The 71,641-nt window shown below is 46.6% G+C and overlaps 2 protein-coding genes across 2 annotated transcripts; one reads left to right on the top strand and one right to left on the bottom strand.

Moving 5' to 3' along the window:
* Positions 1-16,463: 16,463 nt before the first annotated feature.
* Positions 16,464-45,078, top strand: LOC144145614 (uncharacterized). The gene is made up of 5 exons (XM_077677289.1): positions 16,464-16,578; positions 33,927-34,030; positions 35,667-35,765; positions 43,613-43,778; positions 44,596-45,078. The coding sequence occupies exons 1-5, from the start codon at positions 16,548-16,550 to the stop codon at positions 44,772-44,774; spliced, it is 579 nt and encodes a 192-aa protein (XP_077533415.1). The 5' UTR covers positions 16,464-16,547; the 3' UTR covers positions 44,775-45,078.
* A 1,092-nt stretch (positions 45,079-46,170) lies between these two features.
* Positions 46,171-67,003, bottom strand: LOC144147320 (chymotrypsinogen A-like). Its single transcript, XM_077679436.1, has 6 exons — positions 66,865-67,003; positions 62,385-62,586; positions 54,366-54,492; positions 52,497-52,632; positions 48,912-49,051; positions 46,171-46,515 (listed from the first exon to the last, which is right to left on the bottom strand). Exons 1-6 carry the CDS (start codon positions 66,923-66,925, stop codon positions 46,312-46,314), a joined length of 870 nt encoding a protein of 289 aa, XP_077535562.1. The 5' UTR covers positions 66,926-67,003; the 3' UTR covers positions 46,171-46,311.
* Between the last annotated feature and the right edge of the window lie 4,638 nt (positions 67,004-71,641).

Consider the following 71,641-nt stretch of genomic DNA (forward strand, 5'->3'; position numbering starts at 1 on the left):
CCACGCTGTACCGGAGCGCCAGGGGCAGGCTTCCCGTGCCGCACCAGCAACTCGACCGCAAGCAACAAACAATAGTGCGCCGCGCACAAGCGGGGTCACTGGCGCACCCAGCTTTATTGAACAAGATGTTCCCGGCAGAACACGACCCCATCTGCCCGTTCTGCAAAAAGACGGAAGGCACCCTGCCACACATACTGGCGGAGTGTACTGAGCTCAAGAATCCTCTACCTTCCCTCCCCCTTCCCCTTCCCCCCCTACCCGAGCGATGGGAGATCTTGATGTCCAGCCCCGACCTGTCGACGCAGCAAGAGCTCGCGTCCAGGGGCCAGGAGCTATTGGACTCATATGGGACTCGTGACTAGGGTTCCACCCCGTCTGACGCCTGCGAGCGTCACCTGAAATGGGCTCAGCGAAAGTTGTTTCTCTCTCTCTCTCCAAATCGCCATCGCCTCAACCAACAAGTCGGATCAAGAGTGGGCCATCCAGCAGGTTCTCAAGGCGCTCGAAAGGCACGGACTCCGCAAAGGGGTCCCTGTCGAGTAGGGCTGCCCAAGAGGATGCAACGCACGGCCACGTTGAGGTCGGCCCGTCAACCGGGCTTTACCTACTGCAGGATTTACCCAATAAAGTCCTTTCCATCCATCCATCCTCTTATCGTTGTGAGGCCACCTTTGCGGGAAATTTAAGGACTTGTTCTGTCTTTCTTGCGATGTATTTACAACAAAGGAAGCAATGTTTCCAGGCGTTTCTTGGCTTGCTAAAATAAAAGTGCACAAGGGGACTACATACTGGGAAACTCCGGTTATCACATCGCGTGAACAACCCTCTTCAGATATGTCGAGTGACCTATACGTTCCAGAGTTCAGTTAATATTGACTTCCACCCGATACTGCGAAAAGATAACCGTGTTCGGGGTAGTAGCCGTCTGGAGATAAGCTGCCAGCTACTGCCACGAATCAATCAAATCCGCCTACGGGCGCACGTACGACACTCGAGATAAGCGATGCACTTGATTACGGCCCGGGATCGGTCATGCTGCCACCGCATGCAAGCGATGCCTGGACCGTTAAACTGTCGGCGAGTGTTTCCCTATCTAAGCCCTTATCGGTGTATTGCAAGGTTGCGGTACATATATAACTCTCCAGCATGCCTGCGGAAGCTTTCCACGAGCATCTTTTCAGGAACAACTCCTTGGAATAGATGTCAGCGTCTTGAAAGACAGAGACGAGAAAGATAAGGAATCGCTTCCACAGCTCGGATGCCAGAGTTCTACTGTCACTTTATTTGCGTCGTCGGCCAGAAAAAATGAAACCGTGGGTGTTGAAAGGTGAAGACACTCAGTTCCTGCCAAGTGGCACGTCGAGGTGTCTCGGGAAACAATTGAGTCGCTCTTCGTTGCGAGGGCTGTTTAAAGGCCCTGCCACAACCTGTTTGTGCCGCGGGAATAGCCAAGCCAAATCTTTGCAAGCAGCTTCTTGGCCAATCCCCGCCTGGTTAGGTGCCGTGATCTGAAGTTACCACCTAGCCAGCCTGCCCAGGTGCGCGAGTGGCACCTCACGCTGAAGCAGAAGACGAGGGGTTTATACACCCCCCTCAACACCCTCGCTAACGTCCCCCAGGAGGATTTCGACACCCCCCTCCTAACCCTCCTTCCCCCCCCCCCCAAAAAAAAATGCCCCAGCGCCCCTAGGAGGATTTGACATTCCCCCCCCCCCCCCCCCCCCGAATCAAAATTCTGATAGACCCCTGCTGAAGACAAACACGCGGATTGGGTTCAGGAGGCTGCATTTCGTGTGTGGGGGGGTATAGACCAAGTCAAGATACAAATAGACAAATCACCAGGGCTCACTCCTCTTCGAGCGAGTCGGCAATAATGCAGATTGCGATTATGGGTGGTGGGTGTTTTTTTAGACAGTCTTGCGCGCACCCCCTATACTCGGTTACAACTCAAGAACGGCACCACCTCATGTAATGTATCACTCCGCCAAAGCGCCGGACCCGTGACGTCAGTGCGCGCGCGTTTTGAAAGGGGTTTGCTATGAATGCGTGATATCGTCTGCCTTGTCTCACGCAGTTTGTTTGTCGTCACTGGAGTCGTTTATAAGCATATTAAGTCCAAAAAATCATGGGAACGGCTCACGCCATGTTCAAAATATTCCCAGTAAGGGCCTACTGGCGCCGCGCGGACAAACATCCGGCTACGGTGATAAGGCACAGCTGCAACTTCCGGTGCCGGTCTTAAGTTGTCACTGAGTATAGAGGTATAGATACGTTCGTCACGCCATTGTCCGTTTTATGGAGAGGATCGCGACTGATATCCCATTCCGTGGGACGATGCGGCGTTAATGCAAAAGCAATAAATGTCCCATCGAGCGAAAAAGCCGGTGACCGGCATCGGTACCAGAGAAACGGCGTGTATTTGGGTATTAGCCGCGGAGGTGTAGCGGCCAGGGGTGTACTGGCCAACGCGTACCACCGGGTTAGATGACCCGTTATGCGTAAAAGCCGACGACCGCCGCCTGCAGCAGCGAACGGCTATGAGCGTGCGCTGCCAGACAACGTTTGGGCATTCGCGGAGCCACGTGGGAAGCGCCGAACGGCGGCCGCAGCCACTGCCGCTCTCTCTACCCTTGCTACAGCTAGCGACGGGTTTACAAGCGCGCGGTTGCTGGCCTCACCCACCGGCGCAACAGTCCCCAGAGAGACAGGCCGCTTTGCACGGCAGTTCCGCTGTGGAATCTGGAACACCTAGATCCTGGGACAACTTCGGCAGTATGGCGAAAGGTGGCTCATCACCACGCTAGCACACTGCAATCACCCCGCAGCAAAAGCCGAGAACATTTCGCTGCGCAAAACTTGAACGAACAATCAGAGGCGGTCAGGTGGACATCAATGCTTTTGCATTCACGACACAATAAAAGTGCTCGGAGTTTTCTTGCGGTTTTTGGGAGGAGAGGATGACGGCATACTGCCTACTTTCTTCGGCAGTAACGATGACGTGCCATCCTTTTCCACTCATGTTAGTAAAACTGCCTAAAGGCGACTAAAATAGTGCGCTCTTTTTTCTTTAGTAGCGCTAAATTTTTAGAATACACTGCCAGACTCAGTTTAGGCTCGGTATGGCGAGTACTGAATACGAAGCTATACTGTCTGCTCTCGTGTAACCAGTGTAAATTTAATTAGTCCTGCTGTCCCTTATGAGTAGACGGGTCGCGATCTCACTTATCAATCTGCCCCTAGCTGAGTAGGCCATCAAGTTTAGCATAATTTTGGACATGCTGCGAAATAAAGCGCACTTCTGTGCTTCGGTGCCGCCCCAAGGATTCCTCGCGAGGACGCTGGCCACTCATCCTACCTTGAAAGGCTAAGGGCGTATCGGGGTTGAGAGTGAGTGAAAGAGTAATCTGTGAGATATGTCTATGCGAACCCGTGCAAAGGCAGGGCAAGAAGGTGAATTTATGCTCACCATTTTTCCCTTCACCCCTTCAGCGCACTTGTAACTGACGCTGGTTTCCAAGGAATATTTATTACTGGGAAACTTATCGGTCATATCTTCTCATTCTTATGGCAGTGTATCATGTAGACGCCAAGTGGGCCGGCGCGACAGACAATATCTGCACGGTTATCTTGGGCAAGTAAGAAAAAGGTGGTTTCACACGCCCAAGATACACCAGGCACGCCGTGCTGGAGGGCTTCAGATCAAACTTGACGAAAACGCCCGATATGAGGGCGTACTCAACACCTTCGAGAAGATAAGGAGTGCCCTACGCTCGTCACAAAAGGAACGACTTGTCCGCACGAATACCGAAATGCCCATCTTGTGGAGAATCGGCAGCACTTAGAGAGAAACACCTTGAGGCAATGACCGACCTCCTGCCAAAGCAACGCACCAAAACCAACACGTTCGCACTGCTCAAGAACATGGACCGTAAGCTCCAGCACGGCAGAAGACAGGAGAAAATTAAGCAAAGGGCTGCAAATTAACCGCGTATAAATCGCTCGTCCGACCATCACTAGAGTTCGCCTCAGCGGTATGGTCACCCTATACTGCACTTGACATAAATATGTTCGAGGACATACAGAAAAAAGCAATACGTTTCATTTTCGGCCGGTATGACCGCAATTTTTCTCCCTCATCTCACGCATGCTCATTGTACTTAGAACCCCTTGCTTTCGACGCACACTTGATCGTACCACTCCGCTGCATAAGATTGTGCACGGCCACGGTTGCATTGAAGCACCGATTACTCTTTGTCGTTCAGCACGACGAGCCACGCGCCGATCTCACCCACCCAACATTGTTCCCTTCCATCCCTTTGTAAATTGCTTTAAGCATTCCTTTTTTTCCACAAGGTCGTGGCTTCGATTCCCGGCCGCGGCGGCTGCTTTTCTGATGGAGGCGAGAAGCAAAAATGCCCGTGTGTACGAGATTTCGGCGCACGTTAAAGATGCCCAGGTGGTCAAAATTAAACCGGAGTCCTCCACTACGGCGCGCCTCATCGCCTGCGTTGCGTCGGCGCGTTAAACACTACAATCAATCAAGCATTCTTTTTTTCCAGCCGGTGTTGAGATCTGGAACAACCTAGATAGTTCCCTGCGCGAAAAACCTATTGAACTGTTTTTGAAAGAACTGCCTCACCATATTTTGTAACATGTTTTAAAATGCTTTGTATGTTTCTTTGATGTTGCTTAAATTAATGTATGTTAGTTTTTCTTTCTTTTTCTGATGCACCCACTCCTGCTATGTCTCGTGTATTGAGACAGCAGTATATGTAAATAAATAAATAAATAAATAAATAAATAAATAAATAAATAAACACCAAACAAGAACGCTGGCATTCCTTTCTGTTAGCACCATGATGTTTTCCTTTTTCTTTCTTTCCTTTTTTTTTGCGGTTCCGTCTACCACACTAGATGTTATTATTGCTTGTACATATTTTCTTGCCACTCTTACTCGTTGTTATCATGTTCTTTTTCTCTTGTTTCACTGACTTGTTGCTGTATTAAATATCTAGTTTTTGTATAACTTCTCTTGTTATTTTTTGATGACCTGCCCTTTTTCCCCCTTATCCAATGCCCTGCTGGGCCTGTAAGTATCTTGAATAAATAAATAAATAAAGAGATAAATAAATGAATGAATGAATAAATAAATAAATAAATAAATAAATAAATAAATAAATAAATAAATATCCCACCAGGAAATTTCAGCTTCACAGGAACACAGTCCACTCAGATGCAAGCCTGGAAGACCACTCCAACTCTACGGCGGTTGCAGTTTGGCTACCAAGGCGACGTGGGACTTCATCAATAATAAAAAAAAAGGCCGCGTATCCACTCCCTTCGCGGCAAATGTCGCCGAAAGACGATAGGCTTCGGCCACCTCTGCCACGTAAATGACTCCCTTCTCTACCTCATCCACATCTCTTGCACTTCCCCTCCATTTCTATCCTCTTACGATAAACAGGGAGGAGGTTTGCTAAAGTCAATTCAATTTACCCGCGTTATACTTCTCGCGCTGCCTCGTGGAACCTTTTGTTACTGTTGGACTTGGAACACTGCCACGAGGTCCAGCTGGCGCGAGCACTTTTTGTATTTTTGGTTCACAGCATTGTTTTCAACGTGTATTTTGTATTTGCTAATCTCAAATATGAAGCACAAATTTATTTTCAATTAAAAGAACACTGCGAGTGCGAGTAATGCACTGGTGTTATGTCTGAAATATGCCTATTCCTTATTTTCCCTCAACAATGTTGACTAGTATGAGATAAGTTTCCAGATTTTGTGGCTCGAAATCGTTTTGGCGATTTAAACTTCCCGTTCGAGATACCTTCCCTACCATACTAGTGGCCGTATGACTGAGGCGAGTGACAGACAGACCAAAATATTCGGGTTTAAGTAGCCCAGACTATCGCGTTTAAAACTTGGGCGTCGAGGAGGCCGAAACCGGAGCCATCCTTTTCGTCAGTTGGTCTTCGAGAAAAGAATAGTGAAGGACTGAATATCATACATAGGTAGCGCGGTGTGTGATACAAAGCACCCTCTCGTTGTAGGGGTGCCCGGGTGGGGGGCGCCCTCGGCGGGGAGGAGCAAGAGCTGCGTGCACAAAAGAACAACACGCTCTTGAGACTGTGGCGCTATCTGTCCTTAATATTGTAAAGCATGAAAGATTCAATGCGGTGTCGAACGCCTAGGCGGCGGAAGAAGGTTTTCACCCGTATTCACCGTCGTACGCGTCCAGAGGACGTTTCTACGCGAAGTAGTTTTTAAATAAATACTAACGCCCTGTTAAGTGCGTTAGTATTATAATTAGTATTCAATATTTATATTAGCTCCGTCATGTTAAAACCTGCCATTTAATTTTCGTAGAAAGACGCGCAGTTTTACGCGTTAACAGGCTATGCACACCAGAAAACATCGGCCTCCGTTGTAGTTGCACATTCATTACTATTCTATTTCCAGCAAGTTATTAGAAAGCTAATGCTGTTCTTGTAATTTGAAGTGAAAGTCGAAATTGGCGTAAAGTGAACGGAGTTTATTGCGTTAGGAATTCGGGATAATTTGAGGCCTTTAAACTTGTACAGAATAAAGGGACCGCTGGAAACATTTAAAATCACCCCGTTTGACCACAGATAGACAGATATCCGTAGGACGTCCGTTTTACCGCCGAACGCCCGAGTCTCGCGCTCGACGTCCGGGGGACGTACTTGGGGTGTATTTTTCTCGGAAACGTGAACGTCCGTTCAATTTGGTCCGACGGACATCCGGGCTACGTTTGTGGATTGACGTTTGTTGTGGTCCCATCAATAAGGTCCGCTGGACGCCCATCGTCCGTCTGTATGGTTGAAAATTGATTGATTGATTGGCTGTTTATTGGAGGAGGTCATAAGACTCTGAAGGGGGTGGGAAGAGTAGGAAAAGGGGAAAAGTTATCAAAATCAAAAGCCTTCAAATACACATTTGTTCTTCTTGCCACATTAAAAAGTCAGTTCGCACTTGTCACAGAATCACTGACCCATACAGGGCTTAGTCAATCACGAATCAAACTGCTTAACCATTCTGGAGGGAGGATTCTACAACTGTCTCTAAAAAAGAGGGATTAGCGCGCATTTGATGAATATGGTCCTCTTCATCACACGGGATGGAGTCTAGTCTTAAAAGTTCCGAATGTCCTTGTGAAAAGGCAGAGGACGGCCAGATAAGATGGTAAAGATTGGAGACGACTAATTCCCCACAAAAGATGCACTTTGGATTATATGCTGTACCAGGCTGGGTCCATTTAAAAAGAATGTCAGGAGTATATGAAGAGTTTGTGTAGATCTTGTTTCAACATTCCTCGATCATGTTTGTCACTCATCGTAATGAGTGCCACCCCTCCGAACACGTAAACTTTATGCTCAGTCGTGTGTTCTTTCGCACCACTGTCTAGGCAGACATTATTCATAGTTCTTTTGTTTTAGAAGTGCGAAATGTTATTCAGCGTGAACCAGTGTGCGAGGCGGTGCACCAGAACGACGGGTGTATTGTTTGTACACTGTGGGGGACAAAAAGTAAAATGAAATTTCTTTCATGCCCCTTACTAAAGATTATCGTAGGGGGAGGCACTCTAATGAGCCTGTAGAGCCCCCCGCAGCCCCAACAATATAAAAAATCGTGGAAACGGTTGTTAAATTCTCTGCATTAACCAGAAAATGGGTAAATGTCGGAGTTACCACATTTAATCGTTGTAATAGCGTAAACAGAGAGGATTGGTCGAGTAGAATTTAAGAAAATACAGAAAATAAAAAACAAAAACATTCGAAAGTCAACTTACGTAATGAAAAGAATTCATATTAAGAATTAAAATAACAAATCCCGGGCAAGAACGACGAAAACACGAATATGAAATCATCAAAACGGGCCAACCGTGTAAGGCCTGCTTTTGCGCAGAAAGCATAATTGGCAGAGTTGACATATGTCATGGCTGTAATAGCGTAACTTAAGGAAATTGGTGTAACCGAAGAATAAAAAAAGCAAAAAAATACAAAAAAGAATTCATAACAGCACACTTAAAAAATTAAAAATGTACCCTGTAAAGCTCCGCAACAAAAACGATGGCGAAAATAAGAAAACTCGGAAAGTTACAATGGCAACACAAATAAAATATGCTAAACATGAACCAACATGTAACGCCCTGCATTTTTGCGAAAATGCATCTTTGGCGGAGTTAACACATTTTTTCGTTATAACAGCATAAATAGAGATAATTTGTCGGGCGGTATTTTTCAAAAGCAAAAAATACAAAAGCTAAAAAATGAGGCAAAGACGAACTTACGAAATAAAGATTGGATCTTATGCTCCTCGATCCCCCATAATACGAAGGTTAAGAACCACTAAACAAAAAGGTTTAAAAAAGATTTAAGAAGTCGGCACAGGATTGCAGCAACCGGAGTAACGCTTAAAGGAGTACTGACACAAAATTTCAAAGCTGAGATAACTATGTAAAATGCTTCCTTTTTACCAGGGGATATCTCCCAGCAAATTTCATCAGCAACCGTTCGGCGTAACATATTTTAAATCCATTTTAATCTTCGCCCGCACGAGAAAGCCCACAGCGGGCCGACACGACATCATCTGATACTTGCCCCAAACTACCGACTTCGGGGCTCCCGTGACGAAGCCGTTAGGTAGTGGTTCGTTGAAAAGGAAAAGAAATGGACTGGGGATAATTTTGAGCCCATCTGGGGGCTCACCGGCATACAACCCAGTCCGGGGGGTAGGGAATATAGAAGGGGGTGAATAGCCGACGCGCTGGCTGTGGTTGGCACGCGCTACTCCGGCGTGTGTACCTGTCATGGTTTTGGGACTGACGTCATGCTGCCCGGGCGCGTGGTGACGGTGAAGATCTCGGCTGGTCTGGGCGCGAGCATACCTCCCGTCATGGCGGCCGCTTGGCGTTCGTTTTCTCCAAAACGAAACTGACACGAATAAACGACGCCGGAAATGAATAGTTACGCTGCGCTCGACCGTCGATTGTGCCATTCCAGTGGAAAAAAAAAAAAAATCGTAACACGAAAATTTCGTATCATTGTCCCTTTAAATTTAAAGGTAGGAAAAGAGCGCGTCCTGGGTTAGGGGACAAACACGGGTGGGCGACATCCTAGCTCAGACTGACAGAAAAAAATTAAAGTTGGGCTGTGCACGCAATACGGATAACTGACAACAAATTGCATCCGGGTAACACAGTGGCTTACGAAATACGAGACTATAATCGGGAGGAAACAATGAACTAGATGGAGGGATGAAATAACAAATTCTTGGCACAGAATGGGTTCAGACATTGCAGGATATGAGCGGTTGCGAGCTTACGGGGGGGGGGGGGTCAGGGGGGTTAATAGGTCTGCAGTGGACATCATTAGGCTCCTGAAACGGATGATGGTAGTGTCGGTGATGATGACGCAACAGTGGGGCAAGAACGGTGACAGCTGCAGCTCCGGGCTTTGAAACCTGTGGTCACTTACCGCTTCATTTGTGATTGTTTGAAGATTGTTTTGAATTTATAGCGCAGTATATATTGTTACAATATATTGTTTCACCGCAGCCTGGTATGTGAACATTTTCTATATCTATGTATTTTGATCTGCAAGCCCTAATAAGTAATCAAATATCGTACAACTTGTTTGTGCCTCGACCCAGCACAACATTTTAGAATGTTATAGATGTGCATGATTCAATAGCCTTTTTATCCTGACCCTGATATGCGGTTGATGTCAATCAAGACGAACCTTGCAATGTTGGCTCGTCTGCCTGAATAATTGTTATATATGTTAAGCATTTATAACCAGGAGATTCCACTGACAGTTTTTACTGGATAATCTCGTGTATGTATTATGCACTGTGAAAATAAATAGTGAATGAACCTTGAAACATACCAAGTAGAGTACACAAAAGCGCCTATGCACTTGACCTTTGACACGAGCTTGGTTCTCTGCACAAGGGGGCAACCTGGTTAGTGTAGCCTGTTGCGCAAAGCGCAATCGTTCTCGAAATCGGAGATCTCGGGATCCATTCCCCGGAGAAGTGGATCGGTACGCTTGTCTCATAGGACACACCCCCAATCTTCATAAGTTAAAATTGAAATTGGAATTGCTTTATTTCCATGAAATATACGCAAATTTATGGTGTATTTTTCGGGAAAAAAGCTGCCTAAGGGAACTTGACAGACCCTATAAAATGGATAAACAGTGGCAGCAGCAACAGGGTGGGCCGGAAGAAAGAAAATAATAGAAAAGAAAGAAAGATAACATATTTCCCTGAAAACAGATACCGCCACAGGAGACGAACGAAGCTAGGTTCCTGTGCAAGCGTTACGGTTACTCAAGGCGAGGTACTGATAAGTACCGGTTAAAGAAAGCAACACGGGGTTTTGGAATTATGCGTGGAAAATATTTATGGAGATGACGCAGACGGTAAAAAAAAAAACAACAACAAACAAAGCGTGACAAGCAAACGGAAAAAAAGGTTGAGGTAGCGAAAAGTATTAGGAGAGATGTTTTAGATCTGTCCTAATAATTTAGTTCTCTCTCATCTAATTTAGTTAGATATCATTAGATCTCTCCTAATACCGCAGGACACCGTGGCCCTGGCCGTCCGGTCAGGGCCGGCCTTACCTCTATCGGTGCCCTGTGCGAACTGCTCACAAAACGCCCCCCTCCACCCCCCCCCACCCCCCCCCCCCCCCCATCCGCTTCCCCACCCCCTCCCCCAACCCGTCAAACTCATCTTTACAGCGAAGCTGTCTAGCTAGGATCCAGGAGACCGCCTCCGACTGCAGAGCGATGTAGACAAGAATACCACGTGAATATAGCGCCCTTTTGCGGCGCCCACTCAAATCCCTGGAACCGTAAAACTGTGCGCCTTACCTTCAGCATAAGAAAAAAATCATAAAAATAATAAAACATCCCAGGGCCTCCATATTTTGATACAACACGGCTTATATTGCCCCTGAAGAGATGTATTCAGAGCGATAAATTTGTGCATAGAGGTGGAGGCGACTTTATATGCCTTTAATTGTAAGTTGGCTTTTCCACATTGTGTCTTGTACAGTGAAGCACATCCATCTACGGAGGCAGTATGGTTATAGAAAACGGCTATAACTCCTGTTTCATTTAAACTGCATCGAAATCAACATATATTGTTACGTGGCGGCAGGACAAAGATGAACCGAATGATGCGATGGGTTGAAGCGATCTATTTACATTATGTGCACAGCGGCCATAACAGAGCTCGCGCAAGGCGCGCGCCAGGGACTTCGTCGTCGTCGTCGTCGTCGTCGTCGTCGTCGTTCTTAAATACCGGCGCTGTCAGGCATGGACCACCCGAGTTCTCTAACAGTATGACAATTGCCCGCTAAGACGGCTCTACCATTACGCGAAATTTCATTTTCGTTTCAAAATTAAGCACTTCACAGTAAAGTTGTAAATTTTAAAGAATTTCAGTCTGCTGTCAATGCATGGACTTCTACGGGAGGGAAGTGGGCAGCCCGTGTTTGTCCGATCAAAGAGAACTTTAGTCCGTCCAAGTTTCATTAAGGTAATCAACTTGGAAATATGCGCAATCGCAAATTGCAAACAAACGTGTTTTTTTGTGCACTTCTTGGACTGCGCTCCGGTGAAAGCATATTCTCGTTTACATTGAGGCTCGGCACCGCAGGTTCGTTGGTCGACCTTCTTCACAGACCGGAAGGACACGGAATTTCTTTTAAAGCGAAAACTTCCTTAGAGGGACCGATGGCGTTCTGTCAGAAATCTAATGCATTTCCCCGTAGACTGGTTGGCCGACCGAAAAGCTCTCATAAAAAAAATAAAAGATGTCCTAGGGCCTTCATATTTTGCTACAAGACGGCCTCTAATTTCTCCTAAAAATGTCTTCTCGGCAATCCATTTGTGTTTAGAGGTGACGCCGACTATGCTTTGAAGGTATGAATGTAAGCTTGTCTTTGTAACTTGGCTTCTCCACATTGCCTGTTTTGCATAGAAGCATGGCCATCTGCGAATGGAGCACGATTACAGAGAAGAGGTCTAACTCTTCTTTTATTAAAAGTATGCCGAAACAAATTACATGACAATTGCCCGCTAAGACGACTCGACATGCATGAAACCAAGCTTCTGTTGTGGTAAAACGTTCAGGTGAAAATCGCGGAAAAGAAAAGGTTCTTGATGATACAATACATGCATCGAGCTGAGCACGAGGTCGCGGGTTCGATTCCCGGCCGCGGCGGCAGCTTTTCTGATGGAGGCGAAAAGCAAAAACGCCCGTGTGTGCGAGATTTCGGCGCACGATAAAGATCCCCAGGTGGTCAAAATTAATCCGGAGCCCTCCACTACGGCGCGCCTCATCGCCTGCGTTGCGTCGGCGCGTTAAACCCTACAATCATCATCAAATACATGCATCGATGATGAAGAAGGAGTACAATAGCATATATCTCATAAATCATGTATCAGTATACATTTGGATTGTTCGTAAATGCGTTGTTTAGTGCGCAAAAAATCGTCGCCTTCGCGCTTCTCTCAACTTTCTCTGGAAAGGATGGTAGAGTTTTTATAATTACCTTTATTTCAATTGATTCGTTTCGTTTTTTACAGCCAAGCGGTATAGCTCCACCCCCCGATGTTTTCATCGCGGTGGGCAAAAACGATCTCCGTGGGCAAAAACTTCAAGGCGCCAAGGCCTAAGACACCGAGCGCATGCGCCAGGCTAATCAGGCATACAGCGTAGAGCTCGGCATTTGTTTAAGGAAACCGCAAAACAAGCATCAAAACCGCATACTGGATGATAAGGCGCCCATGAACAACGCCACCTCCCCACCATTTGTTTCTGGTAAAGATTATGTTTTCAGATTATTTTTGAAGACTAGGCAGGATCTAGTGTCACTAAATAGAGCAGTTCTTGCCCAAGACGCCGAGCGCCAGGCTGGGCATGACCCAGCATTTGCCGCATCTTTGGGCCCACTTCTGCTGCAGAAACGCTGTTACACGCGTTATCTTTCATTCGCATTCCGAACGACGTCAGTCGCGCGCAGCCGCCGAGCAGGGAGGACAAGCTATGCCTACCAGAGTTGACCGACTAAACCATCGCAGTGTAAAAAAAATGTCACGTAATGCGAACTGACCAATGATCATTGCGGCGGCACGGAACAATAGGAGAAAAAGAGTGCCGGTACTCTGTACCCTTATCTAGTGACACTAGCCGAGCGCAAGCGACAAGCCAGCCGAGTCGACCAGAACCATTCCATACCTTACTCCATCACCATTTGTAGTGGTTTACAACAACTTTGCTGAGCATCCACTTCCGCAGGATGGTATGGCAACCGATTTTTTATAGAAAGGTGTCTAATCGTAAGAAAAATTGTGTTTGACAGTTCATTCACGCGAGCTATGCATTTCGGTGGCTGAAGCCTGCAACGGGGTCCGCGAATCAATGCGCCAGCCAGAATTAGGTTCTCATGCATGACACCACCTAAGGTCCCATCACATCAGAGACCCTGCACATTTCAAGCAGGTAATGCTGCCTAAAATGCACGAACGAAAATAGGCTATCCAGTAAAAAAAGGTTAGTTGCATTAACCAAAATGCCAGACAACTGCAGTTATTAATGAAAAATCTATATCTCGCACTGGAGAAGCCACGATATTGTCTGATTGACTGCCTGATTTTGTTTGTCTGGCTTTGTCTGTCTGATCTTAGACCTACTTTCGACTGTCTGATTTTAAGCCTTTATAAGCAACCAAACAGGGCCAGAGGCACAAATACGACGGTCATTAAAGCGAAGCAAGTAGTGCTATAGCTAGTCTCAAACAGCAGGAGCAGGAAGACCTCCGTACTGAAGAGACCGATGAAGCGTCCGTTCTTTTTTTCGTAGAATACACCCGTAAAATTACGGATTTTTCTACAGTACTACGTACTCGCGCCTGCTCCTAGGTTAAGTGTGCTGCTCAGAGGACCACACAGGCAAGGAAACATCGGCGAAATGCGGAAGTGGGGGTCTTAGTACTAAAGAACCAAAACAGCGGATGTGCTAGCTCCAGGTAGACACCTCGGGTAATATATTGACAGAAGAACAAAGTTTCAGCGTTTAACCTGATGACAGGGTCATCTTTTGGCTTTTACACAGAACATGCACATACTATATTATTTTTATAATCACGAATTTATTCGGTGCTGTATAAAAGCGTCTCGGTTGTGGTCTGGGGTTGGCGCACCACTTTTCCTCACTCACATGGGCAAAAGTCTAGCGGGGCGAAATAACTGCTGCCAATATGAGCACAACCGTCTCAAGTAATGTTGTAGACCATGCGAGGCTTGTCAGGATAGAGCAGGCTAGTTAGCCTAATACGAAAATTAGGCTTTTCCTTGTGCGTTAAAGCGCATTTTCAGTCTTTTCTGTTTCTCTGAAGCCTTTCGCCACACGTCAGTAATTTTACTATTTCTGTGTTTCTTTTTGTTGACCCGCCGCAGAGGCTCAGTGGCTAAGGCGTTGTGCTAAAGAGCACAAGGACGCAGGTTCGATTCCCGGCCGCGGCGGCCGCTTTTCTGATGGGAGCGAAAAGCAAAAACGCCCGCGTGTTCGCGATTTCGGCGCATGTTAACGATCCCCAGGTGGTCGACTCAAAATCAATCTGGAGTCCGTATACGGCGCGCCTCGTCGTCTGCGTTGCGTCGGCGCGTTAAACCCTACAATCAATCAAATTTGAATCTTTTTTTTTTTCGAGAAACAGCCCTATTTAGAAATCTGCCTAGGTGAAGACAGCTGTAGCCCCAGGGTGCCATAAGAAAGCTTTCTTCAGTCTGTTTGCAACGCGGGAGAAAGGAGACTGAAATCGAAGCCAAAGAATCTTGGAAATAGGGATGCTTTCCATGGTGCGAGGACCATGACATCAGCCTATGCTCGATAAATAAAGATTTAATCTCTCTCTTTCCCTCATAATGACACCAGCCCGGGCTTTAAAATAATGCCACACCCGTAAAAAGCAACATCTCTTAAGGAAGTAGCAGACTATTCAACGACATTTTATCCATATCCATGCACACAGTATCAATACTATGGTAATAAAATCGTTTTTAGACAGAAATTAGATCAATTCGATTTTGTGGGTCACTTGTTTCTACCTTAGGTGGAGCTTACTTCTGGGCCCGATAATTTCGCGACAGGGCGCCCTTTCTGCGTAAGTTTTGTTCTTGCTTCAGCTTTTATTTTGTTTGAGCATAATTGCCGGAAGGCAAAAGTTACACTTCAGTTTTGTGAATACGGTCTCCCGAAGCCTCCTCAGGCGATTTCTCGGAAGGCCAATTCCACCTTCGCACCCTCGTTTTGGGTGTGAAATTGTGGGTCCATGTTTCTCGATATAGGCTTGATAATTTGGGATTATTTGGACATAGGAGTTTTCTCCGTCGCTTCCAAGTGCACGCCGAAGTCTCTTCTTTGGATGGACAATAGACAGAGCCTGGTGGAGAGAACAGGATGGAGAGGGCGCCATTCAGTGCATGTAGACACCCCCTTTTCGCCGGCTCTCTGGTCGACCGCCATGGTCGCCCACTCGTAACACATGGCACTGCGTCCGGTCAGCAGGCCGCAGAACCTGATGACTTGCTCGCCAACCGCGACTGCCCTGGGTCGCCCAATTCGAGATCGTCTTCCTCCTCTTCTTCTGCCTTCCCCGTGACCATGACGATAACGTTCAAGCAGCATTTCCTTCGTTGCGCCGTACACGTCTAGGGGATTGGCCATAGTCCTTTGATTTTGCCACCCTATCACATCACAGCTCGTGAGTCCCTACACTTGTTAAGGACTATTTATTCAGTTGAAAACCTCGCAGTAATTTACAAAAGTGCAGTTACAAAATTACAGTCATTTACAGTTACAAAACCTCGCAATAATTAGAAATGAGATATGTGAGGGTCTATAACAGAGTAAAGTTATTTCGGGGAGACCTCGTTTCCTATGCTGTCACGTCAGTGTTCCCTTCGATTTTAATTCAATGGTGGAAGTGGGGTGCAAGTATATGCTTCGCTGACAATTTCCGTAATGCGGTCAAAATCCGCGTAACCTTTGCTATGTCGCTTTTTCGCTTGAGTCAACCGATGCGTCTTTCTCGACTCTCCGAAGGATAACCGAGCAGCATTCTTGTAAAGTTGTTCGCATCTTTGCTCTGTGATGAGGCCGTGCACATATTGGCTAGACTATTAAAAGTACCGGAACATCGCACAAAATGAGTGATTATGAAGATTTTTGCGGTAATAGTTCAGTAGTCACCTTTGTACTTAACACGGGACTTCCAGGCCATCGGCACAAACTAAATGTCGCATTCGTGGCCGTCGATCGCCACCGTCTTCAAGATTCCGAATTCCACAACAAACGCAGAAGAACGCCGCGGGGCTGAGCACATAAACACTCGACGTTATCATCTTACGCCGGCCTGTTGCTCTTGAACCTCTTCCACATGTCTGTCTTTCCAGTTTCGCTATTCTCGGCGTATATACTGGATTTCCACCTGCACGAGCCAAGGTACGGTCATGTTATTCGTCACAGCGATCCTCGCCATCGGTGAGCAGTCGCACCGTATTTTCGCCGTTTTTGCTGTTCTTGATGTGGGTAACGCGCATCTATTTGAGTCATTGGGGTTAAAGTCAATGCTTGTTCCAATCCTTGGATCTGCCAGGGCGGCGCAGCAACTACAGCGTCGCGCTACTGCGCACGGGGTCGGGGGTTCGATTCCAATTCACCGCTTGTTTTCTGGTGAGCGTGAAGAACGGAATACAAGCAAGCAAGCAAGAAAGAAAACAAGCTAACAAACCGAAATTCCCGTGCGTGCGAGGTTACGGTGCTCCGAATCCCAGGTAGTCGAAATTAACTCGCAGCTCCTTGACATAGGGCGCGTCTAAAAGCCCAGAATTTTCCTGAGTGCATGAAACGAAAATGTGATTTTGAACTGATCTTTGGCTTGATTTTTAAATTAGGCATAAAACAGTCAACATGAACTTAAAGGCAAAAGCAAATGCTAATAAAATTACTAAAAGATAACTGCGCAAATTTATAAAAAAATCGTACTGATACAGGAAACGTTCTTCCCGCTGCTGCATGCTGCTGTTGGTAATTACGCTCTTGGCCCTCCCACGGCTTGCTGGTCCACATGCTGTTCAACACCGCACACCTATTACCGTGTCTGTGACAGAACTGCTTAGAAATGCACGTAATTATTCTTTTTTCGGAATGACCTGATTCAAACTCATTCAGTGTTTCAAAGTTCCGTCCGCAGTCGAAGGAGCGCGCGCCGCTTGGCTTCCTTTTTCGCTGTGTACTGACCCCCTTAATTTCTGTGAACCAAGCCTTGGGTCTGATTGTCGTCCGACTTGGGTCTGACTGAGCGCTGCTTTATAAAAGATAATCACTTCTCCACTTTCCTCTCACCCTCCCCAGGAACTCTCGACCAACCCCCTCGAGTGAACCTTGACTCCTTGTCCTTGAACGCCTCTTGCTCCAAAGACCATGGAGCCGCCGCGGCCACGAAATGCTGGGGGAGTTGTCTGGGAACGTATAATCTTTAAACAATGGCAGAGGCGGCCTGCTCTTCGGTGTAGCCTTGTGTATGTGCGGCGCAATGCCTGGAAATTTTTATAGTGGCGCAATTCTAGCCTCAACATTACTTATGCTTGTGCTGCACGGAAACTTTCAAGGGACCTTTTTCCAGTACCGGTCCTCCTAGCGGCAGCCACGCCGAACAAGAAATGGCAGTCAGGCACGGCCCCCAAGAGTCTTGCTGTCAGAACACTCGTATACAAAATTCAATTCCTCTCGCGCCACCTGTCACTGGTTGCTTTCACGTGAATGGCAGGGAAGCAGGTGCGCATTCCCGTTACTAATATGCAGTGTTCGAAGCGCCTTTTTAAGTGCAGAGCACTTTAGGGACTCGCCTTGTCGTTGTAGCTCGCTCGCTGGACCCAAGTAGAGCCACACGGCGTTCCGTCATAGCAGCTGTCGTCGCGGCATAACCCAGAGGCTTCGAAAGCCAAGCGGTTTATACAGTCATAAGCGTTCGAAACTCGTAAACCGCTGGCGCTTGTCATATATTTTCCCGTTGTTTAGCGCAAAGAAAACTGTATGCACATTTGAGGCAAAATATACGTAATTAACCGGCAGCGCCCGCATTAATTTAGTTAGGAACGCCCGTTGGGTTGGTTTTTGTGATAGCAAGCGAAAAAAAAGTGGCAGTGCAACGCCGGCACGTGCGGGAGGAAAAGCAAGCACATAGAGAACAGAACTCCCGCTGGCGCAGTTTCAGGCAAGGGACGCGCGAGCACTGCGAAGGCGGGAAATTTCATTGGCATTGGGTGGCAGCAGTGAGCGGATAACTGCGGTACAGCCCATTATGGCAAAGCGCTGCTCTGCACTTCCGGCAGCTTTCACTTTGATTGGAACGGCTTCAATTTTTTTTCGTCTTTCCCTCTTTGTCACTCCCTCACTAGTAGCCATGAGATCGCAGCATGGTCAGCCTCAAACGTCTTGCCCTTTTCCTTTGTAAGCTTTTTTGTGTGCAAGCACCAACTCGCCACGAGCTGTCGAAAAAGAAGAAATAAAAAGGTGCAGTGCTATAGAAAGCATAGCGGCTCTCCCCGCAAGAAGCTGAGGGTGCGTCCATTTGTTTACACTGGCCGAGGCGACTGCCGAGAATGGAGGACCGGGAATCCGCGCATCCGCAGATCGCTACTGAAAAGCGGTCCATTGGCCGCTGATTTACTTTCATTACTGATATTGAGAGACGACGCCCCTTTCGATAGACAGTGCGTTCAAAACCCCACGGAAGGGCTCCTAAACGGCGCTGTCACGAAGGTGTAAAGTGCAGGACGTGTTAATTTTCGTTGCCAAGACGTTATATTGTGCACTGATGAGAAGCAGATGGAGTGAAAAATAACCTCTTTTTGAGCAGAAACTATGGAGCTCAAAGGCATTCATTCAATCGATGTGCACGTTCGCTACGGCGTCCGCAGCGCCAAAATTTCCTTTCAAAGAAACGAAAGAGGTGCACTGCTGGTAGTGCGAGAATCTCTAGTCGATCCGCGACAAGCATCGGCCCGTTTCGGTTGTGTCGTACGAAATCTGGATACGGCCACGAGCTGACGCCAAAGAGACACTTAGCTCACTATGGAGTTTCCCCTGCGAGGCTTCCATAGAGGGTCACACTTATCTCCTCCCAACATTCCCTTTTCGAACAAGGCTTCGCGCCATCCTTTACAATGTTATTCTACTACTACTACTACTACTACTGCTACTACTACTACTACTACTACTACTACTACTACTAATACTGGTAATCTCTTTCTTTGGGCTTAAAAGCTGTCATCTGGCAGTTAGTGTCGAGAAGCGTTTTTTTTTCGGGGAAGGGGGGGGGGGGTGTACCGAAATTTCTTGTTTTTTTTTGAGCAGCCGCTTTATTCAATTTTGCCGGCTACAAACTATTCGACTTAACTTGTCGTCCCGAAAACAAGGTGCTCTATAAATTACCCACCGCGGTGGCTAAGTGGCTAAGGCGTTGCGCTGCTGAGCACGAGGTCGCAGATTCGATTCTTGGCCGCGGCGGCCTCTTTTCTGATGGAGGCGAAAATCAAGAACGCCCGTGTGTACGAGATTTCGGCGCACGTAAAAGATCCCCAGGTGGTCAAAATTAATCCCGAGCCCTCCACTACGGAGCGCCTCATCGCGTGTGTTGCGTCGGCGCGTTAAACCCTACAATCAATCAATCAATCAATCAATCAATCAATCAATCAATCAATCAATCAATCAATCAATCAATCAATCAATCAATCAATCAATCAATCAATCAATCAATCAATCAGAGCAGTAATAATTGAAGGTGTAATCACGCTGTTATGCATTGTTGTTAAGTTTTATTGGTGTAACTTTTGTACAGAAAACATAAAAAAAGTTTGTTAAATGTTTTTGGCGAAGCACGTGGACGCCAGCCTGACGAACTGACCGCTCTCTGACCGATAGTGCACTCCAGTTATCAGCACCGACTGACGACCGTGTTTTGTACTGCGCCGCGAGTACGTGTTTACGAGCGGCGCCTCTTTATCTGTATTTTGTCGGCAACTACTCTCGTAATCGAGCTTCGCTTGATATGTGCGGTTGACAGTCAGCCCTAGTGGAGATTACCGGATATATAGCGTTCCTAATCGAAAAATGCGACTTGCCACTTAGCCTTGTGGATAGCCAGATTTCACAGCTTATTTTGATTGTGGGGTTTAACGCGCCGACGCAGCGCAGGCGATGAGGCGCATCGTAGTGGAGGGCTCCGGATTAATTTTGACCACCTGGGGATCTTTAACGTGCGCCGAAATCTCGTACACACGGGCGTTTTTGCTCGTCGCCTCCACCAGAAAATCAGCCGCCGCGGCCGGGAATCGAACCCACGTCCTTGGGCTGAGCAGCACGACGCCATATACCCACTGAGCCTGCGGCTGTGTTTGACGGCTTATATCAAGGAAAAAAAATCGCCGGACACGAAAGCCTTCAAGCGAATTGTGAATGCGAAGGCAATGATGCTGAAATAAACGCCGCTGAGTGTTTCTTCCATGGCACGGAAGGGCTATTTGCACGGCGACTATTTGTGGCTGTTGCTGCGCTGTGCAATGTCATCGGGGCGTTTGCTTGACACGCCGTCGAATATTGCAGTCCGGGTCAGCCACAGTTGTAGCTCTCCACTTTCCACGTGGATCTGCGTTTCTTAGCAGCGCGGGGCTAAACTTTTTTAAGCGGTTTTATGATGCTTAGCGAAAGAAAAATCCGGCGGTCCCGTATACGCAGGGAACTCACATTGTTCATAGGCGCTAAATCACCCATAATGCGGTTTCGATGATTGTTTTCTGGTTTCCTTAAACGAATTCGGAGCTATATTTATGCCTGATTACCCTGACAGCTGCATATTACCGGTACTCACCTACGGGGCAGAAACTTGGAGGCTCACAAAGAGGGTTCAACTTAAACTGAGAACGACTCAGCGGGCAATGGAGCGGAAGATGATAGGTGTAACATTAAGGGACAAGAAGAGAGCGGAGTGGGTCAGGAAGCAAACTGGAGTTAAAGACATATTAGTGGAAATTAAGAGGAAGAAATGGACGTGGGCAGGGCACGTAATGCGAAGGCAAGATAACCGCTGGTCATTAAGGGTAACAGAGTGGATCCCTAGAGAAGGCAAGCGTTGCAGGGGGTGGCAGAAAGTTAGATGGGCAGATGAGATCAAGAAGTTTGCGGGGATAAATTGGTTACAGTTGGCACTGGACCGAGGTGATTAGAGAATAATGGGAGAGGGCAGTGGGCGTAGATAGACTGGTGATGATGATGATAACCCTGACGCATGTGCTGGGTGTATTAGGCGTTAGCACTTTGGCGTTTTTTGCGCACGGAAATGAAATCGTTGGGAGTTGAGATGTACAACTTTGCTGTAAAAGAAATGGGGATAGGTCGCGATATAGATGATGATAAAGACGAGGATAAGTCAAGCTAAAATATCGGTACGCAAAGCATGGTCTAGTGACACGCCGCCGATACGTCACAAACGACCATGCTCTTCCTGAATGTGTTTAAAAAACAGCGCAGCTGAGACTTCGGCATATGTAAGGTTTCATAGGCACGACTGCTGAACCAACAGTTTAATCGAAGTGGGCACACACGTATATGATAGCGCAAACAACAAAATAAAAACCATCAAGTCATGATTCAGTGGCACCTGCGGGAAATAATTAGGCTCGTCTTTGAGAGTGTCATAGAGGTGGAGCCTACGCATGCGCAGCAAAGGCTATTTAGCAGCCCAGCTTTAATTATGTATGTTGTGACACGAACTGCGCTCACATGGCTGCTACTGAAGTGCAGTGGACGTAGCTTCTGGTGCATCGACGTCATATAAACGGCAGGATTCGCTCGGACGGCGCAGCGAAGTGGCTTCGTCAGCACAGCTCGTTCCGATGCACTTCTACCGCAGCCACGTAACCGTGGTGCAGTCGCCGCATTTCTCCGCAACTATTTTTGAACAGAGGTGTGCATCTGCACGTGCACCATGGAGAAAGGGTAGAGCCTGGAAGCAATCGCTATCATTAATTTAAATATTGATGGTTCATGCTGGGGTCTAACGCGCCGACGCCACACAGGCGATGAGGCGCGCTGTAGGGGAGGGCTTCGGAACAATTTTGACCACTTGGGATCTTTAAGGTGCGCCGAAATCTCGAACACACGGGAGATTTTCGCCTCCATCAGAAAAGCGGCCGCCACGTCTTATGGAAGCCTTTATGGGTAATTGGAGACATGGCTACGAGTGTGCCAATCCTTCCCTAGACGACTTGAAGATCCCGCCACCGCTGCCTCGAGTCGATGCTGAAGAGATGATGGAAGGTTGCAATCTTGAGGGTGACTTTTCATCCGCCACTCGCTGCGAAGAAGACGACGACCTCTTTGATGCATATGACGACGATTACTAGAATCGCAACTATGCAAATATGCAATGATATTCAAACTTAACTGTGTCCGGCAACGCTCACCTATAACAGCTTTGCAATTCAAGTTTTCTGCGTGAGTGCAAGCGTCCCTAAACTTTTTTGATCGGAGTGTGACATGCAACGTATAGCTCGAAGATGCTCGCAGATTGCTCGATGCGACTTTGAATGTGATCAACGAATGCACGGAAATCGACAACAGATATCGTAAACATGAAAAGAAATCAGAATATGTTCTGTACACAATGGAAGCGTTTGTTTATATGTAAGGCATTGCTGGCATCATTAAGTGCATTGAAAACGTATTGAACATATTGGTGATTTTTCAGTTAGTGGCGATTGGCTAGGCACTGTGTGTGGGGATGGTAAAGAAAATAATGCAGAAGTTGTAGACCTGAAGAACGGGAAAGCTGTTCCGCAATTGCGTAGCATGGAACTGCTGACCACAGTTTCATTACTCACGTAGGCCCATTGCGAGGAAGTGCCGGTCGTACCTGAAAGGAGGATACGTAGCAGGTGGCAACAAAGGGAAGGGCTGCTGTTTCTTTAAAAAAAGCCACGTGGGCAGCGCAACCATTGGCAAATGCATTATAATGCAGCAGACTAGAGTGGGACCAGCTCAGGACTCGGTCAGAGAGTAGGACGATTGTGCTGGGTGCGTGGCCCGCTGTCTGGGCGACTGCTTGAATTATGTCGTCGATGCGCGATATTCATATATATATGAAAAAAAAAGCCAACACACATCGATTACGAAGTCGCGAGATCGAAACCCAGTCGCTGTGACCAAAATTCCGAGGAGGCGAAAAGCACACACATGCATGGACTGCGTAATACCAGTGCATATTAAATAAATCCTGGTGGCCGAAATCATACGTAGCATTCCTCTACAGCGTATCTCATTAGACCAAAACAAGACAGTTCTGAAATGTTTGCAACAATAAATGCATTAAACTGGGACCGTGGACCTGAAAAGAGGAAGCGCTCAGTTTTACGCAGAAATTACACAACGCGGCGAAGTGATAGAAGTGCGCTTTCCCGCAACGCAGTCACGGAGCGCTAAGACGCTACACGCATACCGAGGGTTAGGCGTGCCTCATAGCAAAGCAAGCACGGCGCTAGCAGACGACACGAAGCCCCGCCTCCAAGACCACGAAAATGCCTAATGCTGTATTGCGATATTCACCGGGAATACAGCATTAGGCATTTTCGTGCATATTCCTCATCCAAAGACTATGACCGTTCACTCTGCTCTGTACCTGGTCACCTAATTTCTTTTTCCTTTTTTTTCATTCCTTAGTGTCTAGCTTAATACTCGCCCTCATGCCTCCAACCTTTGCTTCTGGAATTCAATTTTATTTATTTAAATTCTTTTTTTTTTTACTCCGCGTGGTCTTGTGCCCCGTACGTCACTCTAACTTTATCTTTTCGTTTTTGAGTTTCAGGACAGGCCTGTACCAGGAATGTTGCCGTGGGTGACACGTGCCATTTCAGCTGCCGGGCCATTGCTTTTTCTTTTGTGTGTGGGTTTATGTGGTTTCCCTCCCTGTTTTTTCTCCTTTTTTATTTTTTTCTTGACCTAGTTAGTTTTCCCCCGTCTCTATCTTTTCTTTTGACCTGAGGCTTGCGGATAGTTTCTGATAAGGACCCCACCCTCACCGCCTGGTCTGCTTCCGGCGGTTCTGAGATCCTTTTCCTATACCCCGCGGCGTGTCAATAAGCACCCTCTCATCCTTTCTGTCCGAAAATTCCACGAATATCAACCACCAGCTGACTTCCGTGTGACCTACTTCGCGGCTTAAACTAGACAACCTTCTTGGCCACTCAATCTCTCCCCCGACACACTCCGAAACCAATCAGCTTGCTCAATTTCCCTTCCATCTTTCCCTCTCCTTTCACCTGGGGTCCTACCCCTATATAAACCCTGCCTGCCAGGCGAGAGATTGCCCTGAGGAAAGCAAGTTCTCTTTGCTGAAACGTAGGCCACAATCGTGCTTTTACCTTGTTCGAAGTTTTTCTTCTCTTGTGTTCTCTACCATCTTCAAAGTTCTACTACTCCCTATATATATATATATATATATATATATATATATATATATATATATATATATATATATATATATATATATATATATATATATATATATATATATGGCCTTCGTCAGAATCTGACGAAGGCCGGTCCTCCAGCCGAAACGTTAAAAATCATTCCTTTCTCGACGTGTGTGCCCCCTTTTTGTTTTCATAAGTTTGACCGGTGTCCAGAAACTGTTTCTTGCAACTATATATATATATATATATATATAGATATATATATATATATAATGAATTTTCCTGTGGACCGGTTGGTTTGATCAGGAAGCTGTGATAAAACGTCAGGACACAGTGCGCGTGCGTGAAACCGGGCTTCCATTGTGTCAAAACGGTGACTTGAAAATCGCGAAAAAGGAACGGATCTACATAGAAGACACGTACACGTAAATTGATCATGAAGGTGTGCAATAGTACACCTTTATCTCATAAACCACGTATCGGTATACATTTACATCATTCGTAGAAGCATTTGCTTAGTGCGCAAAAAGTCGTACGGGTTCGTTCTTGGTTCGCAATTTGGGTCTTTTGAAGTTTGACGATCGATTCAACGCACTTTGAGCGAAGGTTCGACGCACGCTTATCTTAGTGTCCGTGCTTCTCTCAACTTTTTTTAGGAAGGCATGGCAAATTTTTTCACGTGGTGTGAAACATTTTGCATACACGGGCCTACCGAGACCTTTTACCGGCCCTCCGTATAGTTTCTGCGCGTGGGAGAGCCTTCGCTCGCCTTCTTCGGAGATGCGACATCAGACGTGGGATTACAAGCACTCTGCAACCGCTCCAGCTGGTAGTCAAGCCTGCTGGCAGTATGGTGCGGGCAAGATTTCACCAGGACATTCCGGAAATCAAAGTTGATAATGCCTCTTTCAGGAGTTTAGGATGGTCCGAGTTGTGTGGCAGAAGGGGCGTTTTTTCACAGCAGGGCGCTTTAGTCTTGAGGTAGGCCCGGTGGCTTTCGAAAAATCAACGACAAAGAAACAAAACCCCCCCGGTGCGAGGCACCCGGCACGACATTCGCCCAGCAGCGTAGGCGGAGGCAAGCCTCGCCTAAAGCTATGACGGCATCGAGCGCGCCGACACCGCTCGACCTTCGAGAACACTCCATTAGTGGCGGGATCTCTCGCGTGCTGTTCTCCTCATCAGTTCACGTGCGTTTGCGCCTCAAGTGGGAAACAGAACAGCTCGCGCTACACACGCCGAGTTCGCGAAGCCGTTCGCCACCGGTTCTAGCGCGTGCTAGCGCGGTCCACTTTGGGAGAGATGTGAAAGGCTGCTGACAAAACGGTCCGGGCTTGCCAATCACGGAAAACGTTCAGCGGCAAGTTCGGAAATTCGTGTGAGAGGCAACAGCCGGGTCTCGGACGAAGGCAGAGGGGTCGCCAACTCTGTTGTTTCTCCAGCCTTGCACCACTACTGCAAGCGGCGTCAATTTTTTCTTGTGTCGTAGTTGGTAGCACCAGCAGGCAGGGTGTCGAACCGAAATTTTTTCGGGTTCGGTTCGGGTTCGGGTTCAAGGCTTTTGGGTTCGGTTCGGGTTCAGTTCCGGCGCACCATTCCGTTCCGGTTCGAACCGGTTCGAACCGGTTCAAACGGGTTCGAACGGGTTCGGAGAAAAAAAAGCAGGCGTGTTTTTTTCTGTTAATTTTTTGTGTTCGGTTTTCGTTTCCTTGTCAGGTTGCTTTGTGAAAAACGAAGCCATAATGTAGGTTTTTTTGTGCAAATGTTTTGTTTTGGCCAAAAATAAGCAACCCTGCAACCCTTTCTTCAACTTTGTTCGAAATCTTGAATGCTTGCAGAAAGTAGTCAACCAACACATCCAGTACTTAGATCAGGGAGTCGGAAAGTCGCTCAGACAAAAAGTACTGCCCTGTCCCAATCAGATAACTTACAAACGTGCTTGAAATATTTTTCTCTCTTCGCCAGTCAGTCTTGGCGTTCTTCTACCGCTGGAATGACGTCATTACAGCGATTTAGCGGCTATTTGCCGGCTTTCCTTAAGTTGCGACATTAAAATGAAACCACAAAAGCGGAGCAGAAACGGCAAACGTATCTGCTGGGACGAGCAAATCCCGCACTGCTCCTCTGTGCTGGCAATAGCTATAATTTTTGCAGTGCTTCCAGATGCGAAGATAAGAGTGAGAGCGTTGATCTAAAGTGTTGAAAAGTTCCTTTAACTGTAAAATGTACTGCAAAATGTTTTCTATAGTAGGTCCATGATTAAAAAATTAACTGAAGCGAAATGAAAAATTCGCTCGGACACTTAAGATTCCGTATTTGTATGAATTTGAAAGCCCTGCTTTTTATGGCAGCAAGTTTATTTTTATTGATTTAGTTTCTTTCATTTTTGTAATTTTTTAAATTTATTCTTGCATCATAACACTGCAGTTTTATACCGTGCAGTTTTTGTTTTTAGGAAGAAAATGACGGACGATTACGACACTCGCTAATGCGAAATTTGAGTGCAGCGCGAACTGTAGTCTTCTCGGCGACGGCGCATAGATGCTGTTCCTCAGGAAGTGATCGCGTCATCAGTTAATGCACGACGGCGCGCGGCGTACTCTGTCGTTATCTCGTAAGGGGTCGCCACTGTGAAGCACGTCTGGAACGGTCACGGAATTACACCCTCCCCCTTACACTTCCGCCATACTTGCAGCCTCCGTTTTCCTGCTAGCTCTATCTTCGGTGGCGTCTTCGTTCTCTTGGTTACAACGAGTCCAACGCTGAGGGACTACGCGAAACCACAGGAGCGGGTGCTTAAGGGCTGCGTTCTAACACATGGCTCTACGTAGCCGCTGTGCAGCCATGTGATCCACTCCCTTCGCCGACAAGTGACGGGACGCACATCGTCTACAAATAATGCGACCTCGCCAGTCTTCTGGAAGGCAAAAAGGTAGCCTCCTGACCAGTGGGCAGCACATGGGTGCCTCCGACGCCTCCCCCCCCCCCCCCCCCCCGGTGCATCTTCCCAGCCTCCCTGCAGACTGCCTATTGCCCCGTCCTACTATAAGCAGACGACCCGTCCGTCCACAATCGTTTTAATGCGTACCATTCTTTGCCCACAGCAAGGACCGTGCAACCTCCTTCATTTCCACAAAAATACCGATCTCGCGGGAGTTCCACCTGCAATCGCTATAATAGCGTAAATGGAGATAACTGGTCGCACAAAATTTCTGAAAAACTAAAAAATAAAAAAAGTAATCACCGAAACTGGCAAACCGTGTGACACCCTGCATTTCCACAATAATGAGGATTTTAGAAAATTTCCACCTGTAATCGTTATGTAGGGTAAATGGAGATAATTAGTCGAACAAAATTTATAAATGTAAAAAATAAAAGAAATGTAAAATAATTGCGGAAACTGGCGAACCGTGTAACACCCTGCATTTCCACAATAAGGCAGATTTCGCGAGTTACAAATGTAATCGTTATAATAGCGCAAATGAAAATAATTGGTAGAACGAAATTTTGAAAAACTATAAAATAAGAAAAATATTAAGCAATTAAGGCAAATGGGAAACCATATAACTGCCTGCATTTCCACAATAATGGAGATTTCGCGAATATTCCATTTGTAATTATAGCAGCGTCAATTGAGATAATTGGTCGGACAGGATTTATAAAAACGAAAAAAAAAAAAAAACTTGGCTGTAGAAACTCTCACTGAGGACAAGCGGCATAGGAATGCTACGCATTAGTAGATAATTGTTTGAATTTCTGCAGAAATTTTCTAGTACCCTGGAGTGTCGCCATGGAAAGCATTTTGCGTCTCCGTCGCCTCCCCCCTCCGCCCGGGCGTCTCGTGGCGGGCCGCCCCTCGTCCCGAAATCACGCATCCTCGCAGGAATCGCCTGCCTGGCAGGCAGCCAGGCAGGCAGGTAGTTTACTGGCGAGGAGGCAGTCGCAGTCTTTTTGGCGGGCAGGAGAGCCTGAGCGCCCAACATCTTTTTTGGTTCCACCAAATTTCTAGGCACGCACGCGCGCATGCACCCCTGTTTTCGCACAATGAGGCAAATAATTTTGCATTTAAATAAATTGATTGGTCTGCTACGCTTTTTATGTACCCTTGTTTCAACAGCGCTTTAGCTTTTACACGAAATCATTAGCACTGCTAGAAGTCGAAAACAGTCTGGCGTCGGCGTCAACCTCCGACTGTCAAGCGTGGCTGGTGGTATTTAAAGCGATTTCCTTCTGCTCATCTTTCATATGCTAACGTTCCAGTTAGAAAGAAAGAACGGCTTTACTGACTCATTGGACGCCGTGTACAGGACGGCATTGGATAGGGAACCACCTGAGACACGAACTTGCTAAATGGCACTTCAGCGACAGGTGAGAGCGGTTGGGCTATACGAAAGATAATAGCTGAGTGAAGTCACAAGCAGCAGTAATTATCCCTCGTAGAGAGAGGGAAAATGAACTTAAAATAAATCGAGGTAAAGTTTCAGAGAGGCGTCCTCATTCAAGGGGTAGAGTCGATAGTCGTTTCTATCAAAAGAAACTGATCTTCCAGGCCGGAGCTGGCCAAGGCTTTCTCCCAAATCTCTATGGAAACGTGTAGGTTGGGTGGATCTAGGGTGGACTTGTCGCAGCCGCCTACTGTGTGTATGAGGTTCCCAGGCGCCCCACAGAAGCGACGAAATGGAGAGAATTGTGTCCGGTCAAAGAGGTGAAGACTGGTGATTTGTGGGAAAATGTTAATCCGCAGTGCGAGGAATAATCTTTCCTGGTTATTCGCTAGTGATTTGTGCGAGAAGGAATACGTTCTACGGGAAAGCCTATAGTGCTAATTAATTTCCTGGTATGTATATAGGATGCATGCGCTCTGGCTCGGCTTCATCAGCGCTGGCTAAGCGGGTCAAATGTCCAGCCACGAGGTTGGTGATCTTGTCTGCCGGCGATGCCAGTATGAGCTGGTGCCCATACAATCCTGGCTGGCCTCGTTGGTGGTCTCTGCTTGTTCATTCGAAGTGTTGTAACATGCAATAGACTGTTGGCAAAGTTGCGCCACGCCTGATAAGAGTCTGTTATGAGACTTTTGGCGGCCCTTTGACTAAGCGCACGTGCTATCGCCTCTTCCTCAGCTTGGAAGGGGCTGTTTTCGGGGGTTGAGATGCTACACCTGTGGAAGGCTGCAGAACGGTAGCACGAAGAAAGAGAAGAGTATCGGAGAATGCTATCGGGTGTCTTTCGCATCAAACCAGTTAATCGTTCCTTTTTTTTTCAGTTTAGTTGCTTCCTAGTCTTACCTCATATATACACACATTTTGAGAACCTTTTGGTGAATATAAGACATGCATTAGGCTATTAGTGTTTGACTTCAGTACGAGATGTAAATCTTACGCGAGAAATAACATAAGAGCGTAATACGTGCATACAAAAGGCCTTTTATAGCATTCAGGTGGTCGACACATAACGTTCCGGCTATTTTGTGCGTAACTAAATTTCCTGATTGGTCGAGAAAGAGAACGCTGCAAAATTTACAAATGCCAAGGACCCCAAATCTATCATGTTTGGTCCAACCCCTAATTCGCCTTAACTGACCCGCTAATTCCTCTAATCCATATTAATCAACACCGCAGTTCCACTGATTTACATTAATTCATTCACTCATCTCACTAAACCACCCTAGTCTACCCGCTAATCCGCGTTATTCGACCTAAATCCATGCATCGAAATGCTATCGCATTTACTTTAAAAGTGAAATTGAGAAGGCCCCAATTTTTTTTTCAATTCTCATGTTCTTCTAGGGCAGTAACCAAAGGACACAACGGCACTGTACAAGAAAAAGTGATGGTGATGTAGAGAACTGTGAGTGTTTGTGTCTCAGTGCTGTTTTTATAAAGTGCCCACTCAAACTAAAATAAGTGGAAGATACGGATTTATTGTTGATGGTGTCCCTGAAGACCTTTGCAAGCGGACACGGATGCATTCGAATTAACAACATAAAAACTTCACCCGATTTTAAACACACTGCAGATAGAAACCATAAAGAATACCCCATGTTATGTTGCCACGGAATATGCGTTCTAACTTATGTTATTGTGAATGCAAAAAGATAATTTGGGGAGATGGGCAATACTTAAAGCAAACTAGTAGTGTATATGGACTTTACATTAAATTTAGGGTAATAATAGGATGAGAACCTTATGGGCCTTGGGAAGTTGTCACAGAATTGAGCGATGTAATAATTTAGTGGCCGATGTCTCGGACGGGAGGAGCGACAAACAACTCCCCCTTACGTGCGAATTCGAGAATGTGGTTCGGACCTGCTAACCGGCGATAGGTCCACGCCTGATTGGCCGCTGGCGTGAGGCACGAGACGGGGTACGGGAAAACAGTTTCAAAACAACGGACATTTACTTCACATTCACAGGAAATTCGAAACAGACAGACAGAAGGTTTGACGAGTAAATACACACTGCAGTTGACACCCCGTTGGGGTCAGAGCTGCCAAGACACCGACACGAAGTACATTAATCACAATGAAAGAAAAGGTACACGCCGTTACGAGCCCGAGGAGAAGACGACAGTAAATGAAGGGGACAGTAGAGTGTACAATAGGCGGGGTTGGAGGCTTCCCCCAACTACTAACAATAGGCCCGCTAGAAACACATACCGCGTGGTGCACTGAAGGAGGCGGATAAGAAGCCCGTGCAGTCCGCATAGGGAAATACAACACAGAAGATGAAAAGGAAGAGTCCGAAGAAAGATGGAGAAGGGGAGAACATCTTAGCTGCGGTCCGGCCGATGGTCTCGCCGGGGTGACGGAGGCTGTCGGTCGTCTGTGGTGGGGCACCGCTGATCAGCGACGCAATTTGGGTGAACTCCGGCCGCGCACTGTCGCCTCCTTGAGGAATCTTCGGGGGCCCGAAGTTCACCGCCGTCGTCGCTCGGCCTCCCCAGCACAGCCCTCAAGGCCGACGCCGCGTCCCGGCCGTACGTCCGGCCACCACCAGTTCTCAGCCCATTCTCCCCGGAAACCCCGCGCTGCACCACGCACACAGTCCACCGGGCCGCGCGTCTTCCGAGAATTCCCGGGGCGCAGCCTTCAGTAGGCCGCGGCACTCTCGCCCACCTCTCTCCCCGAAACACATGGCCAGCCCACCCGGGTGCGACAATGGCGGCGAGAACATTCCTCCGCTTTGCGGTACGGCTCCTCTCGGCGAACGGCAAGAAATGGCGAGCGGCAAGAAAACCCGTCAAGGAGGGACATGAATTTCGCGACAGAAGTGCAGAGTATGCAAAATATTGCGTGGTGCCGTCTGGCGAATGGTAAAAATATCTTCGGGTGCAAGGTAGGGTACCGGAATGGAAAACTAGAAATCACAGTTTGGAGGCCCCGGAACCGGTTCGGAACGGTTCCTTCAATTCGTTCCGGTTCGGGTTCAGTTCCAAAATGGCGGAAAAAATACGGTTCCGGTTCAGTTCCGGTTCCGGGCAAAAATTCGGGTTCGGTTCCGGTTTTCGGTTCGGTTCCTGTTCCGGTTCGACACCCTGCCAGCAGGTGCCGTCAAGAGCGGAACTTAAACCACAAACCTAAAAAAAAAAGATTTCCTCCGCTACCGGGAGCTGGAACATTAGGTCGCAAGTATGCGGTCCCCAAAATGATGTCGATGTCTCCTCTCGCTGAGGTGTTCACAAAGCTCGGTGTTCACATTGCAGAAAAATTAAAATATTAGAAATATATTGAAATACACGCACAGACTTCTTCTAGTCTTTCCTAGATGGTTCGGTCGCAGTGCGCAACAACCGCTTGGCTAGCCTCTGTGGGACGCCGCTACGACGGGACTCCGCTACGACGGAATGCCGCGTGGCTGTACTTGGGTCCAGCGAGTGAGCTACGGCGACAAGACGAGCCCCTGAAGTGCTCTGCACTTACAAACATACAAGGTTCGTGCTGCAGTGACGTGCCATGGGCAGGAGTGACATCCAATGTGCCAGCACTAAAAACGTAGTTACCTGCACGTTAGCATTCAAGTGATGCGATCAAACAGAACTGGAGGCCCAACTGCAATCGTCCAGTCACGTGTACTTGGAATGGGTTATGTTAGGCGGCAGTCAATCGCCCAAACAAGATTATGTGGCGTCACAGAGAAGTTGCCGCAAAGTGGCTGGACAGTCGCCACTGCCTCACACGTCTTTTTTAATATCTCCGTTATTTGTTCGAAGTTCGCGATAAAATTGGTATTATAGTTATCGGGACAAAGCAGTATTTCTATTCAACTAAAATTGTATTTTGTCTTTATCGCCTCTTTGAAGGGTGTATAGTGCACTAACAACACTTTTTACAGCCTAGCAAAAACACAATAAAAACACTTTTAAAGGGTGTTTTGTCGTATAACATTCTTTGCAGGTTTTTTTTGTGTTTTTTCTAGGCTGTAAAGCTGTTCATTAAAGACGAAAGTCATTGTTAAGCGTGTAAATAACTTTAAAGTATACCAGAGGATGTTCTCGCCTCCACTGCGAGGAAACACTCGGAAGAATGTGCGCGACGGTTCAGAATGCGTTGCACTCTGTCCGAGAGTGCGGTTGACTCTCGGGAATAAAGCGCAATGCGAATATGCCCGGTCATAGCGTCATAAAGGGGGGGGGGGAATTTGCGAAGTATTATGGCGCAGCCAGTTGTCGCGGGGATTCGTCAGTGCAAGGAACCATACGTTATAAATGAGGAGCACTTTAGGGGCCCGGCTTGTCGTCGTAGCTCATCCGTAGTCACGGTATCTAGCTATCGTTGTAACGCGGCGTCGCGCACCATACAAAGGCTTCGAAAAGATCCCGGCTTCCCCTTGTTGGGATCGAACTTGGGTCCTTCGCGTTACGAAGCCGATGTCAATCCCATTGCGCCACAGAGGCACACGTTCCTTAAATGCAAAGTGTTGGGGGTGATCTTTGCCACGGAGGCTAAAGTTGCTAGACCGCTAATAAGTACACGATAATATAAAATAAGGACTAAATTATGAATTAACTTATTAGTTATCTCAGATTAATGAAAACTCAATTCAATGTCGCTTTGTAGGCGTTTTGAGGGGCTGCAGCGCCCTCTCTTGACGATTTTCAGTATCAACGCCCGGCTGATACCGAAACTAGTCAAGTGAGGGTGACACAGCCCCTCTGGCGAATCACTGCTCCGCACTTGGCAGCTGTCACGTTGAGTGGAACTGCTTCATTTGAGGCGCGTTTTTGTTTTACATCAATCTTATACAGAGTTGTTTTGAAATTGCATTGCCGCGTTCGATTTCATATTCTCGCGGTGTGACTTCCATAACATCGTAACAAAACATTTTACGTAACTATAATTTGTGCAATCTTTTTCCCACACAGGCGTCACACAGCTGTCGCTAGAAGCCCCAATTCAAGATAACCCGCTCTACCGGTGCCAAGACAAAGCTAGGGGAGAGGCGCCCCACGGATTCACGAACGCAACGGTAAAGATTTCACTTTTGAACGCGCTGACACTTCGAAGCCGCGTTGACTTGCTTTCCAACCGTCATTTGTGGCTGCAGGTTGAGATTGCTATCGGCAACTGGTGGTGGTTGTGTGCTTTCGAATGTAGACATGGGGCCATGTTCAAAGCCAAGCAGTTCGATTTGCGTAATTTTTAAACGAAGGCAGAAGCTGAAAATACGCGGCTTTAATTCTCCATTGTTTGTTTTGTATACTTTCACGTAGGAACAGGGCACAATGAAATATCATGAGCACTGACTTCAAAACTCCCGTAGAAGCTTCCGAAAATTGTAACACGCTTGATTGAGTTGCCACGTAAAGTAGTGTTTTTGCATTTCTAAGTTAACGGAAGCGTTAACAGGACGGCAGTGGAGATCAAGTCTTGGGAAAAACGCGGGGACATCATGGTAGAATCAGAGTTTAGTTTAGCTGCATAATTTAGAGGATAATACAAGCCTTAAGTTAGAAAAGGAGAGAAAGCAATGGGTAAGTACCTTAGACACGTTACATGGACTTCGTCATTTCCCTTACTGAGGAGGGGGCGGAGAGGGGGATCACACATCATAATCATCCTCGTAATCAGCATGATTTGCTCCGGTTTTTACTGATGAATTATTCTTTCTAAAAGCGCATATTCACCAAAATGCCCATGAATGTCCGTAATTGCAAAGGCACCGCAATAAACTGCTGCAGCTGGAGAATTATTGTACAAAGACGTGGATATAAATTTAGAAACGCAAAATTTAGACCCAATAACATCAACTGACTTCATATATGCATTCTCGGAGAATGAGAAACTTTGATAACTCAAACCCAAATGGCTTCGTTTATTGCGGTCGAAATGCGAAGGAGTTACCACTATATATTATGCCCCATTGAGTACACGTACCCAAACTCTCAATTATCGAAAGATGAATTGTTTTTTTTTTCGTTCCAATTAGTTTCTGGAAAGGCTTCTACGGAACGGAATATGTTGCGGTGAAAGCTGCTTGTGGTTTTTCGGCGAACAACGTATGTTTAACAACTTTTCAGGCATCATGAATGACCCCTTCGGCGCGTATGTAACATGCGAATTTACGTCAATCAGCATTGTCCGGTACCAAGTACATAGCTCCTTGTTTGGAATGAGTGACGAGCTTGCACCTCTTGTGCTGCCTTAATTTTTTATCCTCGAAGCCTTCAAATGAAGCTTTTAGTAATGTTGTTGTTGCTTACCCTTCCATTAGTACAAGTGGCAGTTGTACTGGCGGCTGTGTGCATATTAGCCAGTACAAGTAATACTATTAGGAATAGTCCGGCTGGTTAAACTTTTATTCGCTTCAAAAAGCCAGAGAGCCCACGCTCCCAGACGACAAAGAGAATCGCCGAAATTGGTGTAAAAATGTTGGCAATTTAAAAACATGACTTTAGTCCTCTAAAGTCACGCTAGATGCATTAGTCTGTTGTGCATCGATGTTAACTTTTCGAAGTGATGGAATTGTGTCTGCAAATTTTGCCTATTCACAAATTTAAGGAAAACCAAGGGGTGTAGAATGTAGCACTTTCTGGCATCCCAGAACTTGTAGCGGTTACTGGAAGTTTGGTGCGTGTGATCGTTATTGGCCCTCTATTGTTCAGTTCACAGAAAACGTGACAGAGTGCATCTACTTCTGCCATCCAGAATGGATGGGCGAACAATGGTATTTCGGCGCCATACACGACGGCACCCCATGTCGGGTAAGTTCAACAAATACATGTAGAAATATTACGCGCTAACTCTGTTATGGTGGAATGGGCTACTAATAAATTAATTATGGGGTTTAACGCACCGAAGCTACAGTTGGGCTATGAGGCACGTCCTGGTGGATGGTTCCGGTTTAATCCACGAGTGAAACTTAAGCCCAAACTGACACAGGGACGAGAAAGGGAAAGCAGAAAGCGACACCAGTGCTGGTGTCGTTTCCCTTTCTCACCCCTGTGTCAGTTTGCGCTTAAGGCCGGGTTTAGACTGTTGCTGCAACTGTCGTAATAACTTTAAAGAATGACGTCATTTCACGTCTCAGCTAACCGAACTACGTGACATGCCGCTTTTTTACGTCCATAGATCACGATACGGCTTTTACATCGGTAGTCTGAACATAGCCTTAGCTTCGCTCATGAATGTTCACCAACTAGCTCGTCTCTCCATTTTGCTCCGGTGTAATCTTGACCACCTTGGGATGTTGCGCCGAAGTCTCGGCACACGGGCGTTTTCGCTTTTCTCCGTCATCTGAAAAGCGGCCACTGTGGCGGGTAAATGGGCTGTCACGAAGTACACAATGCTGCAAAGTAATCTATTATCTTCTCTATATTTTTAGAACATGTAGACAAGGGTCAAGTAAGTTCCATGTCAAGTAAGTCCCACAAATATAGGTGCAATTCAAACTCCATAAAAGTTGTTACAGTGAAATAAACTATAACGAAGTGACTGGCACAGCAAAGATATCGTAAATTTTCTTTATTTAATTGACGCCGCATCTAGACAAGGGTCCTATAAGCAGTGGTTAAAAACAAGTAATTTATGTTCCCTCTCCAACTTTGTTCCAACCAAGCTTTACTGTAATCATCCAGAAATTGGCCCAGCCTACTTTAATTGCGAACAACCCTGGCAGCTTCTCCGAATTAACACGCTGGGGCTAAAGAAAAACTGATGTGACGCAGCATGTGTATGGGCATACGGGTCAGGGCACATGAAAAGTACCAGAGAAGGTTAAAAGGGATCATGAAGACTATATACGACCTTGTTAACTTTGCAAGAACTAATCTTTGCTAACTCACTCAGCCCTATCCAGCACCCAAAGACGATTTATAACAAAAAAAGACACATGAACAAATAATTAAATCATTTTAAGTTCACGGTACACGACATCACCAGTGACAGTAGCGGCACCAGTTACTGAATTCAGGGAAACACTAAAAGCATACTTATTGGTGTTATTTTAAGTTATACGGCCTAGCGCAACTAGGGGCTCCAGTAGAACCACCCACTCATGTTTGTTGGCGGTGGCTTCAATAATCGCGCAAACAAGATTCTGTAACTTCATAGACACCTCGTCGCTGCTTCACCTATTTTCGTTTAAGTGACTTATGTCTAAGTGACTTATTTGAAGTTTGTGGTAACATTGGTATCATTGTTGTCGAGAAGAGGCCGTCTTCTAATGAACTAATCTTGTATTTGGTCCTCATCGCCCCCTTTAAGTTGTGGTTCCATGCGTCAAAGTTACATCCGGACCCCGAAAAGTGCTGCAGTGGATGACCAAGGAACAACTGAGATCACTGGGAAATCTGGAAAACTCGTGCCGATGCCTCTAATACGCGGTGTCTTCTGCTTATGTCTTCGGCTGACGTCTTCTAGCCCACCGCTGTCGTCTCCGTTGTCCACCGCCAATAGAAAAAATATTGACCGCTGCACACAATTTAATTCCTCACGTTGTTTTCAGTAGCGCAACGCCTCAGCCAACGCCTCGGGTACGCGGGACGTGCCGCAGGAAAGACAACCTTGCAGGAGTAGTAAAAGGCTCACGGTGGTTTAGAAAGTTCTTGGATAAATGCGTTTCTCTGCCTAATAAGGCAGACAAACCCAGGGGGAAAAACAAAACAAAAGTAGGCTCATTACGTCCTGTCGAAAACACAATTGGACCAAATGGAACCATTTGCATTTTCAAATGGTTCCAGCTGAACCAATGATGTTTTCAGTAGGTCCAAATCGTCCTCCAGTTATTTTTTTTCGCAAGGGTTGTAATGTGTGGCTTTGAGGGGGTTGCCCCAATTTCGGTCCCTGCTTTTTTCGTGCTGCGAGAAACCACTGGAGTCACCTTTGTGCCAGAACGAATACATTAACATTGGCGTAAATCTTGCTCCATGCTCCATTAAAGGACACTACTTGCGTAATGGCGAGCACAAAGACTAAGTACACATAGTGAAACCTTTTGATGCCACTACAAATGGAAGCACGGCTTATATGTGTAAGCATTGTTAGAAACACCGGTACAGGTTTTTTGGGCACATTTCAGACAAAACACGAGTATTTACGAGTTGTTTTTTTTAAAAAGTGCTCATTGAATTGGCTGTTTTGAAAAGTTGGCTAGAAAAAGCTGTGCGGGAAGGAGACGAGCGAACCCCGCCTTCTGGTTCAGAGACCAAGGATCGCGAGCGCGTTGCTAGGATACATCACTAGGTGTCGCAGCATTAAAAAGGCGCTGCTTTGAAAGCAGACGAGCGCGTAGGCGGGTGAATTACGCTGTGGCGAAGGTGCTACAGAAACCTGCAAAGAACGCTAAGAGTTATAAGACAATTTCTCAATCGCAAATTGCCCAGCTCCTGCCCAAGGGCCTTGTTTTCTTCCACCCCCAATCTTGTGCAGAGAAGCATGTAGGCGGTTATAAAGGGCGGCAAACTATTTTCTTGGGCAGCTTCAACCCGAAAATTGTGTCTGTCTGTCTGTTGGTCGATCGGTCGGTCCTTCGATTCAGCCATCCAGCTAAAATTGAAAAGAATTGAACGATACGTTTTTACAGGCAAAATATTTCCGAACCACTAAATCTGGAAGCATACTTCATACGTGCTAACTAGTTGCGCAAAACAACAATGCACGGCTGGTACTAGCACTCTTATTTTAATGGAAAATAAATGTGCGGTTGATATTTCCGATTGCGAATAAAAATACGGGTTAGAACCAATATTTTGACCAGAAAACGCAGAAAGAGCTCGCGCGAGCCTGCACCTCGTGGCAGTGTTCCAAGTTCAAGAGTAATAGAAGGTTGCAGTAGATGCGCGAGCAGTGGTACGCGGGAAAATGAAATTGGCTTTAGCAAACGATGCTATTGTTTTTGTATCGAAAGGGAGGGAAAAGCGTGAAAAGTGGAGAGAGAGAGAGAGAGAGAGAGAGAGAGAGAGAGAGAGAGAGAGAGAGAGAGAGAGAGAGAGAGAGAGAGAGAGAGAGAGAGAGAGAGAGAGAGAGAGAGAGAGAGAGAGAGAGAGAGAGAGAGAGAGAGAGAGAGAGAGAGAGATCAAGTGGCAGAGGCGGCGGAAGACGAATTTCGCCCACTGATCTCGTCTTTCAACGACATTTGCAGCACAGTGAGCAGACAGGCGGCCAAATTGTAGTTAATGTGAGATCCCTCTCTGTCCCTTTTTCTGGGCAGCGTGAAGTTCCGACCCTATCTTTCGTCAAGTGGCGTGTTTTAGCGCGCAGTTATTTACTTCGCTAATTTATCAGTAAATCCAATTTATTATTGTGAATAAACTAGTATGCGGAGATGAAGTCCATGGTTTAAATGCTGCATCAGATATCCTTGCACACGTTACGCTGCGTACCACAATAGCTAAAGAAACAGGGCTGAGATACGGTATCTCTTTGAACTAACTGCTTACGTTTGGCCTGGTTTTACAAAAAAAATAATAAAGAAGCAAGACTGAGATAAGCTATTGGTTTTGAACTGCCCATGTTTAAGCTTGTCATTGCTGCCTGTACCGAAGATTTAGGAACCGCTCATTCTAACTAAGAAATATTGAGGGCAAGAAAGCAGTGGTGACGCAAGGTCGAATAAACGTGCACCCTGTATTCATTCGTGAACAAGCGAAATAATATCTCGTTTGAGCAAGACAAACGGCGTAAGGAGGGAATATTTTCGGAAGGTACATAACTGGCAGGCTACTTGGTGTAGGAGCGGTAAAACTACGCGTGCACTCTGTTTAATTACAACTCCAGTCCTGCATGCAAAATGTTATTTTTAAGGGATGTGCTGGCACCAGCGTCCCCAGGTAGCAGCTTACCCACTAAGCAGCATGTCCGTGTGGAGCCGTGGCAGTGTGCTTATCTATACCTATAAAATGAAGTGCCCAAATCACTGACTGACTGACTGGACTGATTCATCTGCACCCAACCGAAAATGCTCGGCTTAGACAGTTGAATCTTCAGGAGTACATTCCTTTCATGGCGTAGCGGCTTACTAAGGCAGGATTATCGGAAATTATGTCTCAAATTAGTGATTATCTCGCTCACCCTTTCAGGTACCGAAGAGATTTCTCCTGGTACATGTAGACTATAAGAATTTCTAGAATTTAGTTTTACGGTTTTGCCCTAACCACACAAATCTGCATTTCTGAGCAAGTTGGGAGTTTTTAGATTCGCCAGTATATGTTTCACTGATTAAAGGATACAATTGGCCTTTACGGCTAAATGTTACCCATAGAAATGCACAAAACCGATTTCAAAGATTTCTCCTGGAGACACCGCCAAAGTCCGAGAAAGATTTTTTGAAATTACACCCCTGACGGACTGAACAGCCTAACAGGAGATGTCAATGCACAGCCAAACTGCTGGTTCTAGAGGCTGCAAATTTCAGAGCACCTTCCTACTATGTCGTAAGAGCTTAATGTGGCTGTATGTTTTAAAAATTACACCCTTGAGAGGGTGAAAAACATTAAACATATTGCGACAAATTTTCCTTAATATAGCAGGCCCGTTGAGATATCGAACATGTTTTTGTTGATTAGGCACCCCTTGGAAATATTTTGAAATTGTTTTACTGTATGTATTTTTTACAGCTACCACCTGATAGGGAGAATCAAGATGTTGGGAAAATTATGCGCTTTTGCAGCTTTGCCCCGACTGTTCAGCCCGTTGATATATCCAGTGAGTTTTTGTCTACAAATGCCGCCTATACAAATCTGCAAAAACTAATTTCAGGATTTGGTCCTAACAAATATTAGAGCTGAGCGGGATTTTTGGATTACACAACCTTCGGAAGAGGAATTGAAATAAATTTTCGCGGCGATGCAGATGATGCTTAGCGGATTCCCCTTTGTAACGGGGTGGCGTTGCACAGCGACCTTAGTCGTAACGCCACTGTACAATCACATTGCCCCCCCCCCACAAAAAAAAAAGAAAACCTTTATGAAATTTTCGCGCGGTCGAGCTGCTCGCGCCATCTCTTGGGACTTTCTGTAACTACACGTCTCCCGTAGGAACCCATGTTATTTATCATAAAACTGTGAGAGATGGTTATCGATCATACCTACTGAGATAACACTTCCATGGGCAGAGACCTAGAAAAACTTCTACTGGCGGAAATTTATTAAGGCGCGATGGCCGCCACCCCAACTTTCACGACGACTTGAGCCATTCGTGTAACGAGATCCTTCTGGAGCTGGGTCCGAGCGGCTCAACGCCTTCACTTACTGCCCAGGGGAATTAATAGGAAGGGGTGGGTCCTCTGCACAATCCCAATTTGATGTAGGACCGTGGGTGGCCCTTTCATCGCAGTGGCATGGGTACGCAGTCGTTTGAGTACACTATCTTCGTACAGTTTATTCCAGGATGTTTCCAATAAAACGCGAGTTCTAGTCGTTCTCCATTACCACACGCCTCTGCTAGGAGCCCATCTATTGATAGCAAGCAGGAGTTCCCAATTGTGTACAACTGCACCGTGAACTAACTAATTATGGCTAGTAAGAAATAACTCAACATGCGTTATACCTATCAGTGTGATTGGTATAGTGGCCCACCCGGGTATCCGCGGGTACTACCGCTAGTGGCCTTTAATTGTTTAGAATCCGCGAAGATCAACACTGGCTAGAAAGAATTAGCGACACAACATCCGCCGTGGTAACTCAAGGACAAATGCATTTGTGCTGCCGAGAACGAAGACGAGGGTTCGACCTCGGTCGAGGTGGAAGTTTTTTTGGAGGAGGCGAAAAACGGAAGCTGCCGTGTGTCGCGATTTAGGTGCACGTTAAGGATCCCGAAGCGGTCTTAAGCAATCCTCTACGTCCCCTACAGCGCGCCTCAAACACAGCCCACGTGTTGCCTCGGCGCGTAAAACGCCAATTTGATTCGCGACACAACACTCTTTAACCATGCGTCTGTCGGGAACCCCCTGGGGCTTGCAAATGTCCCGGGGGACCGTACGATGTGCTATGCAGATTCGTGTCATACTTCCGAACGATTTGCACTTGCAGCAAAGGTCACCCAAGGATTTATTCAATGCCCGCCTTCAGTGTCTGGCGTTTATGCTGAAGCGTATCACGTCGTCAGTCTGCTCTTAGGGCTAAAAGTTACCCAAACGTGGCTCGTACATGACGTCAGCACCGCCCTTTCTGGAGCACTGCTCTCAGCTTTTCGAGTGATACTCGAGCTAAGGGCAGGACATAAGTTCGCAGCTTTTCACCGGGCACACAGTGCACTAACACAAGTGACGTCAGTGCAAGTTACTTGTAGCTTTTCCGCATAGCTGTCATGCTGTGCAAAAAGCCCACGTTCATACTTCGGCTACGCAGCGCAAAAATGAACGGGTCGTTCTTTGAAGTCACGTCTTTTAGGGGCGAAGCTCCTAAAGCCATGGGTCTGTCCATCCGTTGTGTCTCGTGGTACGTGACCGCCGCATGGTTTCGGAGATGTCGCACAGTGGGCCGCGTTGCACGCGCAAGAACCGGCTGCAACCGGCAGCGCAAACTCGGCACCGGGAGCGCGAGCTTGTCTGTGTTCGCCAACGGAGGCGCGAGCGCACGTGCACTGCGAGGGGGAGATCACGCAAGAGATCACGCCACGAACGCAGGCAGTCGTTCTCGGAGATCGAACGAGACGCAAGGACCTTTGCTCGTTTCCTCTCGTCTTGTTCGGGCACAAGTTCGCCCTAAATAAAAGTTCTTTCTTTACCGTTGTGTCCCACCCTACGTGACAAATTGTGGTGGAGGTGCGGGGTAGTCCTCGATGGCGCGGGGTCTTTCACCAGGTCTGGGCCTGGGGGCATTGACTCCGAAAATAAAAGTTGATTTGTACAATGTACGCACACAGTCTTACGTCGTTCTTAATGATGTAATGGGCAAACTTTCACGGGAGAGTTACGGTTACGGATGATCTCCCCCTCTCGAGCTTCGCCCCACTTCTCATCATTCATTCCGTTGATATGGCGTGATTTTTTTGCATCGCCGGCAGCGTTGGGCAAAAAAAAAAAAAAGAATGAAGGGGTAGGGGGAGAGTATTCGGGGAGGGTTTCTTGGACTCCTGAAATGCTCTCGCGGAACCCTGGAATCCAAGGAGCCCCCATTCGTGAGACACTGGAGTAGGGCAACGACAAAGTCTTAAAAAAAATCCCGACAAGAACCAGAGCACTATAAGGCAACTCACGGGCTCCTTATGCCACCGGAGTCAGCGCGTAGGACCAGGCGCACAAGATAACGCCGTGGCCAATACAACAAACAGTCTTCCAAGAGTACCGAGAAAGCTTAGATAGATTGCCATCGGCAGCGCGACAGTTTTCGTCGAATTTCCGTTATTACAATAGGTGATTGCAATTCGGTACACTTTTTATTTACCTAAAAAGACGCGATTGCTTTCCACGTCCTGGTTATTCGTATGGAACATGTGTGACGTCCTGCTGGTGGCTGTAACTATGAAAAACAAGTCTTTGCCAGCAATAACATGGTTTTGACGGTCCATATGCAACAAATACGCAAGCCACAGAATGACAGTATCTTCGGACATGATTTAATTTTTGTAATTTTTGGAGATTTCCTTTATTGATTTGCCTCCCTATCGACAGATACCGGATGGAATCGAAGGAACTTGCCGAGGTGGCTACTGCATGACAGATGACGAAGATTACACGTTTCCGAACACGACTTACTCTCTCGGCGAGGCGGACAATAGAGGCAACATATCAGAGCCGGGGGTTCCCAGACCTGGCTTAGAAAAACTCGGAGAATCGGGTAAGAAAACATGCGTGCATTTATGTATAAGGTATTTTTTGAGGGCTGCAAATCGGTGAAAACAGAAACCCTTGATTAGCCGACAGTTAATTCTGCAGGGAGCTTATACACTTTTTCGCCATCAGCTTATCATTCGGCTTATTCACGTTTGTGAGTAAGAGTGTTTCTATTACGAGTGGGCTTTAACGCCTTCAGCCATGGTCTTTACAGGACGTGTGGAAGCCGCACGCACGCACCAATGGCAAATGAAATTAACAGCGAAAAAAAATTGCCGCGGTTTCCGCTGGGCAGATTAGTTCAGCTTTGCTACTTCCGTCAAAACAAGACTTGTCGGCAATTTTCGATGATGCCATCACCGCCTTCGCCGCCACTGGCGGCGCAGTGCGATTGGTGCCGAGCGCTGATGCCCAGAATGAAATTCGGAAAGAACGAAAGCTAAGAAAGCGAACCACTGGGATCATCGCGGAAGGCACAGGCATTGATGTCACTGCCTCGTCTTGTCCTCCCGGAACTGACGCGCAAATAGCGCCATTTTAGGCCACGAAAAACTTGTGCCGTTAACACATGAGTTGCGCGGGGCGTAGATATAGTGCCAAACAATTACTTCAGTATTAAACCTGGTTTGTGCAGAAAAAAAAGGCGAGTGAACATCCTAAAATGAAGTCAGTTTCTTTCTGCACTTTGTTTTGCAGTGACAGCCAATTTGGTGATTTAGCTCTGTTTAAGCAGAACACATTGGCACTCTTCACTGCAATAGAACTTGCAGTGGCGCACGCACGTGGCTTCTGTCCAGCTCATTTCCGAACCATACATGCAGGATTACCGAGCAACCGGCATGCTCCTCCGCTAACACCTGTGGGCGAGTCGTATTGGCCCAACGCTGGCCCCGGCCACGGGGCTCCACAGCCGCAGGGTCCGGCCATGTACGAAATCGAAGAAGACACCAGCGGCTGGATTAACTCCTACGAAGTGGCCGGCACCAAGGTGCCCACTTAGTGGGGCTGAACGGAGACGGAGATTTTTTATACGGCAAAGGCAACTGAGCGCACACCGCTCTTGTATTCGTGTCTTTTTTTTTTTCATCGTGCCCCAGTTAATAGCGCGCAAAGCGGCCCCCATGAATGGTAACCACGACCAAATTTACTAGTCGTGATGGTAACCAACTTCCCGCGTTTTTATGTTGTCGCAAGCCCATCTTACGTCGTATTTGTACTTGGAGAAACTTTCTTCATACCACCTTGTTGCCATGTTTTATTAAACGATGCCTCGTATGTCTCAATAAAACTGGCAGCACCACAACATGAACTTTAAAGTCTTTTGGGTCGTTCTTTCGGGGCTATTCAAGGACCTCGGACTGCGTGGACACGGGAGCTATCAATAATTGTTATTTTTGAGGGTGTGTTTTTCTATGCAGAAGGGTAAATCGCCGATACAATGCTGGCGCTGAACGTCATCTGCCTTTTTTCAAATTACACGGGTCTATGCCCACCAACCACGGCTGTTGTTACTAAGCGAGTAATGAAACATGACTAATTTGTATATATATGAATCAGTCTACCTACTGCACGTCAAGCCGCAAAAACGAGGTGAACAAATCGTGTCAAAATTTCATGGCTGTCACCATCTTTCAAGGTGCCTAGAGGCAACTTATTTGGACAACTAAAATTTCTGCTTCCAGCGGTCCAGGTTAAAAAACTGTGTAGGTTTTTTTACAATGTACAAAAACCAAAGTATGACTTCAATCCTTTTCACAACCTGGTTCGCCCGTGAAACACACCTTCGTGTAACTGAATGTGTCTTTGTGGTATCTGATGTGGCTCTTTCCGCGTTTTTCACTGAGCATATAAATGGAGAGACAGGCCAGCTGCGTGCTTTAAATCATTTAGAATTTAGGAATTTCTCTTGCTGGTGAAAAAAAAAAGACGAATCTCCCTCATGGCTCTTTTTGACAGATGATCGCGAATGGTCACCGCTACTCCAATTGTCTTGCTTACTTTATAGCTGAGAGACGGGCGGTTTACAGTTTCTCTCAGAAGCATGTCGGGGAGAGGACAGTTCTGTTTTTGCAGTTCAGCCTTGTCTCTACTATACGCGAGAACATGCGCACTAAGGCAATCTACGTTCAATGGGCAGAAAGATGGAAGGTTGGATCTTAGAATGATTTTTTTTTGTCTAATGAGAGGTGTAAAAAAATCATTAGTAAAGACTGTCCCGATATATAGTAGTAAGCCTTCCGACAAAGGAAGATTCGGCAAAATCGAAGGAAATTCTTCTTTAGCAATTTATTTCATGACAAAATTTAATTGTTTCGGGTTGGAGCGTTTTACTTCTAGAACTTCATCGTTGGATCACATCGGCAATTCATGTCTATAATTTAGTAAAAGCAGTTCCCGTACGCTGTCAGTGTCCTCTTATCTCGCCACTGGCGCCGAACAAACAGGGCGAATTTAGGCTCTTATCGTCACGTAATTCGTTCAAATAACATCGATGATCCCGAATGAACTGTTGCACATTTTCAAGCTGCCTCGGCTCTTTAAAGTATCTTGCAGATTTGGTGCTTTTCCGCAACGTCCTTGGCTCGAAGGTAGGGCAGGATGAAGGGGTCAATCTGGTGCGACACTTTGGTGAAGAGCAGCGGGTCGTCAGGGTTGGCGCACTTGACCGGTCCTCCCGAGACCACGCCCTCCAGGGTCCACGCGCTGCCGGAGTTCCATACGAGCGGTCCCCCACTGTCGCCCTGCAGAAAGAGAGAAGTGAATCAGGAAGCCCTTTTTTCTTATCGTCAGTGGTATGAAGGGAGAAGAAAGAGTACAGGAAAGGCAGGGAGGTTAAACAGGCAACTGACTGCCAGGTTGGCTACCCTACACATGCAAGTGGGTATACGGCGATTGAAAGGGAAAGAAAAGACAGCGCTATGTGATGGCAGACGGAAAATGAGGAAGAAAATCAGAAAAAAAGCTGAGGTTGGAAATGGAAAGTACAAAGACTACAGCGCGCACAAAAAAAAGCGAAGCGGCATAAAAATAAGCAAGTAGATCAACAAAATTGGCGAACAGAATACTTTGCACGCTAGTGACGTAAGCAATAATAGTGATAAAGGCAACGGTAAGAGAGTAGCACGTAGAATAATAGTGGTACCTAATCATGATACATTACTAATCATCATCACCAACCGCAAAAATAGCAGGATGGTGATGATGGTAGGTAAAAGTGGCCAAGATAACTGCTTAATTATAAGCGACATGCCTTTAGTTCAGACGCCTGCAGGACAAAAAGTTCGCGTAGATCTGGGTAGAAGGGGATATTGCTTGTATTCACTGGCGAAACAGGCATGCAGGCAACCATGTGAGTGCGCCGACACTCGCGGTACTTGTCCGTGCTAAGCACATAACTGTGCTGCACGTGAACAAACTCTACCTCACCGAACGCAAAGTATTGCCTCGAGTATAATGTGAGTGCGATTAATAACATATGTGTTGACACCACCGTTGAGAATCGGGTTGAAACGGAGCAGACGACGCATGCCGGCGTTTTTTTTCTTCGGCGTGCGATCGCAGTTGCGTAAGCCGCGCCATGTCCGTGGTGCATCGGCCGTTGTCAGTGTTGCCAAGCGAAGAAATTGACAGTTAAACTTTTCAACGAACACGTATAGGACCCGGTGAATCCTTCAGTGCGGTTCGCGGAGTTTCGTAATGGGGACACGAACACATAATGTGGTCGAGGCCCTGGCGCATTTCTCAATTTGGAAACAGAGGAGACAAAATTTGTTGAAGCCTAAGAGGAAAATGCTTTGCATAGGCCCCATTGAGTCTGCTGCGATGCTAGGTGTCTTAATAATGCGAGCACAGGCCACTCGGCATCCGCATTGTGTTTTATTGTGCTCGATTGTAAGAATATTAATGTACACCCGCCCAATTTTTGTCAATACCATGGGAGCGTCGACCGTTTGGTTGTTCAGCGCCGTATGACGGAGTGACACGGAAAACACGACGAGAGTTGCCGCATGCGCACTAAGCACTGGCTGCGACGGCCGTCGTCTGCTAGGCTCTTTTAGGAGCTGAGTGCAACTCTCAGCTTATCACACTGGTCGCCGTCTTTTTGTTCACAAGAAATCCCGCTGCTCGAGTACTTCATAAACCACTTAAAAACTCTTATTTGAGGTATGCTTGTGGAATGCTTAGGCTGCTGCTATTAGGCACTTTCACTTTCCCTTTATGCACGTTTAGCGGCTGTTCCTCAGGCAGTCTGATAAGCTAAGGAAAGAATCCAGGGCAGCGTTCTGCTCTTAAAACAGCCTAGCAGACGACGGCCGCCGCTGCCGGTGCTTAGTGCGCATGCGGCAACTCTCGCTGAGTGTGTGGTGTTGCTCCGTTATACGGCGCGCACACACAGAATGGTCGGCGCTCCCACGGCATTGATAAAAATTTGGGCGGCTGTACAGACAAAAGAAAGAACATTATAAGAAGGACGTAGAGTTTCCCGCGTCCTCTGTACACGATAGCCGATGGATACCGAACAAGCGCAGAACAGTAGGAACTTCAGTGCGCCAATTCAAGGTCTTGCCGGAATTTCCTGGCAGCGGGCCTGGATTTGCTAGAATAGAGGGGAAACGCACCTCGCCACAGGGCTGCCATAAAGAGAAATGTACGTGCGAAATATCGAGCACCTTGAAACACGGCAGCCGGCAAAGCAGCGAAGCTTTGCGCTATACCTCTTTATTCCGCCATCTACTCACGTCTTACCCACTTCACGCGCCCGCATCAGTGCGCATGGGAGGAAGGGTGTCATATTCTGGTGGCAAATTGTCCCGACCATATGTGCACGCACACACGCACATGGTTTCTATCCGAGCTATCTATGAACGACCATTACATTGAAAGAGTAGTCGCCGATGGCTGAACGGTACAAAAATGGGAAATTACCCTTTGCTCATATAAAATATGGTGGCGTTTCGAGGAGCCTTATTGCCATCTGCGGCTAATCTAAGGGATTATTATCGACGCTGTAGCCAACCTGACTTCGGAAGGAAGGTGACGTCTCTCCGGCAGCAGTACTTATTTGCGACTGGCAGGTATGGGTTACTAAAGGTTATGAGTGGCGCCTAATGAGCTGCTGAGCTGTGAGTAAGCTGACCTTGCAAGATGAACCGAAGTCGTGTCCTGTGCAGAGCACGCTTTCTGGCACGGGGGCGTCGTAGTCAAGGATGCAGGTCTTGTGCCACATGGTCCGTGTGCGCAACTGCTTCAGCTGCGGTGCGAGCTCGTCGCTGCCGGCTTCAGGGAAGATCGCAAAGGGAAGAAAAAACACAAAAACACGAAGAAACTGTAATTCAAATTTCAGATGCGTTTTCCAGCAAACGATGACGACGCCCATTTGGATGAATTTACAGTGAACTCCAAGACACTCCGTGGGCCTGGGAGGTTACAGTGCACCTCAGTGACCATATTCTATGACCCAGGGAGCAAACAGTACAGCTGTCGAGGCCCCAGAATACCACGTGACTCAGACTTGTGGTCTAGGCGGTGGGGTTAGGCGATGCGAACATGCAGCAACCCAGATTCCCACCCTTATTATTCGTCAACAGGATGGCTTTTAAGAAACTATGGTGTGGAAGAAGACCCACAGAAGTGCTTTACTTTTACACTTGGCTGCAGAATATATTTTTAACAGTAACATTACTGTAACGCCAATTGTCAGCGAAAATAATTTTGCTAAATAATCAGTGAACAAATATTTATATGCAATTGTCTTTTGGGTTACGGCCCACAGTTCCAGGAAATCAGATTGCAATATGTTTGCAGGAAAGGTACAGGAATATCAACTTTAAGTACCTTTACATGAATGTTTTCAGAAGAGGTATATTGAATGTTTTCAAGATAGTTTTACATGAATGTTTTCAGAAGAGGTATAGTGAATTTTTTCAAGATAGTTATAGCAGTATAGGCGTTACGTGTGTTTACATGAAAGTACCTTTAAATTTAGGTACGTTGACATGCAGTAGTGGTTAGGTACCTTTACATTAAAATTATATAACCCGAAAAACGCTAACAAGCTGAGGGTTAACAAGAAAGTACATATGTCAGTGGAGGAGAAAGCACAGCAAAAATACAAAAAAAGAGGCAAAGAAATAAATCCCGGGAGAGGATGAAATAAGAAATGTCATTACAGATGTACGCGGCAGACAAACCAGGCATCAGAAAGTTCATTTTTAAGATAACTCGGAGTGCCGTACTTTTCTTTCTTTGGCTCTGGAGGTTGCTAGAGAATTAGGAGCGTTGTCGGGAAATACACGTAAAGTATTGGGGCATGTTTGGTCTGTGGAAAGGAAACAGACACAATTAGGTACATTTTGTTTAAAAGCTATTCTATCCATCCCGATCGATATGTAACCAATATTCCCGAACACGAATAACTAGGGCTTCAAAGTAGTCCAGGAAAAGGAAAATACAAAGCTCTGAGGCGACTTAGAAAGATTGGAATGCTGGTGGAGGCACAGACGACAGGAAAAAGTAGCGTAGTACAGACATATACCACCTAGTACAGGAGAGTGAGTGAACTAACTTTGTCTCAGCGGGCTTCAGGCGTTGACGGTTGGGCTCCGTCTCTCCCCCCTCTCCCCTGGTGGTTAATATCCTGTTTAAATATCATTTAAAACTTCCGCCGATAGCAGCGCAAGAATTAGAAGAGTTGTACAGCATAGATGCAAAGGTGTTTTGGTGAGGTGGCACACGTCATTACCCTGATATGAAGGGAATGAAATAAACAGTAAAATCCACGAACTTGCAATTGCTTCGACTTGTCCTGAATTACCTCAACTTGACGCTGAACGCGCAATCGACATCTACAGGCTTGTTGAGAAAAATTAACTCTTTGGCATTCTTAAAGCAATATAAAGTATGCTGCATAATACAGCAAAAATGGCGCCACAAGACTTCTATAACTACAGATACGCACGTGGCTCTCTGCGCGCTCAATTGAACTTTTTCCCCCAGCTTGACGCAAGCACTATCCTTCGATTTCCTAGATATCTAACATATGAACAAATTAAAGACCGCATGGTAAGATACTGTTCACACGATGCAAGCCACAGGTAAGAACTTGGAGCATACTTCTTCTCAGGAGCGTCTCTCCAAACCTCCCATATCACCCTTACTGCTGTTATATGTGCTAACTCGGCTCCTCCAACCAATCGACCACTCTCATAATGGCAAAAACAATATCAGCCATACTAGTACCTCAGTCTCTAAAGTCTAACATCTTCTACTGGCTTTATGTCAACCACGACAAGTGTTCCCGAAGTCTTCGCAAATTAGGTGGACCCAAACTCAGTCTGTCGCACTGATAATAATTAGATATGTGTCCATCCTAATTCCAAATACTTTTGTTGAGTATCTGTTATTTCTCATTTATTATGCTAATGTAAATCCTGCTTGGGCAGGCAAAACTTCCAAGAGTAGCGCTCCGGCAAATGAAACTGCCCACCTACAACGGGTAAGGTGCGACTCCTTTCCTGAAACTATATTGTCCCCCATGCCTTCATAGATGAATTACAGAGGGGTAATTGTGTAATTATAGGTGTAATTACAGATGTAAATGTGCAGTTACGGAGTTGGGAGGAAATCATTTTGTATAGCTTTGAAATTACTCTGCGATACATTCAATGTGTTCCCCTACTCTACAGACATTCGAGTGACCCTTCGCAGATTTCCAAGTGTCTCTAGACTAAAGCACAGGGCGGTCTGTCTAAATGTCCATCCGTTCTTTTAGTCACACCCATATTCCATTCTTCGCTTCGCATCCACGCCCACCGCCCTTACGTTGTTATATATTTCACTCAGTCATTCTAGTTTGGTTTGATGACAACCAGCTTTACCGACGTGACGTTGAGAACAATCATCGTCGCCTAGATTTTGAAATAAACAAGTTACCAATCTGAAGGGCTCATTGTGAGAAATGGATTGAAACGCATAGCTGCAATGCCCAATAGGAGTAGTTGACCTGGCTGGGGAAAAAAGAACGCCCATTTTCTCTCTAGCGTAGTCAAAATTGGCAGCGCAGACGTTGATACAACGACGGGGGCTGGAACTGGCTCCCGAATTTAGTAGGAACGCAGTGTGAAACACTTTGGCTAGTTTACAAAACATGGACTGCTGCAAACATCAAGAACTACAGATCTGTTTTGGACTGTTGTTTTAGGTAATCTGAGCTTCGACGTCTGATCCAGGAGGCACAAATACTTGGAATGCAGTCATTGTGCGACATCATAAAAATACTCAGCGAAATTATGTGAACCAGACAGCAATAATGGCCAGCTAATTCGTATGTCGAATGATGCTATTTTGCCACGTTGGGAAAGCTTAACTGCCCCGCAAGGAGATTTCGAGCATGATCAAGCGTTGCTAGGGGGTCCCAGAGGACACCTGAAGTGCGACATTTCTAAACCTGAGTTGGTTTAAAAATGCATGAAAGCTAGTCATTATTCCTTAAACCATACGTCTGCCATACTTGTAAACAGCACACATGGAGTGAACTCAGGTTTTGTCACGCTGTTGCTCGATTTCTTGGTATGTCATGTTTGATTCTTGAATCCTTGTGGTGGTGTGTTTTATACAATCTCTCCTCTACCGTGCACTGATTCTACGAAACTATTGTGCCTCGGTGCGGAAGAATGGAAACGGAAGACTGTGCAGAGGGAAAATAGACAAAGGCACGACAAACCCTTGTGGCGTCCCCAGCCGGTGACGTAGGCATCCGTATTTTCGGGAAGTTCGTGCATGGCTTTTGGCAAGCAGACGGGACCAATGGTTTTTGTAAAGTTGACCGCTTCTTTCAGTGTCAGGATTGCAATATCGTTCTGTAAAGCACAAAGCCCTGTTAAGTCACACCCTGGGATTATATATACGTGCAAGGTCACTTAATTGGTTCCCTTCGTCAAGTTATAGTCTCGTTTCTCGGTAGCCACTCTCTTATCCTGTTGGTCTACCGGTTATCAGTTCCCTGCAGTGGATGACCAGCTCAAGTTCACTGCTTCTTCCAAAATTGAGAGAGAAAGAGAGAGAGAGAGAGAGAGAGAGAGAGAGAGAGAGAGAGAGAGAAAACGTTTATTGAAACAAAAGGGACGGGTAGGGGAGAAAAAGAGTTAGGAGCTGTGGGCGGCCATCCTATTTCGGTAGGCCGCGTGCTATGACATTTTTACGGGACTCGTAGTTGGACAATGCCCCACGCGCCATGACCCAAGACGGCCGACAACAACGAAGCGGCGGGCGTGCACCTTGCGTGTACGCTGTCATGGCCGCCATGTATATAATGTAAATAGATCAGTCATCATTTTTATTTATGTTTCGTCTCATCTTGTATGGCTTACATTTTCAGTCGTATTAAGAGACATTCCTCCAGGCAGGGGTCGAAGTAATCTCCCGATATAATGACGTTTGGTGCTCTCAGGAATACTTTGAAGGCACCGACAGTAAAAGAAAACAACGGCGTGACTTTACACGGGTACGTGTATTGTTAGTGGCAAACAAAGCAGATAGTTCGCAGACATTCTAGCACTCGCAAAGGTTTACCATTCTGGTTTCATGCCCTTTTTACATAATATTTCATTGCCCTAATCCGTACTTATATATACCTACTTATACACCAACGTTAGTTATGTTCAGTGAGGAACGAGCGAAGCGGCAATGCTAGAATAGGAAGTTTGAAGCACAAACTTCGAGACTGAGGTTCGCTAATGAAAAGTGTAGCGTCGGTCAGGTAGCTGATACATTGATTTTCATCTCTGAAATTTTATGCTTCACCCGCCGTGGTGGCTCAGTGCCTAAGGCGTTGTGCTGCTGAGGCCAAGGACACGGATTCGATCCCGGCCGCGGTGGCGGATTTGCAGATGGAGGCTAAAAGCGAAACTACCGTCTGTCGATTCGCATTCATTACCCCCAGTTGGTCCAAATTAATTCCGGAACACTCCACTACGGCGCACTTCATATCCCAGAGATGGTTCGGGCACGTTGGACACCCACAATTTAAATTTGAAATGTATGCTGAAAGAATGGCTTTAATCCGCGCTACACTCAAAGAAATCGCTGCCGGTCGGCATCAGCACAACACTTCGGAACGACCAATGCGCGGGACGGAATGTGCGAAGTTGGCGGATGGTGAGGGCAAGCGTGCGATTAAAGTGAAATAAATGGGATCTACGCAGGGACAACAGCGCACTCGCACGCCTTGCGCTGTTGTCACAGCGCAGATTTTATTTTTTACTCTAATTCTATGCTGGGCGTTGTCATTTGTCAACTTCACACATTACGTCACGCTGATTGGTCGTTCCGAAACGTTGTGTTGAAGCCGAACCGCGGAGATTTCTTAGAGTGTAGTTGGTAAAAAGCAGCAAAAAACTGTAAAAAGGAGTCCGAACTTTGACGAAAATGAACAGAAAAGATAGAACACAGCTGCGTGTCTGGACGGTATTTGTTTAATTTCGAGCATGTTTCCACCAATTATTATAGGCTCAGCACCAACCATAATACCATGCCAGTATTTCATTGCACTTACTTTACAATAAAAGCGGAACAATGCGCAGTGTTGGCTTACTGTGTGGGGCGGCTTGTACTCCTTGTGAAAACAGACTTCATCTACTGCAACGGATACAGCTTCGGCTTCCACACTGCCGCGGTCATGGGCTCCCAGATGAATACGGAGCATTTTCGACGTCTTCTTGCTGAAACGACGGACCAAAATTATCCTGATCTCGTACGTAAGTCACTACCACCATGAACAAAACGAACAAATGTCAGCTTCTAAGTTGCACCGCAGACTGCGGCTCAAAAGCACAGCACACGACTTGCTTCGTTTTCGCATGAGAAAGGTTTTATCGGTGAGTTAGCCGTGAACACAGCGTTGCACGGGACATTAGAATCACTGGCGCTGCTTAACCCAAAGCCCGAAATACCGCGTAAGCATAGTCCCTTTGGTCGCACAGTGTGCGCGTTAGGTGCAAAAGTGATCCCCGTTGATTGCGGTACATTTTAATGCTAAGCACTTTCTGGCCACACCACGCAAAAATTCGTTTGTCACAGTTTAGTTAAGCAACAATGAGTCAGTGACATGGGCCACGGCATTCATATTTTATGATAACACCGCTTACATCGTTCCTAGAAATGTGTCTTTTCAGCAAAGCATTTGCGTGTAGTAGTGAAGCCGACTTTATAAACGCTTTATGTCACGTAGGCCTTAGCGTAACAGTTTAGTTGCGTAAGAAAGGAATGCTCTTACATTTTCACCGTTTATATTGCCCTGGAATGAAACGTTTTTTTAGCAGTGCGTTTGTGTATAATAGAAAATGCGCGTTTAGAAAACCTCGGTGTTTAGCGATCTCGTTTTTGTGACTCTCCCCGGATTTTGCAAAACACGAAAGCGTATACCGTAAAAGCTGGTCAGTTCGAACTCGAAGTGGACCATAAAATTGTTCGAATTAAACGAAGTTCGAATTATCGGGCGGGCGCTAGACTGAATGGACATCGCGCCACATTGCGTGGGCAGAACACAAAGAAGCTACGTCTGACATTGTTATCGCCAATTAAGCAAACCTTTGGCGTCTTTACCTTGGGAGGAGCGCGACGCAAGAGGAACAACATGAGAGGTGAGCGGGAAAGCGAAGGGAGGCATTTACTTGACAAAAGTCGATAAAGACTATCGTCTTTTGACGACATTTGCAACGAAAGGAGCAGATACGCGGCCAATTTTTTCTGTTTCGTTCTTTTGCATCTCAAGTAAATTCGATTTGGTTTGGGTTTGCAACACATTGTAATCACTCTAGGCCGACTTCTTCGGCGAGGAGCGATGGAAACTACACTCGGGGCCAACTTTCTGTGGCAATGCAGTCAAGGCTACGAGCCGGACCACGCCTTTTCACTGCGCACCTGGATGTAGTTCAAAAAAAAAATGGCTGGCGTAACCTCAGCAATTCCAGAATATTTAGTTCTTATGTTTTAAACTTGCATTGATAATGCCACTAAATTGCTAGCCAGAATATATGAAACAGAGAGCATTGTTTTATATTTTCGGATATTTTTGGTTGCGGCTGTCGCCGCTGGCATCGCAATGGTTGCTCCGCCCCCCTCCCCCCCCCCCCAAAAAAAAAATCAACGAAATAACATGGCGTAAAAACAACAACAACAACAACAACAACAACAAAATAACATGGTGTTCTTGTCGACGGCTTTCGACAGCTGGCCGCTTCATTCTCTGCATAGGATTTGTAGAGCTTCGCTGTCTAAACAAACGAAGCGAGTGGTTTGCAAAGTGTACGTCCAAGTGAGACTGATGCAACCGGGACCCCCCGCCGTTTTCGCAAATACGTCCGGTCAGCCAGTTTCCCGGCGTAAGCGAGCGTGCGCATAAGCATGCGTGCATGCTGCTCTTTCGGTATTTCGCGACCACGCTAGGTACGTACGCCGCACATGCCGGTGGTGCCGCCCAGTATAAGAGTTTACAGATCGGTGCATTCCGTCAAAACTGCAGCGCTTACAAAATTCACTTCTTTTCTGAACGATACACAGTCCACAGTCGGTCTGAGTTCTCCTGTTCACGGCCGCTCGGGCCGTGTCCAGTCAAAGCGTTGGCCTGTGTTTACAAACAGATGAAGCATGTGGAAGGAGACGCCAATATGCCTGCATGCTCGGTGATCGTGGTTCAGCGCACTCAACTACGGAGCTTATCCGAAGAAATGAACTGTATCAAATGCGTATCGGCCACGCTGAAACTGAAACCGAGGGCCCTATTCTCGACTGCACAAATTGCCGGCGATTCGCCCATGTTTTTTTGCGTAAGCACGACGTAAGCAATCAGTGGCGTGCTGCACCTATAGCTATGACGACATGCAGTGTAATTTGACGAGACACTCATAAAGATCGCTACCAAGGTATCAAATATTGTGCAAGAAAGATATAAAAACACTTGGCATGTACTATAAAAATTAAGACGGTAGGTGAAGCTGACAAGAAAAACACATTCCTGGAGGTCAAATTTGGCGTCAACACCACAAGGCGATCAAGTAACGTTAATCCAAAAGCGAGCGAAAGGCGGATGTTGAGCTAAAGAACATCACACAATTTTTTTACCCTATCTATTTATTTCTTTCAATCGCTTTTAGTAACATAGCTGGGCTCTCTGCTTCAATGCAAGCTTTGTTGCGTTATCACCTTCCCTGCCGCCACCGCCGCCACGCCATCGTCTGCTGCTATGTTACAAGTTTATGCGTGATCACAGAAAAAGACGGCCGCGACCATCGCATCTATGACACATACGAGCAGCGAAGCGCTATGCTTGATAACCGCGGAGCGCACCGATGTCGCCGATTCACTCATTCGTCAAGCTCGAATTCAATCAGCGCTGTAATGAACCAAATAGTCACTTTTCTTTGTTATTTTTCTCTTGAGTTCGATCATGTGACCCAACAGCTTACTAGGACGAGTATGGACAAATGCCATGCATTGGGTTCTCTTTCTCATGGAGAGGCTTGTACTACCCTCTCATGTTGCGGTTACGCGAAACAAAAAAAAATTATTTTTTTCCAAACATAAAAGCAAAATACTGCAAGTTATTTGTATGCTCCATGATAGCTGACTTGGAAGCAGTTGAAACTATAATTTGTTTCGGTAGGAAACATGCTTTAAACAGCGCGCATGCTAAACTGCGCCTGCTGCAAATTGCCGCACATTTCGCGGCGCCGTAAGCCGGGGCAATTTTTTGCCCTATTTTGCTTGTATTTTGCGACAAAAACAACCGCCATTTTCAAGCTGTTGTAGCATTACGTCGCTTTTACGCAGGCTGAAGCTGCCAATGCATGACGTAATCGTTCCCGCCAACTGTTTAGATTACGTCACGCCTTCTCAGCCAATCACAGAGGGGGTGTGTATCGCAAGCAGTATAGTTGTTGAATAGCAAAGACAGGCTTACGTTGTCATGTCCGCGGCATTTAGTCTGGTTTTTCATTGCCGGCCAAGAATTATGCGCCTTTAGTAACGAGAAATAAGGCAAACTTTAGAACTTGTGTCCATAAACGACATGAAACGTCAAAATGATGACAGCACACACCACCGCTTTGTCAACTGGAAGCACGTGACCAAAATTGAAAGCCAATCAGAAAAGACTTCCGGCAAATTGCCAGAATTGCCGGCAATTTGTGCAGTCGATAATAGGGCCCCGAAACCAGTTTATAGGGAACTACTTTGAGCAGTAACACAAAGCAGTTAGCTTCCCCCTTCCCCTCCCACCGCAGCTTTCGCTCCATTGCCACAGAAAGTTGCCCCCGAGTATAGGAGATCCCAGTTCTAATTAACAGTTCTGGATACCGACGCGTTCGAATTATCGGGAGTTTTCCCCCATTGAAATGTGCAGGGCTGTTCCGGGACCAGGGCGTCAGTTCGAATTAACCGGAAGTTCGAACTAACCGAGTTCGAATTAACGGTCTTTTACTGTACGTCTAAGAAACAGCGGCAGCACAGTTAAAATGCTTACCTCTCTTTCGATTACCCTTAGACGAGTTTCGGCATGATACATTACAACAGTAACGGACACTGAACTTGAAATGTCATTCGAACAAGCTGCCTATTACAGTTGCCTCGGGGCTAATGATATCGGTGTTACTGCGTATAGACGGATCCCGTATTTCCCCAGCTATCCTTTAACCCACTCATTCCTCCCCATCACTCGCGATCGTTTTTCCTCCGGGCAATATGTAAGTCCGGCCACTTGCTGTGCTGTCCTTTTTAAGAAACCTTAGCTTCTCCCCACCTCCCTTCCCCATCTTTAGACACCCAGCTCGTAGTTAGCGCTCTCTACCTGGCGGCGAGAGCCAGCAACTGCCCCTGTCTATTAAATTACCTCTATTAAATTTCACGGCGTAGAGAGCGAATCATTTATTGACTCATCTGAATGTTCTCTTTATTTGTATTTTTACGCACTTATATTTGTAGTAGGTGAGGATGTAGTTGAGCAGGCGAAGCAGCTGACATCGGCAGCTTTGCCTCATTTTGCGGCTGCGCGCATTTGCAGGATATATGTGCTTGTGCTATCCGTCAAATAAACAGTTGACAGTCAGCACTTGCCCCGTGTGTCTTCTAAGTCCTTGTCAAAGTCCGAGCTGTAATGTGTTTCATGACAGAGCCACCTAGATTAGTTCATGCCCAATCAAGCCCGTTTGTTCTGCTCCTTCGGGACGCGACAGACGCACCTACGGCAGCGCACGTTCGTGATATCAGCTGCGAGGTTGTAACGCGCCACCACACGAAGGCCGAACGAATGATGAAGAAAGGATCTCTGATAGTTTTGTTGCATCCCCTACAGAAGGGCCGTGGTAAGAGTCTACGTGTTCAGCAGTTTGCGAGATTCGGATGACGGGACGCGGAGGCCGTGCGGATAAGGAACTTGACAATACGAAGCAAATGTCTGCAAGCATGTCGGCTGGCTCGGAACATTCCACTCGTGGCTCAGCCCCAGCGTCATCGTTCCTGGAGCGTGCCCGTTTGCGGCAGCAAACGACGCAAGCTGCTGGGGCGCCGCCACAAGATAATATTTTATTCACAGGTAGAAAGTGAGGAGGAGTTGTAGGGAGCGCTGCCAGATTCAGAGGCCTCGGGTCCAGGCTTCTGCTGACGGCTTCTTGAATGAAGTCAATCAGGCCGCGTTGCTCCTCTTCTCGTCTAGGTTAGGTCAGCCACTCTCTAGTGTATTGTTTTCTAATTTGGATGTATTGGGGGCACTGCCAAAGAATGTGGTCCTAGGTATTTGTAATTTTGCACTGTGAACATGATGGTAAGGGTGTTGTTTTGCCATATCTGATAAGATGTAGCCTCGCAGGTGTTTCGAGTGTTCCGGCTTGTGCTTGTCGGAATAGGGTTTGCTGCTGTCTTGTTAGGTTAGGGTGGGGAGCTGGGAGTAGTCGTTTCGCTTTTTAAGTGCGAATGCACTTTATAAGCGACCCCAAACCATCCACCGCCGGCGGCGGCGGCGGCGGCGGCGGCGTCGGCGTCCGCAGTGCTCCTCTATATTTAAAAAAGAAACAGCATCCGGCGCCAGGTTTCGATCCGAGGACTTTGCGGCCGCAGCGCGACGCTCTACCGACCAAGCCACGGACGCGACGGTGATATCAGTGTTAGTGACGCGCCTTATATCTTTAACGCATTCAAACTACGTCGTCAGCGGCGTGCGTTGGCGACTCAGCGGCGTTATAGCGGCTTGATAACTGCGTGGTGTACACGTGATACTACAAAACCGATGGAAGAGATGGAAGAGAAGGCGGCGAGGCGGTGGGCTGCGGGGGCCGAGCGCAAGCGCCGCAAGCGGGCCGACAACCGTGCATTCGCACTTTCACATTCTCCCCCTCGGGGAAATGCGGGGGAATTTTTTGTATTCTTTAAGGTGAAGTTGCGGGTGAGTTGGTTCCTGAGAGGTCGGACTTTGGCAGCCGTTGCTCGGAGCCCGGATGTATGCATCTCGGGCAAGCTGATTGGCCTTTTCGTTTCCCAGTACCCCGGCGTGGCCAGGAATCCAGTACAGCTTCACAGTTCCTTGAATATGCTTGAACAGGTGTGCCGCCGAGCGGGATATATGACCGGAGTCTGAGAGTTGACATGCCCTCTTGTTGTCGGTATAGATATTTACGGGACGGGCTGGTTGGGAGAGGTGGATAACAGATTTGCCAATGGCGTATAGTTCGGCTTCTTCGACCTTTCTGTAAAAAATAATTAGCTTGTTGTACAGCAGGAGTTTTGTGCCGCTGTCGCTTCGCACCGCCCTTGCACACATACAGAGTACTTCGTTTTTTGCCACCACCACCACACCATCATCATCACCATAATCATCATCATCATCATCATCATCATCACCACCACCACCACCACCACGCAGCCTAATTACCCCCACTGCAGGGCAAAGGCGTAGAAATAACCTCCAATTACCCCGGTCCTGTGCTAACTGCGACCAATTTATCCCCGCAAACTTCTTGATCTCATCTGCCCATTTAACTTTCTGCCTCCCTCTGCCCCGCTTACCTTCTCTAGGGATCCACTCTGTTACTCTTAATGACCAACGATTATCTTGCCTTCGTGTTACATGCCCTGCCTCCGTCCATTTCTTCTTCCTAATTTGTACTACTGCAGTACAAATATATCTCGTGAGGGCCAGGTACGCTGTGTCGTCACATTCAGCTACTAACCATGTGGCCAGCGGCATGGCGCGACGCACCTTCTGTGATGAGGTGCCCGTGAAGGAGAAAGAAGAGGGCCGAGGAGCGCGCGGAGCGTGCAGAAGAATCGAATCAGCAAGGGTTCAGCGGACGCATTTGACGCGCTGGGCGAGTGAGCGCGGCCCTGTGATCGCTTGGAGCTAGAAGCCAGGGTCTCAACCGCTGCTGTCGCCGGAGAGCCGTCGGCCGCTGGTCCGGTTACCGAAGTCTGTCTGCTGGCCCGTGCCGGGATCTGGTGACGCGCTGGGCCAGAGAGCGCGGTTCGGGGAAACACCGGCTCACAACCGCCGCTGGGCCATCGAGCCGTCAACCACAGTGCACGGTCCCTGACGTCCGGCCGCTGTCCCGTGTCCGGACCCGACGTGACGTAAGACTTCTCAGCGAGCAAGCCGCGCCGTGGTGCATCGGCCGATCCCACGTACTTCGTGAGGAGACCTCGTTGGACTGCTGCGCATCCTGACCATGTAGGACGTTTCCTCCCTTGCTGTCTTTAGCGGACAGTTTTCGTTAGCCTGCTACCGCATTTAACGCTCTTTCCTGTAGTCTCGTTTCCGCTCTGTGTTTCCGTTACTCTCTTACCTTCTGTTCTCATTTTCCACGCATAAACCTATCCCTACTTGCGCACGTATTACCGACTCGTGACTTTCTAGCTGGTCCTAGGCCCATTCATGACACCTTCCACCAAAGCTTAAATAATGGTATTTTTTTCATAAATGGCGCTGGCAGAAATTTAGATTTACTTCGGTTACCAAAAGGCGAAATTTTGAACCAGGAATGGTCGCATCGTTCAAGCACATATGTTCACCAAACTCTGCATGTAAAGGACTCGCAAAACTTCCCACCTAATAGCTCTCTTTTCTATGCTAGAAGTGTTGCTATAGACGATTACTAGTCTGCACCAGCGTTCCCTCGTCCTCCCGGTAAATTATGTGTAGCTTGCATATCAATGTAAGAACAGGGTAAGAACACCGTCATAGATGTGCCCGCAGCACAGCAACAAGTGTTAGGTTAGCTTCCTGTGTCAGATAGCAAATAAATGCTCATGGAGTGGGAAGCGCAGTGTTAGAGATTGAGAAATGCCGCATTCTACAACAGCTTGCGGAAGCTACGCATGAGAACGTGTCCCTAAAAATACAACTGACATCGAGATATAAATCGACTGGAAGTGCTCTAAATGTACTCCGTTGTAACTGCAGGGTGCAGATGTGCAGATGCGTCACATTTTTTTTTTGCCTTCCACTGAAGTCTACCATTACGGCGACTTTCATGGTTCGGCGCGATGAGGAGTTTACCACCGTTATTATACATAGATGTGCTTCAGACTTTTCAAATAACGATGGCTTCGCTCGCATTCAGGTACTTACAGCAAGCAGTGCGCAGCCGTGATGACATGCCTGTCTGAGATGAGTGCGCCGGAACAAATGTGCTTGGGGAAGAGCTCGTTTGTGAAGATTCCGGCGTGCCATGGCCAGCTCCCCGGTACGGCCACGCTGCCGCCGAAGATGCGGTCTTCCTCATCCAGCTTCGGCGGAATGGGTGTCTGGCCACAGTTGGCGTCGTCCGTGCCTGCGTGCGCGGTCGGCGAGGGATGAGGGATGGTTTTGGGAATGCTCCTATTTGTGGTTTTTGGCGTGGAACTTGGAGAATCACAAACAAGAAAGTAGTGTTCGAGTTGATTCTTGAAACAAGTTTTTAGATTAGTACTAGACGGTGCAGTTCCAAGGCACCTCTTAATTTTAAAAAGGGTTTTGCTGTTTGGGCTTCTATTCTCGTGCAATTATATTGCCACAGTAAGATGGATGAAGACTGGTACATTTACAAATGCTGGCCAGGTAGATTAATGAGTCGCAATAGACGGAAGCTCGAAATTATCGTCGGCCCTACTCTGAACCCTGTCTCGCGGACGTAATATACTGCCCATGCGGGGAGTGCTGCCATTACAACTACCACTGCGACTTCTGGTGAAAAGGAAACCGAGTTAGGCGAGGTTCTTTGATGATCACAGAAAAATCAAGAGTGTGGGGGAAGTAGATACTGTGTAGAGCTGCCGCATGACCTGCAGCGAGCCTCTAGGGAACGTCAGAGGAAGGGCAGGAACGTCAGAGGAAGGGCAGGCGGTACAGAAGAAGTTCAGGGCTCTTAACCACGGGCTTACATACTGCGAGTGAAAAATGAAAAAAAGCTCACACTAACGCGTAAGACGTGAGGCAGCGAAGCTTTGCGCAACCTTCACGACCATCATGAAGGTTTAAGTCCCCGATTGCAGCCGATTTGCTTCTTCTTCGCTGCCGCAACGACATTTACTCCAATTGGTACAAGTGTGAGCTTTCCTTATTTTTTTGAAAGTGATAATCATTGAACATCTTCTTTGAGGGGCGTACGCTATGGCGTGTCCTTCTTGTTCCGAGCAAGTGTTGCTGCGATTACTACGAACGCTGTATTTTTTTTCGGCCAATATTGGCCAAAATCCCAAGTGGGTATGCGTGGCTTGCAAACGTGCGCCCATGACGCAGGGTGGTCGCCGCCAGGCACGCACACACGAGCGCTCGGCATTTTCTTGGTTTATTTAACTTCCGGGTGGTCGCCGAAATCTTGGCCAATCTCCCTAAGTGGGTATGCTTGGCTTGACGAATGTGTGAACAGAATGCTGGGCGGTCATCACGAGGCACGCACACACAAGCGCTAGGCATTTTTTTGGTTTTGTTAACTGCCGGGCACCCATGCGCACTCGGCAATTCTTTGGTATTTTGAACTCCGGACACAAATAATTACGGTTTGCCAAAGAACTTCGCTCTCAAAAAAGAAAGAACAGATCAAATTGCATGCAGCCCTTGCGAATGTGAAAACCCTTAAGGGAGTAAGAATTTCGGGAAGATGCCACGTGCCGCGTAAAAAAAGTGCGTTGGAACCAAGTAAAAAGACAGAGGAATACAAAGCGTTGCAAGGAACGAAAAAGCAACAGATTTCGGCAGAAGGAGCAACCACATCTACTCAACTGGACTCTTAACAAGCGAGCTGTTTGTGGGAGGGCTATTTTGTTCATAAGGAGATAGCTGTATGTAAGTGGCTCACTGCAGTGGTTCTGAAATGGGGGTCCGCGGACCCCAAGGGGTCCGCAACAGCATTGTAGGGGTCCGCGAAGACTCCCTCAAAACTTTCCCCCACCAACTTTTTCTCGATTTTGACACCATTTTCTTGCAACTCAAAATGGTGGCTTCGCCTCATTACATGTACGTTTAGCTTCTCCGCGTAGCACATATTTTAACATCTTAGTTTTCACAACATGCCAGCTATGAGAAGAGAAAAAAAAACACATCCACAAAAGGCAACATAAAATTGTTTGACATTATGACACCGATCAACATACGCTCCATCGTCTGTCCCCCATCACTTTCGCATGCCCAAAAGGGGTTCCCAGGGCAGTCATAGACGAGAACTCCTGCCTAATTGCACTGCTCGGAGGCAATAACAAAGATTCTGAGTTTCCTTTCGAAGTATTATCCCAGGGTGTTCTAAAGTTTGGAGTGGGTGAATTAAATATTATTCCCGGTATTTTCTGTTCCTGGAACATTTGAAGTATAACTGCAGTGTATAAAGCTTCATACGGTCCATAACGTGTCCCGGTGGTTGCAATGTTGCGCGACTGCTAACGAGACTTTATTAAGAGTACCTTTATCAGACCTTATGCAGAGCTCACGTCTTAATATTCACCGGGCGGATACTCCTAAAACAGTCTCTACAGCAGTCACGTAACATTTAAATGAACTTTTAATTAGAAGTGACGCTTTAAAATATTGAAAGAAAGTTTTCGGCGAGGTTGGGTTCTATCAGCTGTGAACTGCTGCGGACAGCACATCGTTTTCTGGTGCAAACTATGCTTCGTTGATTTTAAAACTTTAAACGTTTTTCATGAGAAGTATAAGCGCAGTGCCTAATTGTCCACCTTTGAACGCCTATGGCTTGCGTGTAGGGAATTTTCAATTCCTGGGCACTTTCTATTTAGACCTTGTTTGTTTTAGACCCGTAATTTTAACAGAGTTATTTACTGGCGCAACACTAATGCATAAATAATGGGCGAACGACTGCATAATCAAATGCAGGAGAACAAAATTGTGTGCTTCCGTGGAGAAAGTTAAAACATTTTTTATAGAGTTGTGTTTGCTAATCGAGACAGCGGAAGAAAATAGAGCTAGAAAGAAGGCCGAACCCGATGTTCGATTTGGTTTCAAATGTTGGTTCCAACGTTTTCCGTTCTTAAGATTTTTCTAAAGCATGGATGATTGCATGACGTGCTAACTTTACGATTATACCTTTATGCGAAAGACCACATTGTTTCACACGCTCACGTGCGGTTGCGTATCCACCACTGTTTCATCACGACGTGAAATTCGCGGAACCTTTTGTTTGGTGAGCTACCCCTGAAAGCTTAATCAGGAGCCGAGCAGGGAACAATCGACAACCTTGGTAATGTTGGGTGTTTGCTTTGGGCTAATAACGCGCACCGATATTGTGACCGATTATCGCTTTTAGTACGCTTCTGCGGAGACAGATACTTCGAAAATTTTCCAAAAAGAGGTTAGAAGTATTTTTATCTGTCTGTAAAAGCCCAGCGGGAAACACAAAGCCCTAGGTAATTTTCCCTTGCGAGCAAACAATTCGATGCCCCCTCTCTTGTTTACGGGACATTATGAGTTATTCGCAAGTTTGAGCTACAGAAAATGTTGCCTCCTATACTTTGAACGTAACGGATACTGGAAGCAAAGTTAATTGGCGTTTAGGATTAACAGTTGTTCGTGGAAAACAGGAAATTGTTTTAGGCGGAAAGTGTTGCATTCGAAGCAGCTTGCGATGCCGGTTAATACTAGCAACAAAGGCTTGTGTGTAGCTTTGGTCTGATGGCGTGGGCGGATATATAACTCCAGCCTTTCATAGCGCGATCAAGGGAGGTGGTTTGCAAGGTAGGCTGGCGATGGGGTACCGTATGATCGCACCACTCTCGGTAAACAGGTTTCACGGCAATGTCGATAGATGAAATGCGTAACCCGGTCTCAGGGAAACGTTCCGAATTTGGAATTAATTATAAAAGGATCGTCAATAGTTCGCTACAAAAAAAGTTATACCGCAAGAAAATCTACAAAATGTGCCCAAATCTCTCACAAATGCACGTTCTCTATTTTCAGCGGCAGCTGCTCATGGCTGCTATTTTTATTACACAGTTACTCCTGACCCTGCAGGAAGCTGTAAAAAACCGAGGAAGTTTGGTTTAGCATTTCGAATTAAGTGGGAAGCAACTGCAGAAGGTTAAGTGACAGAAACTAGCAGTCTTTCAGAACGTGAATAGATATAGAAAAGATAGTCTTCTTCCTTCAGATGAAAACCTATGTGTTTACCGTATTGCCTCCCAGTCTTTTTTAACAGAGGCAGAAAATAGGTGCAGAGGAACACCGTTTATAAGCCGGTCGTTTGTCGACCGTGCAGACTGCTACCATTTGTGGACTGCTACACAAAAAAATTGCGCATGTGAAACAACAGCAAAAAAGCAAAAAATAAGACAGACTTCTGCCTGGGGTTGCAGGTAGACTTGCTGCATTCCTCTAAGGAGGTTAGAGCAATTTTTGGCCCGCGATGTGTGTAACGCTATGCTGACGATGTTGTGGAATCATATAGTCGCGAAGAGTTAGGTTTTCCCTTACTACGCAGATGCAAGTGCCGACAAAGCACTGTCACTGTTAACGTAGGGCAGGGTTGGATCACCTTCTTAACTCCTAGGTGTTTTGAACGCAACCCACCATTAGCGTGGATTACTAGAACAAAAGGTCGAAATACACAGCGTAGGCAACTCACCGATTTCGTACGCAACCACATTCTTCGCTAAAAACGCAAACAGTACCACATAGAGCTTCATGGTGACACGGGGTGAGAGATGCGCAGGGAACTGCCGCTTGATGTTGTAGGCGGGAAGCGCTACAGCTGGCTTTATGGCGTAGTTTATCTTGCCAATCGCTATCTCTTGATAAGACGCTCCAGGGGCGCGACATCTGTCACAGCATAATTACGTCTGCACAGGCGAAAACGAGCTTGTGGACAGCCTCGATCTCGATGCCATGTGGTTTTGTTCTCACAATGTCGTTGTGCCACTTGTGACCTTTCTGTATAGGCCCAGGAAAAAACTCCCTCTTTACCAGACTTGCGTCCGTGGAAATGAGAACGCGTTGGTTTCGACTTCTGGAAAACGTTTATTCCCGGTTCATTTCGTCTACATCGTGATTGAATACGCGGAAGTTCTCAATGCTAAGTATTTCAGCCTATCTGCTGTGAAGGCCCAAATGAGCAATCTATATCGTTTACTAAGGGAATAGATGCGCGTTATAGAGCAGACCTTCCCAGAAAACACTTGGACAGCTGGAGAAGTACACGGATTGAGGCGTCGTTTATAGGATATCTTTCACACGGTGTAGGGGCATTATAGGCAGGCAAGGAAACGTGTTAAAACGCGACCAGGGGAACAGAAATTCATTGATCGAGGGGCCACGCATTCATCTCGCGATGAATTGGAATTGCAGGTAATGCCGGCGCTCACTGGGGTTCGACATAACAACTTCGGAGGCTCTTAAAATTTCTCTAATGATGGGAGGATGCGTCAGCACCGCTTGTTGTTAAATTAAGTCGCTCATTTTGGAGCCCCTAACTTCTTGCTGCTGATTTAGCGCTGCTGAGTATCTGACATCGTCAAGCACGTAATAACTCATTTTTTGTAATATGAGTAGGCCCTGCTGCAAAACACAATGCTTGAGAGCCGGCTTTATGGAGACCCCGCTTTGCCCCGGGCTCCTTAATGTCAGTTTCAATACCTAAAACAAATGCATTGGTGGGAATAAGGTTGGTGGGAGTGAATATAAGCCATTATCGAAACACGAACGTTTATAAAATATTTGAAAGTCCGTTCGCAACGAATGGGAATTTTGACGAGAGATTTCTGGTCCACTTAGTAATAACACGGACCGCGGGAAGGCGCGGTTTCCTCCGACTGACCTAAGGAGCGGTTGAATGCTGGTCTTGCATGATGGCAGGCCGCATTAACACATACTGTGATCAAACAAATACGGAAGTAGTTGACGCACATACTAGGGAGCTGATGACACATGAGTACGCCGTCAGTGCTGCCCTACTGGAACGAAATACGCTTTTGCGGCCTGCATTTTAATGTTTTTTTTTATAGAAAAGGAAAAAAACTAAGAAATCTAGGAGGGGAATGGGAATTGCAGGGAAGAAGTATGATGATTTCGGGTTTAATGGCGCAAGGTTTGACAAAGGCAAAGAGCGCCATGACAATGGTCAACGAGACCAGAAGGATTGGTAATAAAGGCACTAGTTTAAAAACTTTTACTAAGGGGTTGGTGTATATGGCCATAATTACAACATAGGGAGTATACTAAAAGCAATAGTGTATAGGGTGATATTTAAAAATAGTGAGTGCAGGCACCTAAGGTGTAAAGCCTAAGGTTCCGACAGGAAAGGAAGTAACTACTTGCGAAAGTCCCGAGGAAGTCCTAAATTTATGGGGATGTCTCTCGGGGCACTTGGGGGAAGGATTCCGACCAAGCATGCACTACTTTTGTGACACCAGATTTAGTCGCGAAGTGTCCTAGGTCAGGTAGAAAGTTGGGGTCATAAAATGCGGGGTACCTCAAGCAAAGCACGGAGAAAGAGCATTATGAAAGTTAAAGCGGTAAGAGGAGATACGAGAGGATGTATCCATTGGCGGCTAACTTTATCTCCAAGTGCAATAATCGAAATCTTCGCTCGTGTTTGCTGGACAGTGGAGGCGGAGGGACAGACGGGCGGGGTAACGCCTTGTAGGCAACGTTTAGTAATTTGACAGCTGTGATCCACCTTGCTTTTGTGTGTCAACCTTTACACGCGCGCACCCCTCCTGCTCTGTGTTTGTTCCTTTACGCGTTTCTAATCAAGAGAAACAAAAGCTGAACGCGTCACCTGGGGGATTATAATCTATCGAAATGCGATTGCAATTGTAGTGGCGGTGGTGGTGGGTACGGTATGAGTGACGTCAGTCCTGCTTGACCAATGGATGTAGCCACCACTCTACCTCTGGCGTTCAAGTAGGCTTAACGAAGAAGTGCTGCTACACGAGGGTAACTGCGTGTGCGCACTTAGAACGTGGTGGCATCCGTAAGCATGGTGATCTTGGGGTGATGGTTCCGATGGATGCGTTGGCATCTCTGCCAGCAGTGCGATAGCGGTTGTCTGACAAGTTTGTGCTAACGAGCAGAATTTAATTGTCTCTCCCTCTCACCCTCTACCGTCTTTACCACTATGCCATCTTGTCTGCTTTCACCGAAGCTTTGCGCTCATATGGATAGCTTCGGCGCGTTAAACACCACAAAAAATCAAATCAATCCTACCCTGTAGTCTTTCGTTTATCCGACACGGGCTGTTCTGCTCAGTTTTCTCCACGACGACGGTAAGAGCATGCTTTGCCTGCAATATCATGCATAAGGTTGAACTGTACCTCGTTTGACATATAGGGAAGCCCCCAGGCTTAGTGTTCGTGATGGACAATTTGACGATGACTTATTCTAAATTTTAAGTGTTTTACGAAGTGTATTTGTGCATTTACCGCTCTTGCGCTATGCGAAATGTGGCGTTTGTGAATTGGTCGTACAATTTTTGTGAGTTGTTTCTCCCTTAAACGAAGTCGCTCAGTTTGAACTACTGTTGGGTCTGCCGTTCGTGCCACGCGCTAAACGGCTCCAGCGCGAGCCGTTTTTCGATTTTGTTGTTAAAATAAACGCTTTAATGCGTTTTTTGTATTCTGCCGTATAAATTACGCCTTAGTGTGTTTCCAATTAAAACCACAGGGCTAAAATAGTTATGCATTTACATTTTATTTCAAATATATGCGTAATGTTTTCTTATTGCTCAACAATGTTGACAGTAGGAAGTATAATATGAGATTTAGTGGTTTGTAATCGTTTTACCTCTATAGAAGTCGTGTTAAAGAATTTGTGTAACCTTTGACCGGGCGGCTAAATCAAGGGCTAGACAGACAGACAGACAGACAGACAGACAGACAAACAGACGGACAGACAGACAGACAGACAGACAGACAGACAGACAGACAGACAGACAGACCAAAATTTTCGCGTTTAAATAGCCCAAGGAAGACTACCGTGTTTATATAGTAACAGGGAGAAACACTAAGGTAGAAGCTTGGGCGTGTTGGTAAGACATTCTTTTGAACGGCGCAAGTAGACGAGGACGAGAAGTGGACAGGACACAGCGCAGGACACAGTGCAGAAGCGTACAGGACAGCGCTGTGTCCTGTCCACTTCTCGTCCTCGTCTACTTGCGCTGTTCAAAAGAGGGGAGAAACACTTGACGCTGTGCATTCCCATCAGTTTGTAACGCGTCCCATAGCGCGTGCATCGCAAAGCACACTCACAAGAAAATTCCCCGGAATTAAAAATATCGCCCGCACTTTCAGTTGGCTGTCAGCTTCCATTACGGCAGTGTTGCAGCAGTATGTATAGCAGCAGCAAATATGTTTAGCTATTCAGTACAGAACCCTAAACACACGAACGTGACTTTGGGTATTTGCTTGGTGATTGCCACACCTAATTTCAGCTTCATGAGGACATTTGTGGCATAATCTAAAGAGTCTTCAGTGTACTTTGGCATCAAACATAGCAACTAGATAACAAATCGAAAAGCATAGTTTTCCTCGTGCTGTGAAGAATAATTCTTTGAAAGTGCATAAAAATATTTAAGCTGTGCATCATCTTTGGACAATAGTGTGTAATCATGTTGTAACGGTGAAAAGAACGGCTGAGGATAGTAGCGATGAAAGGAACACTATTTTCAAGCGGACTTGTTGACCACAATTCAGCTGCCATGGTGCCAAAGCAGTTCTTAGTCTCCCTTTCGTCTTGATTTAGCGCGTGCTTCGCTTCGCTTCACTCGGTGTGAACAGCTGGGGCTCCCTGGCGGCATCAATAATAATTCCGTGGTAATATTGGCAGCAGAAAATAAACATGGAAGAAGTTCAGCACAAGACAGGATGAGCCTTGCCGTGAATTTTCCTCTGTTTCCTGTATTTTTCTTTGCATTTGTTCACATAATTCCCATCACTAACAACAAACTAGCTCAGTTGTCCTCATATAAAACTTGTACAACACTTTTGTAAGGTATTCGCATGATACAGTCAACTTTAAGTAAAGGTTGACAAATTTTTGATGAGGTAACAGATTATTTTATCTGAAATTAAAGAAAAAACCAAGGTGGGAATCCAAACGAGCGAATATGTGACAAGGTTTTGTGTATTCGCGTACACATACAGGGCTACAAAGGACAGTCTATTAGTTGTTGAGTCGTTTGGCCGGTGCAAGTTTAATCCGGGCAAAATGCTTTCACCCGTTTTTTAGTGCATGATGAAACCGGCAAGTACGACTTTTTCAAGCATCTTCGCTACCATACTCTGCATTCAACTGGCAGGAAGCTTTAAGTAATACTGAATGATTTCGGTTACGCGTTTATTGCTTTTCGGGGGACAATCCAAATTCCCCCAAGCGGTGGAACCGGTATGTATAGCAATGAAAAAAGG

This window comes from Haemaphysalis longicornis, unplaced genomic scaffold (genome assembly GCF_048455015.1).
Source record: "Haemaphysalis longicornis isolate Haplotype H1 unplaced genomic scaffold, Haemaphysalis longicornis Haplotype H1 scaffold_7, whole genome shotgun sequence".
Classification (NCBI taxonomy): domain Eukaryota; kingdom Metazoa; phylum Arthropoda; class Arachnida; order Ixodida; family Ixodidae; genus Haemaphysalis; species Haemaphysalis longicornis.

What these genes read in the sequence shown, in the direction of transcription:
- LOC144147320 (XM_077679436.1), bottom strand. Translation starts at nt 66,925, where the DNA reads ATGAAGCTCTATGTGGTACTGTTTGCGTTTTTAGCGAAGAATGTGGTT. An exon ending in CGGCTGGGGACGCCACAAGG is followed by an intron (nt 49,052 to 52,496) that starts GTTTGTCGTGCC and finishes TCTTCCCTGAAG; the next exon opens with CCGGCAGCGACGAGCTCGCA. An exon ending in ACTTCGGTTCATCTTGCAAG is followed by an intron (nt 46,516 to 48,911) that starts GTCAGCTTACTC and finishes CTCTTTCTGCAG; the next exon opens with GGCGACAGTGGGGGACCGCT.
- LOC144145614 (XM_077677289.1), top strand. Translation starts at nt 16,548, where the DNA reads ATGTTATTCGTCACAGCGATCCTCGCCATCG. An exon ending in CACAGCGATCCTCGCCATCG is followed by an intron (nt 16,579 to 33,926) that starts GTGAGCAGTCGC and finishes TTTCCCACACAG; the next exon opens with GCGTCACACAGCTGTCGCTA. An exon ending in ACGACGGCACCCCATGTCGG is followed by an intron (nt 35,766 to 43,612) that starts GTAAGTTCAACA and finishes CCCTATCGACAG; the next exon opens with ATACCGGATGGAATCGAAGG.